At 40.6% G+C, this 72,089-nt stretch overlaps 3 protein-coding genes across 4 annotated transcripts in view; 2 read left to right on the plus strand and 1 right to left on the minus strand.

Moving 5' to 3' along the window:
- The first annotated feature begins 20,810 nt into the window (after positions 1 to 20,810).
- Positions 20,811 to 39,973, plus strand: ADM2 (adrenomedullin 2). Its single transcript, XM_072147597.1, has 3 exons — positions 20,811 to 20,866; positions 21,495 to 21,643; positions 39,606 to 39,973. The coding sequence occupies exons 2-3, from the start codon at positions 21,531 to 21,533 to the stop codon at positions 39,880 to 39,882; spliced, it is 390 nt and encodes a 129-aa protein (XP_072003698.1). The 5' UTR covers positions 20,811 to 20,866; positions 21,495 to 21,530; the 3' UTR covers positions 39,883 to 39,973.
- A 14,507-nt stretch (positions 39,974 to 54,480) lies between these two features.
- On the plus strand, positions 54,481 to 66,448 carry MIOX (myo-inositol oxygenase). Of its 2 annotated transcripts, none has more exons than XM_072147599.1 (10): positions 54,481 to 54,631; positions 56,736 to 56,792; positions 57,880 to 57,960; positions 60,214 to 60,376; positions 61,353 to 61,420; positions 61,819 to 61,928; positions 62,175 to 62,242; positions 63,069 to 63,118; positions 65,058 to 65,170; positions 66,198 to 66,448. In XM_072147599.1, the coding sequence occupies exons 1-10, from the start codon at positions 54,614 to 54,616 to the stop codon at positions 66,304 to 66,306; spliced, it is 837 nt and encodes a 278-aa protein (XP_072003700.1). In that variant the 5' UTR covers positions 54,481 to 54,613; the 3' UTR covers positions 66,307 to 66,448. The 2 variants fall into 2 exon arrangements, with proteins under 2 accessions (XP_072003700.1, XP_072003701.1); XM_072147600.1 differs by having other exon boundaries at positions 54,485 to 54,631; positions 56,716 to 56,792.
- A 5,050-nt stretch (positions 66,449 to 71,498) lies between these two features.
- Positions 71,499 to 72,089, minus strand: part of LMF2 (lipase maturation factor 2) — a 19,550-nt gene continuing 18,959 nt past the window's right edge. Inside the window, exon 14 of the mRNA XM_072147598.1 lies at positions 71,499 to 72,089. This exon is cut by the window's right edge and continues 88 nt beyond it. Coding sequence (XP_072003699.1) covers positions 71,860 to 72,089 — 230 coding nt within the window. The 3' untranslated portion in view covers positions 71,499 to 71,859.

Below are 72,089 nucleotides of genomic sequence, written 5' to 3' on the forward strand. Positions count from 1 at the left end.
GATTCAGCGCAGTTAAAGGATCCTATGGATCGAAAATCGGATTCCTTTTTAAGAAAGGCCTGGGAGACGTCAATGCTAAATCTAAAATCAAACCTGGCAGCCACTATCGTAGCGAGAAACCTACTCTACTGGCTCAATGATCTAGAAACCCACATTAAGGAAGGGACACCAAGAGCAACTATCCTAGAAAATGTTCTGTTACTTAAGTCAGCAACAGCCTTCCTAGAGGATTCTGCGGCAGAAGGGATTCGGTTTTCTTCTAAAGAAGGAGCTCTTACTAACTCTACTAGAAGAGCACTGTGGTTAAAACAGTGGAGTGGAGACATGCGGTCAAAAGCTAAATTGTGCATCACCATCTTGTTCTATGTCCTTTACATCCCATGGTTTGATCTGGCAAGAAGCGTTGTCCTTGTTATCAGCAGGAGTAGTTACTCCCATTCCAAAAGGAAAAATCTGGATTTTATTCTTCTCTTTTCTTGGTGAAGAAACCGAACGGTACGAACCGACTGATCGTAAACCTGAAACGCCTCAACGACTTCAGCATCTACAGGAAATTCCGGATGGAGTCGGTAAGATCTGCCACACACATCATTCACAAAGATGCGTTAATGTGCACTATAGATCTAAAAGATACATATTATCATGTGCCCATCCACCCATTTTCACAAAAATTCTTAAGGTTTTCGGTCTTGTCTCCAGGGGGATCCACACTTCACTTCCAGTTTTGTGCACTCCCCTTTGGCACATCCTCAGCCCCAAGAACCTTCAATAAGGTAATGGTAGAGGTAGTGGCGTTTCTCCGTCAACGAGATGAACTCATCGTTCCCTACTTGGACGATTTACTAATTATTGGCAAAGACCTAGAGAATTTAATTTCATCAAGAGATTTCACTATAGAAACCTTAGAGAATTTGGGTTGGATAATAAATTATCAAAAATCAGAACTCTTGCCAGCCACAATAAGAAAGTTTCTGGGTGTAAATCTAAACTCGAGTTACCAAATGTAATTCCTTCCACAGGAAAAGGCTGTAGATATCAGGAAACAAATAGCGAAGTTCAGGAGAAGATCCGTGATCTCAATCAGAGAAGCCATGAAGGTTTTGTGATCCCTGACGGCGTGTATATCCTCAGTGGCCTGGTGCCAGAGGTGGATCCTGAAGTCTTGGAGCAAAAGACAAAAAGATCTGGACAAAAAGGTCCTGATTCCTCCTGCGGTAAAAGAGGATCTCCTCTGGTGGTTGAAAGAGGGAAACCTGAAAAGAGGAATATTCTGGACAAACAATCCCTACGTGTCCATTCAAACAGACGCAAGTCAGAAGGGATGGGGTGCAGTAATGCCTCAACATTTCTCCCAGGGTACCTGGACAGATGAAGTGGCCCGAAGATCTTCCAATTATCGGGAGCTGCGTGCAGTATGGGAGGCGTTCAACTCAAACGTATCTCTCCTAGCCCACCATCACCTTCTGATCTTATCAGACAACACAGTATCTTATATAAAAAGACAAGGGGGAACCAGATCCCCGCTTCTGAGCGCTCTAACTCAGCGAATATTTTCGTGGGCAGAGGATCACATCTTGTCAATATCAGACACTCACCTGAAAGGTACAGAGAACATAAAAGCCGATTTTCTCAGCAGGAAGAAAATTCTCCCAAACTAGTGGTGTCTGAAAGAAGAAGTCTTCCACGACCTAGTATCCTGCTGGGGCAATCCTCAGATAGACCTATTCGCTACAAGAAGGAACACCAAGTGCCATCACTACTTTTCGCTAGAAAAAGGGGAGAGCAAGGAAAATTTAGATGCGTTCTCTCACTCCTGGAATGTTCCCCTAGCCCAGTGATGGCGAACCTTTTAGAGCCTGAGTGCCTAAACTTTAACTAAAAGCCACTTATTTATTGCAAAGTGCCAGCACAGCAATTTAAGCAGTATTTTTTTTTTCCTTTTTCTTTGACAATTTTCAATCATTCAGCCTCCTAAGGACACCAACACAGTTGAAAGGAGGAGGGCAAATTGGTCTATCATTGTAGGAACATTCTCCAGTAAGATTCTTTGAGTCCTGTCTGGTGAACTTCATTCTGGGGTGATGGCCTAGGTGCCCACAGAGAGGGCTCCGAGTGCCGCCTCTGGCACCAGTGCCATAGGTTCGCCACCACTGCCCTAGCCTATGCCTTCCCCCTATTCCCCTGATCGCCCGAGTCCTGAGAAAGATAAGTCAGGAGAAGATGAGAACTATATTCATCTGTCAAAACTGGGCGAAGAAAAGCTGGTACCCGCTATTAACCCCATAGCGCAATAAGACGTACCCCTACGTCTTGCTGCGCATGGGGGAGTATGAAGAGGGCTCACGGGCTGAGCCCTCTTCATACTCACCGGGCATTTGCTTCATAATGAAGCAAATGCCCGTCCCTGCAGGAATACGAGCGCATTCGACCAGGGCTATGTCCACATTCTGGGCAGAGAGAAGAGGAGCCTCGTTGGAACAGATCTCTAAGGCCGCAACGTGGTGCACCCCCTTCTACATTTTCAAAGCACTACAGATTGGACTTACCATCTTCAAAGGAATTGACGCAAAGTTCTGCAAGCCGTAATCCCTCCCTAAACCTTCCTTATTTTGTAAATCTCCAGGTGGGCCGTCATGGGTGACGAAGTGGAAATCATGAATTAGTTACCTACCGGTAATTCCATTTCCATTAGTCCACCATGACGGCCTATATATTCCCACCCTAAAGTAAAGTTTTTTTCTATCTAGGTTGCGGATGAAACTTTGTATGTGATTATAACATACTAATAAAATTGTTGTATCCTCCTCAAGTGTGGATATTTTGGAATCACTGGTGGGAGGATGCGGGGAGGGAACTTTTAACCTCTCTTCTTCCTGTCCTTGCAGAGGTCAAGGGGCATCCTCCAGGTCGGCCGTCATGGTGGACTAATGGAAATGGAATAACCGGTAGGTAACTAATTCATGATTTCCAATCTTTCTGTGTCCAATGTCTGTGTTTTTTTGCCCTTTTTTCATTTTATTAACCAGTCTCAGATATGTCTTTTTCTTTGTCACTCTGGCCTAATAGCCAACATCCTGGAGTCTCCTCTAGGGGTCTCACTGTAGGGGTTGACATTGGCATTGACATTGGCGGATACTATTTAATGAAGCTGCCAGTTAATTACCTGTGATGCGTTTCTCATGTACTTGCTACTCTAATGTACTTGTCTTGTTGCTTAGTTGTGCAGTGGGGCTTCCCACTTCTCTTTCTACTCTTGTTAGAGCCTGTTTGTGCTCTCCTCTGAAGGGAGCAGTACACATCATTGTAGGAAATCTTCAGTTTCATGGCAATTTGTTGCATGGAATGGCCTTTATTTGATGAGGTTTGCAGCTATAATAGTCATTTACCACATTAACAATGCGGAGAGTGTATTTATGATTCATTTAATGTAGGGAAATTTCTAAGTGACCACAAAGGTGTTATAAAAACTAACTTTCAATCTAACAGTCATTAGATCTGATACTAAGGCCATTTAGAAGAATACCATAAGCTAAAGACAGCTTGATGACATCTGAAGCAGGGATACCTACCTACATTGTAGCTATTAAACAAGCTGTGGTACTACCTGGATGCCCAATTATCTTGGGTCATGGTAGTTTAACGGAAAAAATAAGTCAGTATGTTGATCACATCCTTAAGAATTAGGTACCTCATACCTCATCTTATATTCAGTTTGGCTTATACTCAAGTATATACAGTATATTATTTCTACACACCACTCCACATATTAATTGAAATGATCATATATTATACTGTATATTGTAGTACAGAAACCATCATGATATAACAATTCAATTTTCTAAATTTTGTGCTGTCATGGGAACTTGGACTATTAATAAAACTTTATTACTAACACCTTACGGTTGATCATTGCAGCCTGGGTGTAAAGTATCCAGAGAGCTTCACCAGAAGTCAAAGTGAGCGGAGAGGCCCAAGTGTAACTAGCGGTTAACTGTAAGTCGGGTGTCCTTAAGTTGGGGACTACCTGTACTGGAATACATCATACTAGTAATTCTGGAAATTCCTGTTTATTCCCTCAAGAACATGTGGATTAATCTCCACATGGGAAGTACAAAGCTATATTCATATCTTGTTCTATTCTTGTTCTTTTGTGAGTATACATTCACAAGGATTTCTGACTCTACCACAGGTATTATGGTGTCTGATGTTTAATAGATGTTTTTCAACTTCATGCAGCAGGATGAAATTGTGTAGTTTACTATTCTATTCCATTTTATGTTTGTGTATGCCATTGTATACTGACACATTTAGTGTGTACATGGAGAACTTTCCCTGCATATATGCTGAAAATGTTCAAAATCCAACATGTGAACTCTGCCTTCTAAGTGATCATATAGCGACACCTAGTGCCAGCCCAGTGAAAGAAAAGAACTAGATATCTGAAGCATACGTATTATGAAAGAGGCTATAACTTATTGAAAGACTAACAGGGGCGTAACAATTGCGGTTGCAGGGGGTGCAATACTATTTATTCCCAACACACCAACATTACTTTTCCCTTAGGAAGTCATATCGGTGACAAAACGTGTAGGGTCCGCTTCCCCCTACTCTGCCTCCCCCTCCCACCACCCGTGAGATCTAGAGACTTGTGCCTTGCTTATCCCCCCCCTCGTGGTTACTCTCATGCATTGGTATAGTATCATTATTTTGTGTAGCCTGGGCGTCTTTTGCTTTATGGGCAGAATTTTGGGGAATTTACCTGGAGCCCTGCTTTGTACTGTCAGGTGCCCAGTGTCTGTTGTAACATATTTTTTATATCTTTTAAGTAGTTTTATATTTTGTGTGTGTTGTATAATATTTAATAAAGATTTTTCTGTTTTTGGTCATTCATTGCATCGTATTTCTTTTGTTGAGCTTAAAGTATTATTATTGATACATTTCCATTGTATTGGGGCAGTGCCCGCCTTGATTTCTTGATATAGATATTGGGGGATATTTATCATACGCTGGCGCTCGTGCGCCAGCGTATGATAGCCCCGCCGCTGCAAATTCGCAGCCCGATACATGAAGAGGCTTCTGCCTCTTCATGTATCGGGCTGCCGGCTGCGCAGCGTTTTTCATACGCCAGACAGGGCCTGGCGTAGAAAAAAACGCAACCGGCGACTTTTCACGAATGAAAAGTCGCCGGCAGCAGCGAGTGCGCAGGCGCGGGGACAGTAACGCCCCGCGCCGGCCCACTCCCGTCCGGCCGCGCCCCCCGCTCGGCCGGCCGCGCCCCCCCTTCACGCCCCTTCACGCCCCACTGGCGTGAAGGTGGCGGATTGGGGAAAATAATCGCAAAAGCTAGCAATAAGCTAGCATTTGCGATTATTTCAGGGCCTCTGCGCCACTGGCGGTGCGCAGAGGTCCTGATAAATATCCCCCATTGAGCAAATACTCATGTAATGGGGGGGAGAGTAACAGTCTTAATATCCCCCTTCTGGCACACTGCAAACTGATTGTACTAAGAGGTTCCGTCCTCTTTTAATCAGGTAGATTTTATTAAACAGCAAACATTTTTCCATTTTCCAACAGAAATCAATACACTAATAATATAAGAGCATAAAATAGATACTATAAAGAAGAAATACAAATAAAAAAAGAAGTGCATTTGCAACACCCCTGCCGATGCAAGGCAGAGGGGTTGTTGCGAATACGTCCCATGATGTAGCTTGCAGCCTGTGAAGGGTCTGATCAACCCCACAGCATGTCACTACATAACAACTACATAAGGCAGGAGTTAATTACTTTATGTGATGTAATATGTGTCAGCCAATTACATATGTTCATATAATGAATCTGTGAGCTGAGATGTAATTGGAGGAGTAGCCACCACCTGACCAGTGGGAGTAACAAAACCCCTGGTCAGGAAACTTCTAGAGCTCAGAAGAAGAGTGCAGTCAGACCAAGGAGTCTGAATAGAGCAGATTAGAGACTCAGAGGAGTCAGTGCAGCCAGCACACCAGACCAGAGCAGGTGAGCCCAGCTCCCTGCCTGAGTGTAGTGAGTTAGTCAGAGAGAGGAAAGGGATATCATCCTACCTTCAAGGGTGATATCTGAAGCAACCCAGGACAAGCTGAAGCATCCTTCCAGGATACAGCTATCTTCCAGCCTGCCATTGCATCCAGGCTGATGATCTCCATCCTGTGGCTCCCTCCAACTGCATCTGCAGCATTCTACCATTCTATTGAGGCATGTTGCTACTGTTCCTGTTGGTTCCAATAAAGAACTGTAAGTTATTTTTGTTCAACGTCTGCCTCCGTCTGGTCCCTGCTACTACGGCTGTCACTATCACGGGCACCCTATCCACTACACTGGGACTCATACTCCAGACCCCAAAGGGTTGCCCCAGGGAGAACCGCTATAGCAGCCTCTCCCTCATCATTTCTTGCCAACACCACCCTGCTGGAGACCTGCCAGGCTGTAGGACAGCCCTCCGGTTCCCCATACCAAGCACCGTGACACTAGCGTGCCTAGGCCGCAACCGCCAGCCACTCAGGTACTGCGGGCCCTGGCTGTCTCCAGGCCCCAAGAAAAGGCTAGGCCCTGGTGGAGGATGTTGCACATTCAAAATACAGCATAACATAGCACGTGAGAAGACAACCAACACCCCCCCCCCCCCAATAAACTCAAACTTTTGGAGCATTTAGGCTCCGACTTCTTAATAAATCTGGTGCTGAGTATAAGTGCTGCAAAGAAATTTATGATAGATCACTCCTGGCAGAGATAGGTTTTCCCACCTGCCCTGTTCCATGTCACACCTAAAGTGGTGAGTCTGGTGGAAAACTGTCAAGAATTACAGAAAAGGGGGGGAAGGCTGCCAGAAAGCTTGTGGACAAGGTATGTAAGTATGTAAGTATGTTGAAGTATTTCCTTCCTTCTTTTCTTACCATGCAGGCTGTATTATGCTGTTTCCATAGCCATTAATCAGATAGACACATTGGGGCATATTTATCAGTGCCTCTGCGCTACGTCAGTGGCGTAGAAGCCTTGAAATAATTGCAAATGCTAGCTTGTAGCTAGAACTTGCGATTATTTTGCCCTCTCCGCAACCTTGACATGAAGGGCTGGGAGTGGGCCGGCGTGGGGAGTTACTGTCCCCGCTCCTGCCCACTCAGTGGAGACGGCAACTTTTCACATGTGATAAGTCGCCGGCTGTGTTTATTTCTACATCAGACAGAGCCTGGCATACAAATAAACGCTGTGCAGAACCCTGCCTGATACATCAAGAGGCTGAATTGCGGTGCGAAAACTGCAAAATAAATATCTGTAAAATAAAGTGCATGTGGTATATTTCATGGAATTTCTATGAGCTATAAGCTGTTTTTTTTTTGTTGACGGCAATATTGTGTGTGGGGTGGTAAGGTTGTTTTTCCAGGGCTGATAAATAATTTTTTTAACGTGCCAAACTTCTGCTTTTATCACAGATGGCCAGTCTGCCTGGTGAAAATACTACATCTCCATTAATCTGTCTCCCTCCGCCTCATTGCTATCTGAGAGAGACTTCTTTAATGGAAGGATGAATGGAGATGAATGGTTGACCATGTGCAATCCCTCCTATGAGTTGGGATGAGAGCAGCCCAATTCACCAGTCTGTGCTACGAGCCAGTCTCCTGCTGTCTGGGAGCTTGGAACACAGAAACACCACTAGGCATGTGCGACTGCCTACTGGATTGAGAAAACTAGTTGTTACAAAGGTAATCATTGAGTACACAAAGCAAGGTCTATGCAAAAACATTATTTTGATATTTTGAAAATGATGGAGTACATTTAACACCATGTAATTAAGCCCCAGTCCTGCACTGCATATAGTAGATAAATGTTAACTTTAAGACATTACAACAATATTTCAAATGTCTGCTAAAAACAGACATTTTTCTGTCTATGTTGTTGTATTGCATCTATATGATGATGTGTCATCTGCATTGTTTCCATTTTTATATCTGCAAAAGAAAGAAAAGTTTAGCAAAAATTATTATTGTAATAAACATCCCCTGTGAACAAATAGAAAAGACATATGATTGAACTAACACAATTTTCTATAGATTTTCAAGGCATATAGATTGGCCATCTGAGGAGGAAACTTCAAGTGATCACTTTTGACTTGGCATCAGATGTGGAGGATGAACCCATAAGAAGGAGGTAGTTGGATGGACACATCTTCATCACTTGAACATTTTAGCATCCTGTCCACTCCATCATTTGATAAATGATGTGTTTTACCCCAAGCTTACAGGAGAAGAAGTAAATTAGCATAGAAACATAGAAACAACTTCTTTTTGCCCTGAGGTAAGAATATATAATATATGCCATGTGCTCGTGATATTGCTTACATTATAATTATGTCCTGAAGTGCTGCCATATGACCCATATAGAGCTTACATTACTGTGATATCCCCAAGTGTTGTCATGTGCCCAGATTATATTACTAGTATACCCATTACAATTTGTAGCACTAAACAGCTAAAAACTAGCAAGACCAACATTTTCACAAATGAGTGAGCATGATCCAGATATATAGGGGGGAATTAATAAAGCCACTTAGACCAGACTTACAGTGCTTTGATAATGTAGTTGGCCTCCTTCAACTTCTCTACCTTTTGCCACATTTCAGACTTCAAACATAAAGAAATAAAATAGAAATTTTTGGAGAAGAATCAACAACATGTGGGACACAATTGTGAAGTAGAACAACATTTATTGGATATTTTAAACATTTATTGGATATAATAAACTGAAAAGTGGGGCGTGCAATATTATTCGGCCCCCTTAAGTTAATACTTTCTTGAGTGAGTTTGCTGCACTGAAAGTAAAGGGCCTGAATAATATTGCACGCCCCACTTTTCAGTTTATTATTTTTTACAAAAGTTTAAAATATCCAATAAATTTTGTTCCACTTCACATTTGTGTCCCACTTGTTGTTGATTCTTTACCAAAAAATTACAATTTTATATCTTTATGTTTGAAGCCTGAAATTTGGCAAGAGGTATAAAAGTTCAAGAGGGTACAAAATTTGCCCCAAATTCTGACACATTTGTAATGACTTTAAGACCCCCCCCCCCTTTTCCATTGGGTCAGATAAAGGGGTTTGTTCTCTGATAAAGGGGTTGTGGCTGGATGGGAAATATTCTGTGTGCCAAAAAAACTGTCCATATTTTAGTCCAACTAAAAGAAGGTCTTAAATAGAACCTGGCAGTCTTAAACTGCCCCAGAATTTATGATCAAAATGATGAATCTGGTGCAGCACAACTAGTGTCTGGGCTACTATCAGAACCAGCGACACATTAATACATTTCCACCATAGTCTATAAAAACACAGACATTGGAATTGCCCTATAATGTTGGTTTGTATGTTATATGTGAAAATAATGGTGAATATAAGTATATGAAATATGCCATCTGCCTTAATACATAAATAAAATCATTAAATATATCGTCTACAATCTAAAAATATACCAACTAAAAAGTTCATGTTAACAAATCACCAACAGATGGTGCTCATGTAATTCTAACTACAGTATTTTAACCATCAGATATTTGTTGTGGGCAGTGTGGGCAGGCTGCTTAAGCTTGGGGGCTGCAGGATTGGCCGTGTTTCAAGTTTTGGCCCATCCTGCTACCCTTATTTCCTCCCCCCTTTGCCCCCCCCCCCACTGATTGCGGGTCACGTGGCCAGCAAATTAAGCTGGCCATTTGATGGCGCTAGCTTAGGGCTATTTAGCCTTGAGCGCAGAGCTAGTCCAGCCTCTTTTGGACTGCTCCGTGCTCAAGAGATTTCCAGGTATCTGCAAGTATGGCAGACCCTGTTTTGCTGGCCCTGCTGGACGATAAGCTGATGAGGGAGGGCTCCGGCTGCCTGACTCCGTTATTGGCCCAGCCGGATCCCTCTCCTCCATTGTCGGCTGCTCCTCCTTCCCCACCCCCATTTGCCTGGCCTACATGGCGCGGTTGTGCACCGTGCAGGCTTAGCCCCTCACCTATAAAGACGCGGAGCCGAGCAAGGGCTCTGTCACAAAACCCGACCTCGGCTCCAGTGCCAGCAGAGCGTGCACTGCGTCCTGTTAAGGCTAAGAGTCGTGCGTCGCCTGCAGCAGGCGGGCCGGCCACGGCTGGTGCGGTTAAACCCCTACGCGGGGAGGAGGCACAGGACAGGATTGCTCCTCTGTGTCTCCTCTCCCGGACTTTGTGCGCAGTGCAGGTTCCTATGGTGGATCAGCCTGGCCCACCACCCAAACAGCCTGGCCAGGTGGTTTGGGCTGGGGGCTAGTAGTAATACAGTGCACCCAACACACAACACTGACCAGTCCTGGTGGTAATACCTGCTCCCATGAGAGGCGGTCGCGGAGACGGCAGCACACCTCTCCTCCTCACGGGGTGGATGATGCCAGGGTGCCACCGACGGTCCCGACTGCCGTGCTGCCTAGCGCACCCATGGCGCCTCCTCCTTCACCGGCGATGCCCCAGGTCGTTCCTCCAGCTGGTGAGTTGGCATGTGATAACGCTTGGAAAAAATCTTATGTTGCAGGTGATGATGTGGTAGGCACCGTTAAGGAAAGATGGAGGCTGGGGCGCTCCCTAGGGGCAACGCCGTTGCTGCTTGAGCAGGCTCCAGGGTCGGCGGGGATGCTGTTTAGGGATTCCTATTTTTGTGGCGTGGCCCCTCTGGGCATGTGTGTGGCAGCCGACCTCTCGGAAAAAATAGTTAATTTTGAATATATTGATATTTGGTCATTGTTATCTCCTGATCAGTTGATGGTCGATAAGGAGAAGCGTTTTGAAAAAGGGGAAGTTAGGAAGCCGAAGGTCGCTAGGACCTTTAGAAATTGGCTTCAGGCCTTCGTGATTATGGCAAGTATTGTAGTTCAGCAGAGGCCTGAATGTGCACGGGATATGTTCGTGTACATGGATACCATATACACCACACATATGTTGCACGGCGGTGCGGCATGGTGGAGATACAATGAGGAATTCAGACGTGGCTTAGCGGCCAGGCCGGAGCTGGGTTGGGCGACAAAGCCGACTGACATGTGGATTCAGTTTGTGATGTCACAGAAGCCTCAGGCTCCCTTTCAGGGGGGAGCCATCTCGGGTGCTCAGCCCGTGGCAGCCTCCAAACAACCGGGATCCTGTTGGCTTTTTAACAAGGGCCACTGCCGATTCTTTCCTTCCCGCAGATTTAAACACGAATGCTCCATATGTGGCGGGGCGCATTGAGCCCTCCGCTGCTTTAAGAGGCAAAGACCACCATCAAAAGTTTTGCTTGAGGGCTTCACCTTTGGTTTTGTAATTCCCTTTGTGCCTCAGGATGGTTTGATGTTGTCGGTTAACCTTAAATCGGTTAGGGATAATGAGTTTGTGGTTGCTGAGAAATTGTTAAAGGAGGTGGAGTTGGGTAGAATGGTGGGCCCCTTTTCTGTTCCGCCTAGTCCCGAAGAAAGAGTCGGGTAAATTTTGCTTGATCCACCATCTATCATACCTGACAGGTGACTCGGTGAGCGATGGCATTCCCCGGGAGGAGGTGGCCATTTCTTACACTTCCTTTGACAAGGCGGTGCTGTTGGTGAACAAAGCCGGTCCCGGGGCCCTTATGGCCAAGTCGGACATTGAGTCGGCTTTCCGCCTCCTTCCGTTGCATACATGCTCTTTTCACCTGCTGGGCTGCAAGCTTAACGAGTCTTTCTTTGTGGACATGTGTTTGCTTATGGGTTGTTCTATATCCTGTAGATATTTTGACATGTTCAGTAGTTTCCTGGAGTGGGTCGTTCGTTTACAGTCTGGTTCAAATTGGATTATCCATTATTTGGATGATTTCTTGTTCGTAGGTGTGAGCGACTCTCCGGACTGCTTGCGGCTTTTTGTGTTTAGTCATATGGCCGAGTATTTCGGCGTTCCGTTGACGGCTGAGAAGACCGAGGGCCCTGCCCAACAATTGACCCTTTTTTGATTGATTTTGATTGATGCAGAGAGCATGACCCTCAGCCTCCCAGCTGATATATTGGAATGCTTACGTGGTGACATCGATTTGTGTTTATTGTCGGAAAAAGTTACGCTTCTGCGTTGGCAGTCGTTGGGTCAATTAGTATTTGCATGCAGGATTTTTCCCATGGGCAGGGTTTTTTTCCAGGAGGCTGTCATTGGCTACTGCCAGCACTGCCAAGCCTTATCATCACATTCGCCTGACGTCGGTCTTGAAGGAAGACCTGAGGGTTTGACATCCTTGACTGATTTTTTTTCTTTCAGGCCTTCAGGGCGCCATTGAGAGGGCCTTATTCCTGTTGTGTGGGGGTTGGAGCACAGTGTAGGTTTACACTGTACTCCTAGTGGCCTTGGTGGAATCTGGACCCTCTCGTCTTGTAGCGAAATCACCTCATGGACCAACCAGGACATGCCCCCACGGAGGCGGGGCCAGGCATGCAAGGTGAATTATTTGGAAAAGGGTCCGGTTTTCCCACAGGTCAGTTTAAATGTAGACATTGTTATTAATAAAGCTATGGCCGACCTCCAAGACTTTCATTGCAGATGTGAACTTAGCCAACAGAATGAGACATTTTGGTGCCCTAGGAAGACGTGCAAAATCGTGCCCCCCACCCCATGTAAATTTGCAGTAAAAGTGCAGAAAAACATATTGACAACCTTCACCCCTTTAAAAGATAGAATTTGAAGAAGTCAAGTGCTATGGGATAATTTAGAATAGGGCTCACTAGCCACAAATGTAGCGCACTGAAAAATATATATCTGCAGTAAATATTCTGCACACATAAATATGTGATGTCAATGTATGTATCAGAAAGGTTAATGTATATTAGCAGTAAATATCCACACAAAAATAATTAGCAGCAATAAATATACCGCACACCAGGGTTGAATTCAGGTAGCCACATACATCCCTAACTGTTCAAATCAGGTTGCATCTATTCTCTTCTCCCTCTGTACTGGGCTGATCTGTCTTGGTCTTCCTTCTAGTGGACACCTCACAGGTTGCAATCCTTGTCCTTCAGGTACAGTTGACTTCTCACTGTAGAATTTTGCACCTTGGTGGCCTTTGGAGCATCTCCACACTGAGTCACTAAAATATCACAGTCACCTACAGTATAATGTCCCCTGTACCTGTGTCCTAAACTGTGCACCTTATTAATATTTACCCCTTAAACTGACCACAAGATGACCCCCACCAGGGGTATTGCAAGGGTAAAAAGATCTTGGGCATGGGCCCCAATACGCATTGAATTCTCTGCAGCATCAACTCCTCTGCATACTGCTCACATGTGTTTCCTATAAAAACAACAGTACTTATCATATGAAGCTACAGAAAACACAGGACTAAGTGCTACCTATTACATCTAGTGACATTAAGGTCATTGTGGCCATCACACATAGGCTGGGTCCCAAATCCCATCTATCTCAAAATGGAGGCAGCTGACCACTTCACATAGCTGTACAGAATAAAAGTCTATATTAGTTATGACAGTAGCCAAGCAAATAGACTTTCCATTTGGCCCAGCCACACAAAGTGGGTCAGCAGACCCCTATTTTGGAGATGGCCTAGTTGACTGCTACCTGTCATGCACTGTATTTATGACATATCCAGTGGATATGTCATAAATACTATACATGCAAATGCCCCTTAAATAATAAACCTTCAATATGGCCCTCATACTTTAAAATGCTTCTATTAATACCCCTTTTCTTTTCTCCCCACTTATAATACCCCTCAATGCATTCTCTACATTTAATGCACTTTAAAGAGTAACTGTAAAGTTTTTTTTTCCCCACAAATCAATAGCTCTTGGGATGTAAAACATCTTTGCCTATTATCTTTGTTACCTATATCCAGTAGTTTCTTTCCTATACCCCTCACATAACCTCAGTGCTGCAGGAGCTGCTTCCTCTGCCTGTGCTTATAAGCCCTAGAGTCTGTAGTTTGTTTATCTGTTGGTTTCATGGGAGGGGAGTGGCTGCTGCTCCCTGCTTACAGGGGAGGAGGTCATGTGACAAAGCTCTCTCTATGTATGTAGCAGGGCTAGATGTGTTCAATACTGTGCAAACAGATGTCCCCTGCACAGGATAGTGAGGTACAAGATCTTCCCTGTTCCTTATCAGTCCCTCCATCCAAGTCTGTGATTCTACAGAACTTGCCTTGTATCTCTCTGCACTTCATTCTGCTCCCCTCCTTGTCATCGGCTTTGTGCAGATAAGCTATTAACGCTTAGTGCTCACACAGCACAGGCTATAGACTTCATGTAACTGTTTACTTTTAAGATTTTTTTAAAGATTTTTTTTCACTTATTACATGTTCACTGCTCTTCCATGTGATGGAAGCTGCCAGGCTGTTCACCATATACATCATGTATGTGCACTGTGCAGTGTTCAGTGGAATTCTTTGTGGGAAACTAAATGGATTTAATACCAAATTACTTAGGTAGAACTCAAGGTATCATGTGATCTGTGGGCAAGCTAACTGGCCTCAGCCTGAGGGCATAGACTGACAGACAGTAGTCTCCGTCCACTCCACCTCTGGTGAGAAATTTTTGTCAAACACTTTCAGAGCAGAAAATCCCAGCATAATGAGCAGAACAAAGTAGGCCTCGCTCTGCATGTTTTTAAAGTGGGAATCACATAATTTGATAAAATCATTATAACTTTACAGTTACACTTTCAATTATAAAGTATCTACTCCAGTTTTGTGTCCGACAAAATGTGAACCTAATGGGGCGTGTTAGTAAGTCTTTGCACCACATTTAATACTGCCATGCACCACAATTCAGCAGCATGAGCAAATTTCACAAAAAATTGCAGATTAATAAAGACCATGCCCCAGTTTTGATTAATCTGGCACACTTTTCATACTCCACGAGTAAACTGCACTAGTTTTGATAAATGTGGACCAAGCTGACTGGTGGAGCAAGTCACTGTCTATTCACATGTGTGAGGTGAGTGGAGCTCACTAACCAATGTCAGACGGACCACAATTCCCCTACTTGTGGCTCGCCTCATGTATACTCCCCTATAAGTGTACATAATGGGGAATTATATTGTGTGTGGAGTAATGTGCAGAGCAAAAGCCATGGCTTAAGGCAAAAAAATGTGTCCCTCTTTGGCTTCTATGAAAGTTGAGAGGTAGGCCTTACCAGGAGTTTTACAAAAGGCCGAGGAGCTGGGGACGGGGCCTGTGTCTGGAGTAGAGTAAAGTGTTTATCTCTGCTCCAGCACTGTGTACAGTTACATGACAATACCATACAATAGAATAAAACTTTATTTATCCTTGAGGAAATTGTTAATGTACATTATAGCTCTGAGCATAGGTCACATAAATGTAGACATATAGGTCATTACATATGGAGAAGGATAAAGACATAAGATAGAAGAGTCACAGAAGTGTCAGGAGGTAGGGCGCACCACAGAATCCCACATGGATCTCTTAAACTAGAAACACCTCTGCCACTCCACACATTCAAATAATACACACATTATTATGTAGCACATTATTATATAATACTGATGTATAAATTGCATTATATAATACAAAATAAATATGTAATACAAAATAACATTACCGTAATATTAAAGCCACAAAAGCAAACCAGTGGTGCACGAATAGTGCAATGGTGGGAGGGGTAAAAACTTCTCCCTAAGAGTTGACCCACGGCCTGGGTAACTGGAGGATGGATAGAAGATATAAGGTAATGAGCATTATATTGTACAGAAGACCCTGTAACAGCTCTCTTCAGAGTTGGAGAGCTCCAAGTGAACCTCGAGGGAACTCCCATGTTATACCATATTGAGTTATGCCATATATATACACATATTGGGGCTTATTTACTAAGGGTCCCGCTGCCGCATTTCCTTCGGGTTTTCCGACTTTTTGGGGATCGCTCAGCCGGAACGGGGATTTAGAAGGGCATTGTGTTGCACACGATTGGGTTTTGGAGCATTCGCACCAGCTTTCATGCGACAGAAATCGGGGGTGGGCCGTCGGATGATCTGACGGATTCTGACAAAACTTGGGATTTAACTTGTGTTGCAAGCCAACCACTTACATACACCGGGAAGAAGATGGTGAACTCCTGAGCAGGGAGAGACACATGCAGGATATTTGGCGCGGGATCTACGTGGATCGTGGACAATGGGAATCGCGACTCGGACGAAAAAGTAAATGCGCCCCATTGAGTCGAAAAGGAGTCCCCAACTCTACGATTTCTAATCTATTCATGTGTGTTACAATAAAAGTTCTTGTTTTACTGAATAACCCTTTTGTCTGTTTCCTAAAGTGTTGTAATGTTTTCAATCTAATCAGGTCTCTTATTGGGTAGTTACTTCTGAGACAGTCAATGTGATTGCATCTACTGATTCATAATATATTGCTTAGTAAGAAGGCATGGAGCTCTAGACGAATAGAGGGTAGGTCCTCCTGTGTGCCATACCATTCCACATCACAGGGTCTATGTGTAGGTTCCAATGAACCTGTACATGGTTTCTACCCTGGTTTTAGAAGTCATGTATGAGCTTGCAGGACCATAATCCATGCCGAAAATTTGTGTTGGCATCAAACATTTTGGACATACACTCAGCCTATCAGGTTTGGAAGGTGTTTTGGGAAAGGTTAAACCCAAAAAATGCATGACGTAGTATCCATTGTTTGCTTAACATGCACAAATTAGAAAATGTATGATCCCTTCATAAACTTCTCTTTCTGTAAATTTATGGGTCCAGCAACCTCTCCTACCTTGCTCTGAGTAGATGCTTTTCAATGTCAAAGTACAATATACACTCACCGGCCACTTTATTAGGTACACCTGTCCAACTGCTTGTTAACACCTAATTTCTAATCAGCCAATCACATGGCGGCAACTCCTTTGCCTTTGAACGTGGCATGGTTGTTGGTGCCAGAAGGGCTGGTCTGAGTATTTCAGAAACCGCTGATCTACTGGGATTTTCACGCACAACCATCTCTAGGGTTTATAGAGAATGGTCCAAAAAAGAAAAAACATCCAGTGAGCGGCAGTTCTGTGGGCGGAAATGCCTTGTTGATGCCAGAGGTCAGAGGAGAATGGGCAGACTGGTTCGAGCTGATAGAAAGGCAACAGTGACTCAAATCGCCACCCGTTACAACCAAGGTAGGCAGAAGAGCATCTCTGAACACACAGTGCATCGAACTTTGAGGCAGATGGGCTACAGCAGCAGAAGACCACACCGGGTGCCACTCCTTTCAGCTAAGAACAGGAAACTGAGGCTACAATTTGCACAAGCTCATCAAAATTGGACAGTAGAAGATTGGAAAAACGTTGCCTGGTCTGATGAGTCTCGATTTCTGCTGCGACATTCGGATGGTAGGGTCAGAATTTGGCGTCAACAACATGAAAGCATGGATCCATCCTGCATGGACCACAGCACCTAAAAGGGTCACCCACCTCTCCATCCGGCGACTAAACAAGTCAGACATAAAAAACCTATATAAATGCGACCCTCCCCACAAAAAATAACTAATGTAGGTTAAACAATGGGGTATTGCGCCCCCCAAATATAGTGTTATTACAATCCTTGAGGGGGTCTAGTTTTTAAAATGGGTCCACTCTTTGGAAGTTTTTACTGCCCTACTATATTAGGGGTTCAGCCAATGCGACATAGCGCCTGAAATCTGTTACAGCAAAATCCACCAATAGACGCTCCTTCTCTTCCGAGCCGCAATGTGCATCTATACAGCAGTTTGTGATCACTTGTGGGATATTACTGCATTCAGGAGAAACTAGGTAACAAAATATGGGCTGTGTTTACTTCTTTAACTCTTCTAAAAATATAAATTTAGGGACCAAAGCAAGTTTTTTTGGAAAAAAGATTTTCAAGCCAATGTAAATACTTTCTATAAAACATGTGTGCCCTCTAAGTACCGAGATCCCTGCAGATAGCGAGAACGAGGGGTCCGACCGCCCTCTCGCCCCTCCTCAGAGTAATGGAGCAGACGACCGCGCAATCTCTATAGAGCTGACGGAAATTGCCGAGCCCCTTTAAGGAGCTAATAGAAAAAGTTGCAAACAACTATTTACATTGTTCATAGTGCCATTCAATTACAAGTTTTCTCTCATAAGAAATCTGCATTGGTCTCTACATTTAGTTTATTCATCTTTTTACTTTGCGTATACGAAAGTTACTGCTGTCAGGAAATTACATGTGGTACATCTGTGGCAACATCACTTACACTCCCAGGACTAAGAAATGGAACAACAGGACTTTGTTTGTATAGGCTGATTAAAGAATTCTTACACCACTTCTGACGTGTGTCCTGCAGTATGCCAAATATCTTCAATAGTAGACATTGGGTTTATAGTGGCTTGTATAATTGTATCCCAATGACAAAGGGACAGAAGGTTTTATCATGAAAGAAATTTTAGTCTGTTCATGCTTTGTCAGTGGGCAAACTTATAAAATCAGCCAGGGATCAAATAATTATTTCCTTCACTGTATGAATACTGTGGTAGATTGTTCTTTTGTCATTCCTACTAGAAACCTATGAATAATTTGTCATCTTGGTATTAGCAGTTTGGGTTGTCACTATACAGGCACTACTGATGGATTTAGACAGTGTAAGGAAAGACATGAAGGAAAGGCTGTGGAACCTCTGATAGGAATGACAATACTGATCTGGATTATGAATTTGTTGTGTAAATTAATGAGAACAATATTACCTTTAAGGGGTATTCCCATGAAGACAAGTTTAATAAATGTACTCAGGATAACAAAATAACACAATCTCTAATTCACTGTTATTTACATAGATACAGCATTTCACAGATATAATTCCAACCTATCAGTCCCAGTGTACACAATTTCAGTTGCCCGTAGACACGACAACATATCTTCTGACTTTAGGGTTGGCAGCCATTTCATGATAGTCCAAATACACATACTCATAGATCCTGGCACAGTGACTGATAATCTTCTTATATTTGTTATCCATGGAACCATTCCTTCTAAAATCAACTTTTTACATTATGTTAATGAGCCTTAAGGGCTCTGGGGAGGCATAACCAAAACCCCTCCATGCTTTAGTTTCACAGGCTGTCACACTGTGCAGAAGCAGTTCTCTCCACCCCCTTCCCTCTTGTAATCTCATGTATTATGCTCTTCCGTTTTATTCCCCACCTTCCAAAAGCCATACTTACAATATACTTTATTTTACTTATTACATTTTTAAAAATTATTTTTAGGCCCCATAGGGAGTTTTAGTCTTATGGGTTCTCATAGTTCATAAAATAAATAAGGCATTATAATATCAGGAAATACAGCTGTGACAGGCCTGGGTACCTCTGAGAGAATTGTGACAGTAACTGGTGCCACCTGATGACAGCCAAGATGGCAGCAATAGAATCAAAGATGACTACTCTTAAAGTGGCGTAGTCGGTTGCTTGACTGCTGCAGTTACCGGCAGGTGTTTGTTTTATAATACAGCAGGAACCGCCCTGAATGGAGAAGGCTCGGCCCCTGAGTTTTCTCGATACCGCCTTAATGACATATAAAAGACTGGTGCATGTAACAAAATGCAGTTGAAAGAAAGACTTGTCGGAAATTTTGAGGGCTTAACAGAATTATACTTCTTCCTAATTCCTAGGTTCTATTTTCTTTTTAGGGGCATAAGGATGAGGCCTGGGGGTGGGGGGTGGGCTCTTCTGCTGCATATTTCATGAATGAGAGGAAGTTTCTGGACATTTCTTTAGAGACTGGAGCAGGGTCGGCTCCAGGTTTCAGTAGGCCCCTGGGCAAGAGAGCCTAAGTGGACCACTTAGCAGTGAATTCAAGTGGCAGCATTAAAAATTCTGAAACTAAAACAGTCCCATGTTCCCTAAAATATTTGCTATTTTATCATCCCAAACAGCTCCATTATGGTTATTTTAAATACAGCCCCCTCACCTCCCATGCAGGGCCGGCTCCAGGTTTCAGTAGGCCCCTGGGCGACAGAGCCTCCGTAGCCCCCTTTGAAGTGAACTCACATGGCAGCATTCAAAATTCAGAAACCAAGAGTCTCCTGTCCTAAAATATTCCCTAGTTTATCATCCCAAACAGCCCCCCTCATGGTTATTTTATATGGGCCCCCCTCACACTCTATGGATTAATTAGATACAGCCCCACTCATCCCCATGGATTCGTTATGTACAGCTTTATGTGGGCCCCCCAGCAGCTCTGAGCCCCAGCACTTGCCCAGGTACGCCCAGTGCTGGTATCGCCCCTGCTCCCATGGATATATTATATACAGTCCCCCACACTACTCACAAGACATTGCAAGGCTGCTAGGGACTGAGATTCAGTTATGTGCCCCCTCCCCCCAGGAGATCAGGGCTCTGGCACTTACCAGGGTATGCCGAGTGCTGGCGCCAGCGCTGGAATATATTAGTGTTATGAAGTGTAATGTGCATAAAGGAGGTGACAGGGTAGGTTTTGGTATATGGGGCCCGGATCCATAATTTGCACCGTGACCCACTGTTGTCTTGTAATCCCACTGCTTCTTATAACGCATAGAGATTCAGATTCACCTTTTGCTCAACATCTATGCATATGATGTATACAGATTGAAACATAGAAAATAGAAAATGGAATGAATTCTTAGACTGTTCATTTTTTTATACTAAGTCACACATTCACACTTATTATATAAGGTATTTAAGTCATCTTCAGTATATAACTAGTAAAGCCTCTCTACAAATGGTTAAGCTGCACAACCCTCCCATTCCAGTACATATAGACCCGCCCTCAATATTCAGGAGCTTATACCTGTCCACTCTCAACTATTAGACACATTACAGGAGAGCCGGCAGAAGGGCACGCTTCACTGAAACAGGTTGGAAAGTTCAGTATAATTTTAAGGTCTTGTTCTAGTACATTTATGTTTGTAAGATAGGAGTTTTAAATCATGGCAGAGTTCTTGAAGCATCTGCTGTTCAGTAGAATCCTTATGGCAAGGGACTTCTAAAAACATTCTATTGCTGTACATGAAGTTTGTAATAACCTGTATTAATAGACCTTTAATCTAAAATTTACAAACAAATTTATGGTTAGACATTAGAGCATGGAGTCAAGGTCATACTTTAGTTATATGAATACACTGGTCTCCTTTAATTGAAAATTTGATAAGGTGTTAAATGGCTCTTTCACAGATTATCTGTTATTGTATATGAATGTATTTCATTTATTTATATAATCAGAAATATTCCTTGAATTCTTCATACAATGGAAAAAAAGCATGAGATGATGCAATTTCAGAAGAAAGACTTTACATCTTATTTTAGTAGTGGGAGAGAATCCTTGCACTTTTGAATGAGATTATAGTTTTTGTGGTTTAGCAGTTTGTGTAAATTTACTATTTGGTTTTCTGTATTATTCTTACATTTTTATTTGTTTTACATTTTATAGTGGAATATTTGCCTGGTGTGTATAAACATCTGTTAATTTTCCTTTCTTTTACATAGGGCACTTGTATCTGGCAGAGTATATTGGCCCTTGCCATGAGGTCCTGGATGGCTGTCTCCCTGAGTTGTATCAGCCTCCTGTGTGTGCAGCAGCTGCAAGGATCTTTGGCTCTGCCCTCCCCCCAGCGTGCTCTCTTACCAGCTCCCAGGTAAATCTATGACATAATATTCCCCACAAAGGCATGTGATGTAATACAACACACCCACTTTTCTTATTTTACACACCCAAAATTCTTACCACTACCAGTAGACCTGTCTTTTGGCTGTATTCAAGCAAATGGTTACCTACAGATAATAGTTACTTATTCACATACTTTCGCAAAAGGAACAGTTTAGCAGAAAATGTAAGCAGATGGACCCTTGCTACAGAAAATGATATTTCTCACTGCAGTGGATTGTAGTCGACCAATCAGAAATTCACCATCAAAAATTCACCATCAATATTTGTTTTATATAGAATATATATCTAAAATCAACTTTTAAAATTATTCTAATGAACCTGAAAGACTATGGGAGCATTATCAGAGTCCCTGCTCTCTCCCTCCTCCCTCTGCCTGTGTAATCTAGCAGCAGCAGGAAGTGCAGGGGCAGAGGGACCTGCTATGCCCATTGTAACAGCTTGTGAAGTTACAGCACTGGGGGCGCGTCAGACAAATTAGCATAATGTTAAATGTTTATTTGAGATGGAAGGAAGCCATGGATAACAAATATAAGAAAATGACCACAGTGCCTGGATTTTTCAGTAAAAGCCCCTGGTTTATCATGATGGATTTTGATGGTATATATTCTTTAATGTATAGATCTGTACATTGTTGTATAATGCATCTATTGTATATTTTTACACCTTTTTATATCCTATTATGCGGGAACCATTGTGAGTTGGACAGGGTTAGCAACATGTATGTACAGAGTATAAATCAATAGAAGTAGTCTATTCTAACACTTTATCTAGTATAAACAGAAATCAATATATGCCACACTTATTGCAGTATTCATAAGTGTATATATATATATATATATATGAGGATTTGGTAGAATTGATAATTTCTCCGTTTTGTGAAGATAATGATATTCTGTGTTTTGAACTCCCTTTACCGGATACATTTGGCAGATGACACATGACACGTCCATTATCCACGCCACATAACCACCCCTCCTGCACTGTTTTTTGAATGCTGGCCATATTCCGAGTCTGATGCAACATTGATGCAATGTTAAATCTTCACTGTAAAACAGTGAAATCTCTAACCTCAAAATACACGAGAAGCTGACAGAATATGCTTTCCGTGTCAATGTTTCTACTCATTCAGTAACTTGATAACATAATGTTAAAGAGGGCGGGTGTAAATTCCATTCACAAACTTGTTGAATGGGATTATAAGTGATGTGAAAGTATTTTATAGGCTGAGAGAAGCTCATGCAGTTTAGCTTTGGAGACGTACACACTTCCTACTGATATAAACAGTACATATTATGAAATGTGACATAAAGTTACTATCAGCATCACATATAATAAGGAACTTTTAGTACATCCCAAACATAAACAACAAACTGATTTTATTCTATGAATTGATTAAGAACACTGTTTCACTTACCACTGTAAGGCTCAGTTCACACCTGCATCAGGGGTACAATACAGTAGCTGAAGGGAAAATCTCTGTTCACCATTGGACTTTAGAGGGAGAAGTACAGAGCTGCAAGTACATGAGATAAAGTGCAGACAGCAGTATTCTTGAAATAGAATACTTCGTGTGGAATGTATTACACATCCACATGAGTAAAGGCTGAAACTGCTAGTAGGTTTCAAATTGAATGATATGAGACCTAAATGTATAAGGCTATTGGAACACATTTGAAATGAATAACTGGAAGATAAGAGTTCATGCAACTTGAAATAACTGAAATGAGTTTGTATTTGGAAAATATCAAGTTGCAAACATACAATTTTGTATGTTACATCATAATAACTGTGATATTCTCACCATAATTATAGACTTACAGATATCTATGATAATTACACTATAACAAATGTTTACATACGGGAGTTTACAAACATGTATTCCTACAATTATGATTTATAATAGGCAAAGCACAGTCCACGTATGACTTATACTTTCGTCAATAGGCCAAAAATGTATAGGTCAGTCATAGTAATGAGAATGTTAAATATGATTAGTCATAATCTTTATAAATTAATCATATATATAAATGTAATCATTATGGCAAAACATCAATAATTTAAGTCCAACTCCTCATGGAAAATGCTTTCGAAAGAGGATAGATTACAAAACTGAAATTGATCCCATTTTACTGATCCGACAGGTTGTCTTTCTGAATATTTTCTTTTTCAGTTGTATGGACTTGGAACAGGATTTCCAAGTTCTCACTATAGTCTTCAAAAGAAAAGGATATAGATAAGCACTGGGCATGTGAATAAGGGAGTTGGGAGAGATAAACAATGGTTTAACAAAGATTACCCAATAGCTATCTAATGTGTATTGGGGGCCTTAAGGGACTCTGTAATCAGCTTTCTATTATTTCTATTATTTTCTTTTCTATTTTAAAACTCACCTGTTTTCTTATACAATAAATGAAAATAAATCACATTTATCCTGAGATGAGTCACTTTTTGAGGCTGTAAAAGCGCACTTCAGAGGAGTTTGATTCTGTGAGCTATAGAGCAGGAGACAACTTGGAATACCAGATGTGGCCCACAAAGTTTCACGAGTTCACGAGTCGTGGGTGGGCTCGAGCCTATTGTCTGGAACGTTGCATATTCTCAAGTGCGACATCCTCTGCGGCATCTAACAGACACAGAATCCACACCGTGAAAGGAGGAGAGTGAGGAGTGTGAAACGTACGAACTTGCTTCCCGTGGAAGCGCTCCCGGAGGACATACACAGATGCCGCTGCACGTGGAGGACGCCATCACATATTAAAAACGATTACCAAAACCTCCACAATAGTGAACGTTTCCAGCTCGAACAGAGAGAAAGTCGCATATGATCAACCAACTGTGAGTGATTAGACTTTAAACATCATATATATTTTTGGCAATTAGCTGTAAGAGTCTACACAAGTGTAGGGCCCTACACTTTGTGCAACATAAAAACCTCCTGGATACCAATTTACTCTTAAACAAATTTGTTTTCAACTATTCATTTTTTATTTTTTTTAATGCATGCAATTTTCTTTTTATGAACTTTCTCATCCCCATGAATTTTTCAGCTCTACGAATTTTTTCATCTTTATGAATCTTTCTATTGGGACATAGGACTCCCCACTGTGTACGGGACTACTAATATTACTATATCTAGAGAATCAACCGCTATCAGAAGGAATAGAAATTGTTTACAAAATTGTTTACAAAATTGTTTACAAAATTGTTTACAAAGCTCTAAAGGAATCCTGTTAACAAGATACACATACAATTAAGGTCGAACTAAGTTCCTACATCTATATTAAGATCTTTACATGATTTGTACGCGGATGTGTTTACATTGTTCATTTTAATTTTACTCAATGTCTGTCATATTTTAGAAACTATTACAAATTAAAAAAACGTTTTACTTTTTTACTTCTGTACATCTGAAACCGTTTTTGATTGTGCCCACACCCATTTAAAAAGATTGCTCTATTTTCCCTGGTCTCATTCGGTGTTGAGACCTACTGTGGATGCACTCAGACTCGGCACAACAGAGATTGATAAGTGCCACCATAACCTTGATTTAATCCGTGGCCCACAAAGTACCTGGCAAAGATATACAACTTTGAATGAAAAAAAAAGTTGTATTTACCTGTTAGGTCAACAGAGTAAATATTTTGCGTACAGGAAACCATCTGTGTCCTTTGTGTGACCAAGGTGCCATCACCGCACCTTTGCTTAGATGACAGTGCCTGTGTCATAGAGTAGAGCAGCATCCATGATGTCATGATGAGAAGCCGCTGAAGGGAAAGCAGATAGGTGAGTATTCCCTTTTTTTTTCTCTGACTACCTACCTACTGGGGGCATGTGGTGGAGCTACCTATCTCCTGGGGCCTGGGGGAATGTGCTGTGGCTACCTATCTATTGGGGAGCCAGTGCTGTTACTACCTATCTACTGGGGACCATGTACTGTGACTACCTAACTATTGGGGAGCAATGTTAGGTAGCATTGTGGTATGTGGTATTCATGGCTCTCTCTATTGATCGAAGGTTGCAGATCACTAATGGAACTTTGTATCATTTCTACAGGTTTAGCAAAAATATTAAGTGTTTCCTGTTGCTGCCCCTTTCATGTTAATTATACAGATGGAAAATGACATGTGTCCCTTTTTTTAGTTACTACATTTTGCAACATCCTTCTGACCATGTTTACTTAAACAGATAATGAAGTGCAAACACTAATTTTCATATCTTATTGCACCTTGGGGTTGTCCCAGCAATAAATGATGCGGAAGGTCTAGCTTACTAAAGTCCAGACATTCTTGTTGTCAATGTGAGAAATGAACTTGTTCGAAGATACAGGAATTTGCAAAGCAATCTCCTCATTAGGTAAATTATTTCCCAAATCCGGAACTATAAGAGTTTATTATTTTATGGAATTTCTGTGAATGAGGTTTCCTTGATGTCTTTCTGCATATTACTAGACTAGACCACGCGATGTTGATCACTGTACTAGGACAGCAGTCAAAATCTTTCATTTACTTACCAACACTTTGGCAGGGTATTAACAAAACTTGAGCAGTGCCACTTTCTCATTGGAGATAATAAATGTGATATCTGTCATAATTTTTTGTTGCTCTATCTGTGAATTTTTATACCTAAGTCTGGGAACAGATTGGCTGTTTTTGCAGTGAAATGTTGCTGAAGAAACTAACCAAAGGCCAGAACTAATGGATCCAAAATCGGCAGTATTTTTTCCCACGGTCTTAAACCATAATTTGCTGTGGCAGTGGGGGAGAGTTTGAACCTGCTATTGCAATGTTTAATTTTATGGCCTGAATCTGCAGCAATCATGAACATGCTGGGAATTCAAAAACCACAGCGGAACTCAGTTTTCATCGCAGGAATTTTCACGCAGCACGTGGAACACAATTTGCTACAGAATGCTAAATAATTCACTTAGTAAATTAAGTGAGCTGGGTTTATTTTGCTTTTGGGCCCAAAATCTTCAAGATATGGCTTTGTAACATGCCCTCATTGCGGGAGAACCACAGCTTCTACTGCATTGCTAAAATTATTTAATTTATTTTAAATACAGGCAGTCCCCTGTAGTAAATACAAAATAGGGTCCGGAGGTTTGTTCTTAAAGGAAACCTACCACTTGAAGTGGCAGGTTTCCGATGCCAATACCGAGCACCAGCTCAGGGTGAGCTGGTGCGGGCGTTTACTTTTGTTAGTGTTTTAAAAAACACTTTTTAAACTTTATAGCCGGCGCAGGGAGGTACGCGCTCGGCGCTTACCGTGCGCGCGGCTACATAGGAAGTGAAGGAGAGCTGCGCGCACGGTAAGTGCCGAGCGCGTACCTCCCTGCGCCGGCTATAAAGTTTAAAAAGTGTTTTAAACCGCGATACCGCGGTTTAAAACACTAACAAAAATAAGCGCCGGCACAAGCTCACCCTGAGCTGGTGCTCGGTATTGCCATCGGAAACCTGCCACTTCAAGTGGTAGGTTTCCTTTAAGTTGAATTTGTATAGTTTATAATTGTAGATCCAGACAAAATCTGGGACTATATTAAAGCATTCAGAGTGCTTCACCAGAGGTCAGAGGGGTCTGTCTGTAACTATGGGTTGTCTGTAAGTCGGGTGTGCTTAAGTAGGGGACTGTCTGTAATAATATATTAAATGTAAATGATCATACTCCCTTATGTGGCACCTCTGTGATACGCCCCTGGTGAGTTAGGTTTTCCTACATAATATTACTTCACATTGGCTGATATAAAGACTAAAGCTCCGATAATGCAAAACAGTGGAGCAAACAAAGTATGTTGTGTTTGGAGATTGAATTTTGCCAAACATTAGTTTGTGCCAATCATCTATTGTGCATGTTGGGTCTTTTGACCTGCTTCTGATTCGGCTGCCATTCCTTTTGTTATCTGTATGATAAGAGAAGGCTGGAGACTGCCTTCTCCCATTCACATGGGGGTTGGTCGGCTGTTGAGTCAAAAGCAATGTTCAGGGGTTTCCGGGTCTCCCTTTAATTTTTCATACAGTATGTGACCAGTTGGGATCTGAGACCCATACCGCACACCATTCACCAGAAGGAGTGGAAGTGATGATATTTCATGTAGATGGATTATAGGTATAAAATAAAATTGACAGGAGTCTGGAAACCCGCTTAAATGTATGGTTTGCCTTGTTTAGGATTTTAATCCAAGTGTATGGTATGAGCCCTGCTGTAATTTATTATCTTTACAAGATAATAAAGCAATCTATCTATTTACTGTCTTTTCAATCTGTCATATCTATCACTCACCTTTGACTTTAATTACCATATATGTGAAAAGTAAGCAGTAAATTTCAATTCCTACTTATACTACTATATACAGTATGCCACAATTCTGTAATGCGACGGAGGGATAACGCAGCTATGTCCACACGTACTGTCAATATGGTTGAAGAGCAATTACAACATTAATTGGAATTACAACATCTTTATTCAATAATCATGTTTGATACCTTGATAGATGCCAAAAGCCTGAATTTGCCAGAATAGTCCCACATTTTCAATAATATGGTACTATCCTGCCATATATGGCCTGTCTCCACCTAAAAAGACCTTGACAAGAGCAAGAGCAGCACCTCGTATTTGTCCCTTTATGTGAGACCTAAGGTCATAATCCTGTGATCATTGGGGGTTTTTATGGGCAGTAAGAGGGTCTGAGAAGCCAGGCCCCTGCCAGTTAGCCTCTTATCTCTTATTTTGTGGATAGAGGATATGTTTTTTGTCAGGAGAAACATTAAATGTAAATATCTATATTTACATATACCTATTCTCATACAGAAACATGTAAGCATCTTTTGTGCAAAAGACGCTTTACATTGATGGATGGAATATGTACTTATGCACTCTTCTGTACACATGGACATGAATCACTATCCAAGCACTAGGAGTACGTGTGAAACTGCAGGCAGTCATCTTTCCCTTTCCCCTCCTCCACATCTCTTCTCTCTCTTTTCTCACTGCTCCTTTCACCTTTCCCCTTCTTTTATTTCCCCTGAGCCTCATTATTTAGATCAGTAATAAAATATTTCAGTGTGACTTTGTAACATGGTGTAACCATATCTTAAATATCACAGGATTGCAGTGACAATGGTCATGGTCACACTGACCTTTTGTTTTCATTGCAGTTTTTTGACTGTAGGATTTATACATTTGTGATGTGTCAGTTCCTTAATAACTACTTACTCTTGGTGTGTGTTTAAATTGGAAGATGCATTGCAAGGGATGAAAGGTGGCCACACAAATGTACATAAAGGAAATCTACCATCAAAATCAAGCAAGAAAAAACAGGGGCACTTACTCATAGATCCAGGCACCGTCACTGTGGTAATCTTATTTGTGGCCTCTTTTCTTCTAAAATCAACTCAAAAAAAAAATTTACAAGCCAGAAGGGCTTTAGGAGTTGTTACCAGAACCCACCCATGCTGCAGTTTCACAGAATACTGTACTGTAGCATGGCGGGCACACGGCAGCGCGTAGGGAGAGGAGGAGGAGTTGAGCGCTGCTCACCCCCGGCCCCTCCATAGGAACATATGGCGCAAGACGCCGTAATACGGGAAAAGATTGGACACCCGGGGTACGGAGCGGTACGGTGCCACACATGTGCTGCACCGTACCGCTCCCGTAGGGCGCTGTGCGCCCATTGCAGTCTATGGGGGACGTATATCAGCCCCATATATGTCCCCCATGCAGCAGTGTGAATGCAGCCTTATACTGTGTTACACCCCCCCCCCCCCTCTGCCTGATGCAATCTCACACAGTGGGAGGGGGAAATGCTCCTACACAGTGTACCAGCCTGTGAAGCTGCTACATCTAGAGGCCCTGGTAACATCCCCAAGAGCTTATTATCATTAGCCCAAGTTTAAAAGTTGATTTTAGAAGGAAGGAAGCCATAAAATATAAAACATTACCACAGTCACTGTGTCAATAGCTATTCGTTTTAGCCTGAAAATTGTTCAATTATGTGTGCAATCTCTTCCATAAAAGCCAAAAAAGTGTACACTTAGACTGGCTGCATACTATGGCATTTTCTTTGGCTGATCCGCAGTGATTTACAGTAGCAGTCTTAATAGATCTCCTAAAGAATCCGCTTCGATTCCACATGATGTCAGTTATTGCTGTGGATTCTGGCTGCAGAATTGCATTGAAATCTTTGAGCTGTTCCCCACTGCAGCAAAATCATGGCTTAAAGGGAACCTGTCATCACATTTGCATATATACAGCCAGTGACAGATTCCTATAGAGCTCTAATAACTGACTGACACCCTTCTTTTTGATAAAAATTGTTTCGCTTACATCCACATAAATCACATTTTATCTTATTTTACTTGGCATCAGAGGAGGGCGTGTCCTGCTCAGCCGGCCCCTCCCATCTAATCCTTCCCATGCCTCCCTACTGTTCACAGTTCATGTCATGTGACCAGAGTGACATCATCTCAGGTCCTTTAGTGTCTTAACAATAGCAAACTGTACCCCATGCATGTATCTGACCACATGAAGTCACAGCTGCCTCCATGGACATCTACTCCTTTCCATCCTCCATGGAGGCTGCTGTGATTTCATGCAATCACATACATGGTGTACAGTATTGTTGGAAGGCTCAGAGACCTTCGATGATGTCACTAGTCACATGTCATGAATGTAACACAAAGCACTGTGTAAAAAAATGGACACAATATTTCACATCTTTACATAGAGCTTTATATGTCTATAGTTTAATATTAGCACACAGTCCCTAATTACAAGAAGGCAATGGAGTGAATTGAAGAGACACAAAGCTGTCAGTCAGCATAATGGGGCGTGGTTCACTGCCAGCCTGAGAGAGGAGAAGAGTCAGAGCCAGCAGACATGAGCCAGAAAAGCGAATTTGCATATCAGAAAAATGTCCGTAATTAAAGTACAGTGCCCCACTGGCAGCTAATTTTAGGTGATATGGGGAGGACTTGTTACCCTTTATCAGCAGACATTGTTAGTTAGGGTGGTCTAAATCTGGTGACACATCCTCTTTAAAACCTTGACAGAAACCAAATATTTTCACCAGCCATTATGTAGCAATAATATGTTGTATGTATTTGAACTTAGGCAGTGTTCACATCTCCATCAGGGTTAGGATTTAGTTTATTCTTTTGTTTTGCTAAAGAAACCAGGTAAATAAAATCCTGGGGGTTGGATCAGGGCAAGGATATACTTATCATGTAGGCAGGGCATGTAGCTCCCATAGGGTCCTCAGGAGACTTCTCTTGCTTTCTATCCACTGCAGTTTCCTGCAGCCCCCACTAGTGGGAGCTCCTCCTTAAAATATTGTTATAGCTTCCATTGAGTAGCTGCATTGATTCTTTTTCACCAGGCTTCCCCCTAGAGCTGGCTTTAGGTAGCAGTTTTTTTCAATTACTATGTAAAGGAGGGAAATAGGGCTAATAATCAATGTACCTATTACATCGAAAATCATTTGTGATGACATCAACAAGGGGTAGACTAAAATTGGTTTTGGGCTCTTGGGTAATAAACGTTTCACCAACCACTATACTCAAGGGCAGATTTACCCAGAAAGTAACCTAAGCAAATACTTGGGGCCTGGAGTTCAGGGGTGGGGTCCACAAGGACATCCTTGGTACAACGATGCGGTCTAAGGCTATGGCAGAAGAGCAAGTAATAGGCTCCATGCTGCACTATTTGAGGTGGAGCTATGAATTAAAGGGCATGTTGCTGTCCCAAAAAACAAGTAGGGTTTCCTGTATTGCTGAAATTATGCAGATCTTTACATGAATGTTTCATAGAGGAACAATATTGCGAACCTGGATACTGAGTTCTCATTGTTGGTCCCTGACTTTAGTTAAAGAATAATGTAGTATTAGGTTAACACAGTTCCTTTGGAAATCATTTATTGTATTTTTGGCAGATCCTTCCAAATTAATGCAGAGATGTAAGTACCTTGAGTTAATATACATTTAGACACTTTCCTAGTGCCTGGATGGACACTCCTCCCCCGGAAATGAAGCATTTGCTATTCTATTCAGTGTATCAACAAATTAGACAAACATATATATTTACTCCAGAAGTTTAAGTGGTCTTCAACTTGCCATATGGATATAGCAACCCTTTTGTTGCTGATAATTTATTATATAAATGAATAGCTAAGAATAAGCATAATTGTGTGCATGACATTTGACTCCTTTTGGATCTAATAATTAATGAACACTATGTGGATGTTCCAAAAATTGTCAACATGTTCCAGGCCAACTATTTTCTAAACTGAAGTGCCAGACTGCTACATTGGGGCATTCCTAATTGTCCTTATATATGCACAAATAGAACAAAAGAAGATGTGAAAGAAACCTAGTACTGATTTAATGTATATAAAGGGAAGGGAAAATGAAAAATTCTTAACTTTTCCATATTTGTAATAATTTACCAGAATGCTGTTATTTTCAATAACATATTTAGATCAGTTGTAAAATATTAGATGTTTATGGCCATGTCCTTATTCCCTATATTTGCTTGATTTCATCATACAAAATAAACTTTCCCAACAATCATATAAACCTTCCTTAGTCACAGAGCCCGGAAACAAAATGTTCTGTTTCCTCTTGTGGTTTGTAAAAATACAATGTTCTGTTGCATAAACTAAGCAAGGACAAGATTTAAGGAAACAGAAAGGGAATTCTGCCAATGGAAGAGCTATTGTCTAGTGATAAGTTGGTTTTCTGGGTACTTTCATGCGTTCCAGTAATGGGAAAGCAGAACAAATGTGTATTTTTTAAACAGACAAGTGAATTCTGCCAATGGAAGAGCTATTGTTTAGTGATAAGTTGGTTTTCTGGGTATTTTCATGCATTCCAGTAAAACCTTTTCCAGTGTGAGGACGGGCATCACATACCATAACCGAGAATTCATCAACTGTAGGACAATGGGGGTGGTATATCTTGCCACCTGCCCATGTCCTTTGAACTACGTGGGTAAAACCATTAAAGAATATAGAGTGAGGATTCTTGACCACATTGGGAATATCTGGAGAGGCGAGGATAGACTTTTGGCTAATCATATTCATCAATGCCATGATGGTGACCTCAATGCCCTTAGATTCCAGGGCATTGAGAGAATCTGACCATCTCCCAGAAGAGGGGACTGAAATAACAACATCTTGAAAAAAGAATCCCAATGGATCTTTCAGATGAGATGCAGTAAGCCGGATGGTCTAAATGATGCAATTTCATTTGCACCCTTTATAAGACCCAAGGCTTGAAACATATGATGTCCAACATTTCTGGAGACACTTTGTTAACATATAGGACATGTGTCCATGTTGTTTTTCTGAACGAAGGTCATCAATGTGGCAGTGTACATAATTTGAAACACTGACCTTACAGTGTATGCTGGTTATATTATATACACTGTAGCTATGCTTTTTTCCGATGATCTTTACGGGACAACCTCTCTTGCTTACTAGGTTGTCCTGTCCCATATGGTCCACCCTACATCTATACCTGGGTGGTCTCTGCGATTAACCTTGTTATATACTTATCCTGTCATGTCCAATATCTTTATACCAACCTGTCCGTCGATACACTAGGGGGCGGGGTAGTTATTGGATCTTCATAACGGCGCCGAGCTGGACCAGCTTATACCTAACTCCTTCCGGTAGGTTGGCGCTTGATAGCATCACCCAGTGTTCAATCCCGCATTGGCCGGGGGGTGGAGTTATGCTGAATATAATGTCAGCTGACCCGCCGCACCATCGGCTACGACTAAGGCCCCTTCCACACTAGCGAGTGTGATGCGATGAACTCGCATCACACTCGCAACGCAAGCTGCCGGGAACGCACGGCCCGAACGCTGCACCGCGGGAGTGAACTCAGCATGTCAGTTCACTCCCGCGGTGCAGCGTTCGGGCCGTGCGTTCCCGGCAGCTTGCGTTGCGAGTGTAATGCGAGTTCATCGCATCACACTCGCTAGTGTGGAAGGGGCCTAATACACGCCGGCGCCCACCATCAGGACGCCGGCGTTTTATGTTTTGTTTGTCTCTGTCTGTATGTGTTAGAATAGACACGTCACTGCTTTGTCTCCCCGCTCTATGGCTCCTAATGAGCCCATTTATCTTGGGTGAAACGCGTAGAGCATGAGACGATGGGACTATGAGTCATCCGTAGCATCATAGAGCTGACGAGTGGGCAATAGGGTTTCAGGGTGCACGACCAGATCCTATTGAGGTGCCGTGCGGCAGCCTTACATTAGCTGTCCTTGCTCAAACCCCAACTAGCTTGCCCACAATTTATGTTAAGTGAGCTTGTATCACTTGTCCGCGGCACCCTACGATACCCGCGGACATTTGTAGCTCACCTACTTCCAGCTCATAAGAGTGTCACCTTCTACATCGGATACTCTTGTTATACATTTTGTATTTTCACACTGGGGTATTTTTAAATAGTTTTTCAATAAAAGTTAATTTTTATCTCCTTATGTGACTACTCCAGTTAGAGGGAAGCAAATAGAGTAGGGAGACATTGGGGCACATTTACTAAGGGTCCAGATGGCACATTTTCGTCAGGTTTCCCGAATATTTCCGATTTGCACCACATTTAATGGGGTTTTTGGCGCACGCGATCGGATTATGGCGCAATCGTGCCGACTTGCATGCAACACAAATCGACTGATTCGGACCAAGCGCAGGATTTACAATTCAAATTGTGTCGCAAGACAATGCACTCACATACACCGGGAAGAAGAAGGTTAACTCCAGCGGACCTCAGCGGGGAAGTGACACTTGCAGGAAAATGGACGCACAATCTTGAAGAATCGCGCCAGACTTCATCCTCGTCGGAGAAAGCACCTCCGGGGTCGCGAAAAGGACCGGGTAAGTAAATCTGCCCCATTATGTCCATCACAGCGGATCAACTCTTAGTAAACCAAGATTCAGGTGGGTGTGTTGGAAATCAATCAAGACTGCTAGCAAAGCAATACACCTATGTCCAGACTAGCAGACAGAATGGGACAAAATGACACTTATCAGCAAATCTTTAGTTCTTTTTCAGATGACACTGTTACAAATGTTACTGTTATTCCCTTGAGGATCTTGCATATTGTGGTTTTAGACATGTTATAAATTGGTATGGGGTACTGTACAAGATAGTTGAGATAACTGTTGCCCCTTAGGGTTACATGTGAATGTAAATGTGTATATGTGCTATAAAAAATTACATGAAAATCCAGTCAGATAGAGTAGCAGGTACGCTTACATAGACAACATGCAGGGATATATAATGGCGTGTAGAAGCCATGAAAAAGTACCAATGCCATGGTGTGTGCAGAGTGGGCCGTATATCTGGCACAATGTGCAAGGAAACATTAGGAGCTGGTGCACGATGCTCTTTAGAAGTTTCTCCCATGGTTTAATTATTTATAAAAGTGCATCAATCTATTTTTTTCTGTTATAAATAACAGAATCATGATGGAGGGGGCTGCTTGGTCCATGCAATTACATTGTAACTTATAAGATCGAAGGACGTCCAATTACTTACTCGCTAGTGAAAGAGTACAAGAGTAAGTAATAACGGACATGGCCTTACATTCAGTTTTGCCTTGATATTTACTTGGTTGATAATATTTGTTTTGTATCATTAAAATATTTTATTATGGTTTTATAAATGACTCAGTAATCATAGAAAATAAATGTTCCTGTTCTGTTTTGAATGCATATAATAAATATAAAAAAAGGGTATACAGACGGTCCCCTACTTAAGAACACTCGATTTACATACGACCCCTAGTTACAAACGGACCACTGGATATTGGTAATTTATTGTACTTTAGTCCTAGGCTACAGTTATCAAAGGTCTCTGTAATGAAAGTTTATTATTAATCCCGGTGACAACCCAACATTTTTAAATTCCAATTGTCACAGAGACCAAAAAAGTTCTGGCTGGGATTACAATGATAAAATATACAGTTCCGACTTACATACAAATTCAACTTAAGAACAAACCTACAGACCCTATCTTGTATGTAACCCGGGGACTGCCTGTATACTATTGCAAACCTGGAAATTTAGAGAAGTCCCAGTTGTTTTTGACCTCCTCATTTTATTGAGTAAAGCATAGCTTGTACCTCTAGCATAGGGAGTAGAATAGGGAGTAGAATTCTAAAATGACAAGCATGAGTGTAGGGTTTGAGTGTATGTACTGGATGAAAGCCCTGTGTGGTGGAGGATTTGGCTGTAGGAGTGTGAACGTGTAGACCTGCACTCTCTCTTATGTCCTTAAGACTGTAACTGATCTCAGAAGGTTAGAAAACCGAGACATCCAGTCTTTACACAAATAGTGCCTTTCTCTGCACACACTACCTGTCTTTGTAGACTATTTCTGCTCTCATACGCAGTGTATTGATGATGCACATGCTCCACGATCATACACGTTTGTCTCCATAGCACAGTCCAGCAGTCACTGAACACAAATTGTGCTCCAAATACTTTGTTTTATTTTGTGCTAGTGGCCCATTAGCAATCAAGGCGTCCTCACACTGCATAGAAAAAACAGTTTTACAGCCTGTTTATATTAATCACCTGTCTTCTAAGAGGTCCTATATAAAAGCCTGGCTGCCCAAACGTGTTGGAACACAATAGTGAAGAGCAAAAAATTACATAATTACTGTATTCAGTGTATCCCCCCAAAGAGTGGAAATCATGTGTACTATGCACTGTGTGTATCTTTAAAGGGAACCTGTCACCAGGGACCTCATTTTCACTAAAGACAGATTGTAAAAGCCAATTACAGCTACATTGCAAATATGCCTTTCTGCCTTCTCTATATATTTGCATTACAATACTATTGAGTGTTATAACTTACCTTGCACCCTGACAGAATCCTCTGTGTAGTCCCAGGGGTTTGGGCTTTGGTTTGGATGCAGCCAAAATGGTTTGGGTCAGACAAAAGTAGGAGAGAATCCAGTATACAGAACGGATGTAAATCCTCCTGTTATACTTTGCCTCCAGGTTTTATCAGGTTGCATTAAAATAAGTTTGTTTTAACTTACTTTGAACCCTGAAAGAATCATCTGTATATCCCCATGGGGTATGGCTTTGGTTTGGATGCACTTCAAAAACAACATGTGACTTGTCTGTGCTGCTCACTCCTCAGCTCTCAGCCCCCACCTTTATGCTCCTGTACAGCTCCTCTCTCTCCCACTGATGTCAGCTCACCAGGCTATGAGCTATGTGAAGGAGAGGAGCTATACAGAAGCACAAAGGTGGGGACTGAGAGCTGAGGAGTGAGCAGCACAGACAAGTCACCTAATCGGACGGAATTTTGTGCACTAAATTCAAGAGGTGTATGACTTGATATATTTTTCCAAAATGAGTCACAATAAAAATACAAAAATACTGCCAATGCCGGTCTAGTGAAAAATCTCACCATCTGTTTCCTCTTGGGGTTTATAAAGGTGCATTGCCCTTTAGCAGAGACAAAACAAAGCAATCAACAAATATTGCTTCATAGCTGCGTCCTTTCTGGATCCTCTCCTATTTGTGCGAGGCACACTCACTAATCACTAATTGTTGCTGTCATTGGTCAATACAAGGAGGACAGAACATCTCTGCTGGTAGATTAAGGGGACACAACAGTATTGGAGTCTTTGCATTTTAACCCTCTAGTTAGAAAAGCTTACTGTGCCTTAAGTTAGCTGTCTACTACTTCCACTGCAATGCTGCTTTTGGATATATAATGTGTGTGGACTACTTCACTTAAAGTATCCAGTTAAAAGGGGCACCGTGAACCCTAAATGGAGTGGATTACAGAATACCTCCCCAAAGCACTTGGATTATGCTCTGGGTAGAATTGCAACCTATAGTATTAATGTGTCCTAAGCCTAGAAGAAGTCAAAGACCTTAAACCATATTCATAATTTTGTGATTAGTCAAAAGCTGCAAATGTATGGACCAGTCAACCAAACTGTCACCCTATGGCTGAACTGAAGTAGCTGTAGAATAGTTAACACAGGACATCCTTTGCTGAGAGTTGTGGGTCCGTATAGGTTTTAGATTTGATACTTTACAATGAAAGGACATCCTCTTTGCACTACAAAAAATTGTAACATGTAGCACGTTATCTTATGAGAAATTATTTACACTACTAGAAAACTGCAGTGAGCAGTTTCCTCTATATGTTTTACATAGTCAGATCTTGCATAGTTAGTGTTAGCAAATAAATAATTGTTTACCCTCTGTAGCACAAATATGTTTTCATGCTCATCATGGATGATCAGCTACATGTTGCTGACTAATATCAGAGCTGGACATTGAACCCACAGTCATGCATGAATAAATGTCCCCATGTGCTCTAAAAGTCACAAACATGTTCACAATCAAAAACAATTTTAGGTACTTCCAAGAACATTCCTGGTAATGGCAGTAAAGTACAAAGTATTTACTGAATGCCCCCCCCCCCAAAGGGATTTATCATGTTTTTCAGCCAACCAGTAAGCCACTGATAAAGAAATCCAAATAGAAATCCTTGGTGAGCAGGGTGGAGCTACCACCTGCACTCTATTGACTTCTATGGTACTTCTGAGACCTAGAAGTCCGGCTGATACTGAACAGGTCAGGTCACCACTTTAATGGTTTAAAATGACCTATCTCTGCGTTTACAATACAGGCAGTCCCCGGGTTTCGTACAATATAGGTTCCGTAGGTTTGTTCTTAAGTTTTATTTGTATGTAAGTCGAAACTGTATATTTTATAATTGTAGCTTTCCCACAAGGATTTCAGATACCTTACAGCTGATCACTGCAGTCTGGGACTAGAGTAAAGCATCCAGAGAGCTTCAACAGAGGTCAAAGTGGGCAGAGGGGTCCATCTTTATCTAGGGGTCATCTGTAAGTCAGGTGTCCTTAAGTAGGGGATCGCCTGTATAGACAAACTATAAACGTGGCTTCGGCAAGTCAGTCCTCAGTAAGGACAGACAAGTTAAATAACTAATGACAAGTAATCTTGGGGATGATGAAATCCCAGTCCTCTGCTTCTTTGCCCTAAAATCTGCCATCATAACTATAAAATATGGGGAATATTTATCAAAAGTTTCTGAGGTAAAGCTGTGGGAAAATGAAAGCTGAGCTCTGATTGATCTGCTCTCAGACACTTCTAATAAATCTTCCCTTAGACATTAGATGGTCACCATTACCCACCAAAATAAGTGGGTTCAGCCAACATTTGCCTAATGAGGTGAATTTGCTAATTTAGTATTTGAGGAAAAAAGCTGACGTGCATTAAATTTTCATATACAATATATATTGTATACATTTACAATATTGTATTGTGCATATACACAATGCGATTTTATTGCAACATTTATGCTGTATATAATACCATTTGTTTCCCAATATATAACACAGTTAACAAAGAAGAAAAGACAGACAGACATCCTCTTAGTTCACATCAGTACAATGTTGTGTGTTTATATGCTAATTACTACCGTTTTGTTTGGACCTATGATTAAACCTTGAAAATCCCTCCCCCCCTAAACCCCATGCCAATTTGTGATACATAGCCTCCCTAAAGTTTGAACAACATGTTTTGAAGTGTTTTATGGTCTGTTTAAAAAAAATGTAAAAACTCAAATAAAAAGTATTTGATAAAAAAAAAAGAACAACATGTATAAAAATAGTTAATCCCCTTGTGCAATAACACACCCTGTCCAACCAAATATCCATCAGTAAGCGATTGTGGTGCCTGGTAGGTAAATAGTATATGTACCTAGAGTAATAACAACCAGATAACAAAAAGTAAGTGACTGGAGAGGTAAGTATAGATTGGTAGTCATGCAAATAACATGTTTCACACTGCAGTAATTAACGTATGAAGGCTTATTATTTATCATAATTTTTTTCATCTGTTTCACAATGATGTTTAATGTATTTTGCAGAGAATCTCCAGAAGGGGAAGAACATTTCAAGTTGCTTACAACAACAAACCAGCCTTTATTATACACTCCAGGAATGGACTTGATGATACATCTCCGATCCCTGAGGAGGAAGCGAAGACGCGCTCGACGACTGCATCAACCCCGTTTAATGCGCGTTGGTTGCTCTTTGGGAACGTGCCAAGTGCAAAATCTGAACCATCGACTGTGGCAGCTAATGGGACAAAAGGGGAAAGAAGAATCTCCAATCCAGTTGAGCAATCCTCATAGCTTTGGTTAATTCCTGAATGGCACAAAGCAACTCTCCTTAAATATCAGTTTGCCAAAAAATGTCACTTCTGCTACCTAGTAAATAGACCGCTTCAGACTCATAGCGTGTCTGGGTCATTTATGCTGTGTTCATAACATTACACACATATGTCACTTAGTGGATTATCAGAATTCATAGCTTACAACCAGCAAAGACTTTTTCCACTGTGAACAAGCTTGGAAACTATTCTGAGCGAGTTTAAGCATATCTGTGAAATAGGCTTGAGGCAGGACTGTCATATATCCTTCTGAAACTGGATAATCATAGTAACAATCACATGGTCATATCAAATAAGCTGTCAGTCATATTCATGCAGATCTTACAGCAGTTTACTTGAGAGTATTCTGATAGAATTATACACCGGATGCTGTATAGCTGGATATTGAAGCCTGCTGCCTCACACAGTGCATATATGCTTGGCAATTGCAATTCAGAATATAGTTATTGACAATATTGAAAGTTTTTTATTTTATTTTAAGTGATTGTAAAACTAATGGATCTCTCTAACGTATGTATTAGGCTGGAATATTTTGTCAGACTTTATACGTTTTGTACCCAGTACGATCCAATGTACAGACTGACCAAGAGCAGAGATGATTGGGATTGGAAGTGCCTAGGAAAGTTTGTTCTAATTATTACCTGTTATGGCCAGTTTGCATCTCAGTTATTTCATCAGTTTTCTGAAAAATGACAAATTCATTGTTCATCCCTATGCAGCTTGAATATGTTGGCAATACATTGGCTTACAAGGAATAATTTGCTGCTGACAAACAAGCTGCATAAAACGTGATCACCCAACAAACAGGATCAATACTAGGAATTCTAGTTGCAAAAAATGGTACAGTTGTTGACCTTAAATAGTCACGAACCTTTCAACAAACTTTGTATAAATCAATAGTGCAAATAAACACAAGAAAGCTTGTGATAAATTTCATCAGAACAAAATGCCTCATTACCCATTGACTAATCTGCTTTTCACAATTTCTGCTGAATTCCTCCTTGCTAGGTGGACAGAAACTCTTTGAGTTGCCAGATTGCATAGATGTTTTATGAAGAGCATTTGAGTGATGACTGCAGTGATCTTCTATCATGACTGGAAACCATGTTCTTCCCATGCACACACAGATTGTACATCTGATTTATTAAGTTTAAGTTTGTTGAACGGTTGTGTGAATTTTGAGCAGGGGTATAAGGGTGCATAGGGTGTGGTCACACCCAGGCCAAAAAGCCTTAGGGGGCATATAACAAGTCGTTTTTCCACACATAGGAGACATTACTTGGGGACTGGTGGATTTTAAGTTACTTTCTTGGCTGTCTTGCAAATCCATAACTAGTTTACAGTCATATACTTTAAATAGTAGCACATGTTTGTTTTTTTAAACTTTGGATACATAGTGCAAGGATATGTTTATAAACAGTAAATGTGTTGTCTATCCAAGTTTAGAATATCAATAAAAGGTTTGCACGAGTGATATACCTCATTTGAAAGGCACAATTGTAAAACTTTTGCAATGAAGAATCCAGATTTTCTGTTAAGCATCTTCATTCACAGAAGGAAAGAAACACTTCTTCTAATATTAAAGTCAATTTATTAAAACCTATATTTTACAATGGCCACTGGAAACAATCTGTGTTGTCTTTTTACACTTAAGCAAGAAAATGCTTACACACATATCTTTTCCTTAAACAAGGCTTCACTTAGTTCTTTTAATTTAACATAATAACTATTGGCAGAAGCCTTGACTTGGTGTGGCTTGGAGGGTAGAACAGTGCATGCATATGCTCCTCTGATTTTTTCTATTTTTTCTATGTTCAAAAATCATAAAAGGATGCACTCATTTTGTTAAAACTGGAAATCCTGATTCTTGACTCAACAATTACATATTATCCAGAATACGGAACTTGTTTTAGCCTATGATTGTAAGAAAGGAATAGATGAGAAAGGGATGAATCTCAGTCCAAATTTCATTTGTACCTCTAATTTATAATATGAAAGTCTTTTCATACTGATATGAAAGTGATACTGTTCAGTGGTTGGCACCCTAATTATATTATATTTATTATTTGTGTATTTATTATTCTTGCTGCTGTTATCATTGTTGTTTAATATTTTTGATTAATGTATTTGTTATATCTAACAATAAAAGCAGTATAAACTTAAGGAGATTTTGAGGTAATTTTTTAACACCCCTTAACTCCCTTTTTAGACTAATGAGGATTTATCAGGGAAGATCTAGTTTCTGAAGTTATTGAAGTAGAATTAGGTGGTAGATAGTAGGTCATCAAAAAAGAGGGTCCAAGAAAAGTGAATGGATACTCAGGTCACAGGTGTAATAACAAAGAATTAAACTCTATAACATTACACAGTGCTATCTAAATGTACATTTGGCAAAGGATTACTTCACTATGGGAACTTTTGCAGCATGACCTAAGGCAGTGACGGCAAACCTTTTAGAAACCAAGTGCCCAAGCTACAACCAAAATCTACTTATTTACCGTGAATTGCCAAAATGGCATTTTAAGCAGTAACGTATTGCTACCTGTTCTTCCACATCTTTCAATGGCATCGGCCCCTAAGGCCACCAATACAGTTGAAAGAAAGAGTGCAAATTCAGATTCTCATTATAGTTTCTCTCCAGGGTCTCTCTGTAGCGAAAGACCCTTCGTCCAGCAGGCGGACCTCAAAAAAGATAATGCAGCCCTGTCCACACCTTCTCACTTTTCCTGCAGTTCCAAACAGCCAATGAAGTGTCGCTTAAAAATAGCGCTGAGAGCAGCATTGCTAAAGTTGGCTGGCACTGCAGAAAGATTTGGTGGATTTGTGGGGTCCTGGGGTGATAACCTGAGTGCCCACAGAAATGGCTCTTAGTGCCACCTCTGGCACCCGTGCCATACGTTCGCCACCACTGACCTAAGGGATGTTTTTCCTATCAGGTCCCAACAATTTAAAGTTTTGCCTCTGCCTTGATATGGTTACTTACAGTATTACACATTATACATTACCTCAAAGAGGGATAAATGATGAGAAATATTAGTATATTTATCCCTTAGAGACAAATTTAAATTCACTCTTTCATATAAAATTCTTTGGTATTCTGTAAAAGAGGACCTGTCACCCTAAAAAAGCACTAGGAGCTGCTTACTGAAGTAAGCAGCTCTTAGCGCTACTGCATTTTTAGAAGCGTTATAGACAGCACTGTTGTACCCTCAGAATGCTGGACTAGTTTAAAGCGGTCTGGCGTATTCATGAAGGGTTGGGACTAGGAGGCGGTGACTGCCACATGAAGCCCGGCTATCACCGCCGGTCTATGGCGTGGGAGGGGTAGTTCGGGGAAGGAGCAACGCCTTGTACTGCCCCTTCTTGAATACACCAGACCAGCTGTGAGCTTGTTCCGGTGTTCCGAGGCTATGGTGCTGCAGTGTCTGCTAGCTTTATCGGGGGTAGCACTAGGAGCAACTAGGAGATAATGAACACCTTATCATTGAACGGACAGACCCCCAACAAGGACCTGTATACCTGCTCTGTGGAAGTCCACTTTTATGTTAACACAGTGGGTAAAGGTAACTGCCTCTATTCCTTATAAGCATAATGCATAGGTTTCTCTTTGGACTCTTTGGATTATGTTCTAGAATACTGAAGATTATTAAGATTAAGATTATTTGCCTTTAACCAACAGTTGCCTTTTTAGTATCCTTTCCTTTAGAAAGCTGGGCGTGTCATTCAGTGTCAGTTTGCATTCAGCTGTGGACTGATGGAGTGATGACCAACCAAGCCAGTCAACTGCAAGGGTGGCTTCCTGGAACATATATATATATATATATATATATACCCAGTTTTGATTAGAGGTTGCTGCTTATTGTAGTCCTTTGGCACTTTGTATATCTTGCTATTGTTTTGCTGTTCTGTGTATCTGACTGCATTTAGACATGTATTCAGTTATTGCCTTGACGCATTTGTGAATATTTGTGTGAGCACTGGTGTCTCTGACTTGCCGTTGCCTGTGTGGTCCACTATCCAGCAGCTGACAGAAAAAGTAAGTTTTCCCTCCCACCTAGCAGGGTCCGTTAGCAGGTTCCTGATAGTAGGTTTGTCTTCATCAGGACGGTTTATCTGCTGTATCTCTGCCATGAAGCTCTGCCTACGTTGACTGAGCACTACTACACAGTCCTATACCATGAGCATACCGTTTGTGATCCAATTGTGTATATGATAGAAGCTCGCTGGGGTGAAGATCGTGCCCGCCAGATTTCTGCTTCCACGTTGTTTACATTGCAGAGTTTGTTTGCCACTACTGACCAAATCTGACTGTGCCAAGTCTAGCTCTGCTTGCACTGTTTGCTGGTCAGGTTCTTGACAACTTATTAACAAAAATTATTACACACCAAGAAGGAGTTGTTGGATTCAATTAAACTTATGTGTGATTGTAATTTATGTAAGTGAAATATATGTAGTGAGTGAAGGCTCTAGAACTCTTCATATACAGGTTTTGTAGGGCATCCTGCAGCATGTGTCGAAATATATTGCTGAAGATGTAGATGATATATCTGGCAGGGTAAGGAAGCATTACAATCTACTGATGACATTCCTGGGAGACTTTTTCTACATGTGGATATCATCATTTTGCCATAAAATGCCAATAAGAACCCCTTGATGAGCCGTTAGTGTCCATCATATCACTACTATCAGTAGGAGTGAGTGGCTTACCTATGCAATGGCTCTCCAGATCATCACACCAGCACTCACCAAATGAGTCACTCCAGATTAAAGCCACAGTTGAAGCGCTCACCATGTGGCCTCTTTACTTGAATCTGTCATTGGATCGAAAACAGTGTTTATTTGTTTCTAGAAACAAAAATGTTTCAGTCCTTTCCAGTTTAGGTTTCTCATTAATGATTTTACTAAAAACAAAGACTGAGGCTGCTGGCTATCAATGGCCACGTGTTATTATTTTTCTTCTGAGTGTCTCTAAATGGTCCATGCTGAGAGAGCAGAGTGTGTAATAAAGGTGTCACCTGTGTTGTTATGGTAGGGAATTAAACTTCTATTCCTGCTTTTTTGGCCAATCCAAAAGATCCTCTCTACCATTGGTCTGCTTGGACCATCCATAAACTATTCAGTGTAAGTAGGTCCCATCACATGACCACTGCTCCCAAGACCAGCCTAAATGCCAAAATAGCTAACTCTTCTCAATAACATTTCTGCTTCTCTTAGTCAAATAATGAAGCAACCCCTGTCAAACACTGTCAAATGGGCAAAATGTCTTTGAGAGCATTGGGTTTCACAATATATTTAGTAGGATTTTCAAATAAAAGACATTGCATGTACAGTATATGAACAGTCTTGCGAAACAGTAAACCAGAATGTGAGAAAGCCAAGTAAATGATAAAAGCAATTATAGAAATAAGGTAATATGGGGCACTTAGCTTTCCACATAACTTCAATAGTACAAAGCTACAAAATTGTACAATATAAAAGATAAAACACTTAAAAGGGTATTCCCACCTCACTAAGTTTAGTTTGTTCAATCCCTAACACAAAAAAAAATATTTCTTCAATTTATTTATTTATTTTTTTTAAACTACCTACATGCCCATAATATACTGTAAATAGGGCTTACTTGCCCCTTGCAGAGGTCCTGTGCCCCTTTGCAAATGCCCTGCAAAGGGGCACAGGAAAGAGGCTTCCTGGCCTCTGAACTTGCCAGGAAAACGTGAACGTACATAGCCGGCCGCCTCGCCCGCTAGAACAGAACGGCTGCCAGGCATGCTCCCCTGCTGCTTTTATATGCAGAGGACTTAGTAGTGTCGGCTTGCTGACCTGTTCTAGCGAGTGAGGTGGCCAGCATATGTGAACTGGACTACTCCAGTTCACAGCGCGGCCACTCCACGCCCCAGTAGCCACATTACTCCTCCTACCCTGTCCTCGTAGCTGCGCGCCCTCGTCCGACGAGCCGGCTACGGACGAGGGCGCGCAGCTACGAGGAGCTGCGTGCCGCACGCAACAGGGTAGGAGGAGTAATGTGGCTACTGGGGCGTGGAGTAGCCGCGCTGTGTAGCCTCGTGCTCGACTACTCCACGCCCCAGTAGCCGCATAACGAAATTTACATATTAGTTCCATAAAGTGTACCAAAAGTTAGCGGGGATGTGAGGATTAGCTCTAAAAAGAGCTATCCTCACGTCCTTTACATCCACCTACCACCCGATCTACCTTTATAGGTAGAATCGTGGTGGTAGGTTCCCTTTAATCACTGTCCTTAACAATGAACTACACCAAAATGTGACAGCAGCGCACGGGGGTGATTTGGTGGTCGAAATTTAATAACAATTATGCACAATTCCCCCACTTTTATTTTAGTATTATATATAGCACTCAGGCTAAAATAATAACTACTTACCTCTCAGTGATTATCAGAGTCCAGATAAGTACATTTTTTAAGGGTTTTTGTGGTTTTAAGTTCTCTTAAATCAGAGTAGCCAAGTACATGCATAGGCACTGTGCGCATGAACTACTCAAATTACTCCCCCAAACACATCACTGTCCCTCAGTTGACCTCATACTTGTATGGAGTCTCATAAGAAAAGGTTTAAATATATCCTATGTTCTGTTTTCTTCCTTTTTGATTCCCTAGTTTCAGCTAAAAAGCTAGATTATCTTTGTATCTCTTCATTTTAGTTTTGTACTGTACATAACTCTAACAGCATAATTGTTAGGGTTGGGTAACACAGAAGACAGGGGATAGTGTGCCCTGAGCTTACCCCAACCTCTGTCCCTTCCTATAGCCCCCCCACGCTAAACCGTGGGGCGGCTACTTGAAGACTCGAAATACACTGGATAAGTGTGGGAAGGGAAACACAAACAGACTGACAAACATAAAACACAAAAGAGTGGTAAACTAGCCGGAGTCACAACTGAACAAAGTAAGCAAAACGTCAATGTCAAAAACTAGCCGAGGTCACAACGATACAGATACAGAGCACGTCAACCTAATGCAGAGAGCGAGTGATGAAGGGATTTCAAACACTGCCACAGGTGACTAGTGAAGCTGCAATTTATGCAGCCAGAACCCCACCTCCAGAACCTGATAGGAGCTGGACAACTTCTGGGAATTAACCCCTCATGGTGCAGAATAACCAGGCACCATGCAGAGGTACCACAAGTCCCAGCAGTTCAGAACACAACTCCTAGACAGCGCGAGATCTTAGCAGCTGCTGCCCGGGACGAGAAGTGAAGTTTGCGCGGATACGCGCCGGGGGTCGGAGAGCGCTGCTAGCACCACCAGAAGAACCAGAAGTCCCAGCATTCTCTCTAGCGAACCTGACAATAATATGACATTTTGCCTTACTAAAAACAGGGGAAAAGATCTCAAAGGACGAACTGCAGGATCGGCAGCTTAAATGTTAATATAGCACTGGCACTGCAATTCTGATGTCAGAGAGGGAGTCCTTGCATCATATTTCTGTATGATGCAAGGACTCCTATCCTGCTCAATGTATGTAGTCCATGGTATAGGACCAAGATACGGGTCTGTTTCCAAGGCTGCACATGTTTGTGTGCAGTGGGCCTTTTAATATGTGTCTCTTAGTTAGGGTGTTCTAATCCAAAAGCAACATTACACATTACACAACATTACACATGTCTTTCCCAGTGTTTATTTCAGGTTGGGGAACAAATTAGACAACATGGACAAAGTAATTATTTAGCAATACCTAAAGCAAATAAAAACCGTTGGATAAAAAACAGTAGGGTAAATATAGACTTTTAATTTCAGAGATTGTTGCATCAAGACAAAGTAGGTATGGCAAGAAATAAATCAGTATAACCCACAGAGGAGACATTTTGCTATACTGGCTAAATAGTTCCAGATTTAATGCATTAGGTAAGAAGAACAAATATTTTAAACAGATTTTTTCTTGTAAGTGTCTACTACAAGAAAGCATTTCTGATCATTGACCTTACCTTTTAAACAACCACTGACTTCTGTAGCCTGCTCGTAGTCATAGTTGGCCATCCAGTAGCTTTTCTATTAAGTCTTGAAAGCTCTGTACGTCACTTCTGACCTGTAAGTGGCAAAAAATATGCTGATGGTGATTTTGGAAGGGGTAGGAAATAAACGCAAGAGCACTCCAATAAGTACTGTAAAATGGTGTGCTAAGCTATTTTAAATGAACTTGAAATGGTTTGGTCCAACAGCTACTTAAAAATCTGTCTGCCATGTCTTAGCCAAAAAAGGTAATCTACAGATGCATTTCAATAATTGTGCAGTTATACGGTTATACACGGGAAGACTACAAGTAAAACACATAAAATAGTAAAGGTCTGATCAGTGTTTATTAAAGGGATTGTCTGGGATCTGCCTTAGCAAGTGACCGCAGCACTGAGATGAACATTTCTATCTCTTCACGTCCTTTGAAGCACACCATCGCACATTGTATAGCATCTGTTCTTGGTATCGTAGCTCAGTTCCATGCACTAGATATGGAATGCACACAAACCATGTGACAAGTGAACATGACATCACTGCCTGCCTGTCATGTGAAAGATAGGTGATCAATATTTAAATACAAATGGTTTGTTTGGTTACCAAGTCTTACAAACCCTTTCATAACTACTCAAGGAAAGCTCTATCATGTATTTTGCTATTGGAAATAGTCAACATACCCCTAATAGTTTAGTAAGCAGAGGATAATTATGTCTTTACATATTAACTCTCCAACCATCTTGTATGGTATAGTCTTGATTTTTATAGTTTGGGTTGATGTTGGATTACATGACCAATTGTTTTCTCTTAGGGGAAGATAGGGCATACCAGACGTGACTGTCAGTGGCTTTTTTCCCTCTATTCAAAACATATGCAAATTGGGAATAGTAATGGGCATAATAACCAGCCTCTATATATTTGCAAATCTTCAGTGGGAGGCGCTGAGAACACATCCACGAGACAATGAAAAGCTTGTGTGCTAAATATATTAAAAAAATAAAGAATTCTCTACAGTCTTGCCACAAATTGTAAGAGACTTGTTTATGATGCAGGACACTTCACATACACATGCTTAGGTTTTGTTTATTCACTTCATCTGTTAGAGATATACGTTATCATTGATGGCTGATCTATGCTAGAACAAATTTTTATATTGTTTATCACTAACATTGTGCAATTTCCTTTATAATATTATCTACAGAAGCTCATCCGATCAATTACTTTATAGCCTGTAAACTGATGTAAAGCCAACCTCTCTACTCTTCAGTCATTGTCCAAATCACAGCGGCATTGTTGAATATGGCATGCATCCACATTATTATCTCTGGTGTATATCGTGTTTGTGTCTAGTTTCTATGTACGGTATATATTTCCAAAGGACTATCTTATTGTATGGCCTGAACAATGAAAGGGCACGACTGTCAAGATAAAAGGGCTGTCCAAGAGTAAAAAACTTTTTCTCTTGGATAACTGCTTTAACCAGGGCCGGCTCCAGGTTTCAGTAGAGCTGTAGTGGGCAACAAAGCCTTAGTGGGCCCCTCTCCAGTAAACTCACGTAACAGCATTAAAAATCCAGATATTAAAACAGTCCTCTGTTCTGCAATTCTTTGATTGAAGCTGTTGGGCATCAATGTGCAATCTATATCAGATCGCCGACTATGATGTATCATTTATAATACTGAAGACAAGACACACTATGGCCCAGTTAAGTAGCCATGGTTCGCTACTTACCATTCAAATGTAGCCATGATGTAAGTCAAAGTTTCAGAGAATTGCCTAGATTTATCATTGTGCAAGATTATTGAAGACCGGAGCAACCTCAACCATTATTGATCTGACATTACATTTAGTAGTTCATCTTCCCAGTAGGTAATACATATTAACCCCTTAAGGACCAAGCCAGTTTTTTTTTGCGTTTCCATTTTTCACTCCCTGTGGTTTTTTAAAATTTATTTATTTATTTTTATCTAACTTTTTTGTTTTTCTGTTTGCAGAGCTGTAGGAGTGCTTGTTTTTTTTGTGTAACAAATATTTATTTCCTATTGACAGCATTTCATATTCTGTGCCAGTTAGGAGGGAGCCGAAAACATTTCAAATGCTTTCAAATGGAGTCCACAAGAAAATTGCACAAATGTGTCTTTTCTAAAGTTTTTACAGCTTTCTCTGTGCACTTTAAATAACGCCTGTACTTTATTACGTGAGGTCGGTAAATACCAAATTTATAGGTTTTATAATGATTTAATAGATTTAAAAAAATTAAAACCTTTCATACAAAAGGTGTATGAAAGTTCATATAAGGTGTCATTTTTTGCGGAACATGATAATGTTTACATTATTACCATTTTGGGGGCTGTACATTTTGATCTGTTTTTAATTAAACTTTTTGCTGTTAAAACCCCAAGGCTACTTTAACCTTTGGGGGTATGATCATTTCACAGTATTGCAGTATATGGAGAATTTGCTTGTGATCTATAACAGTTGGCATCCAGCACTTTATAGATCATGCCCAATGACAGGCCCTGGTGTCTCATACCGATGATGTCACAGGGAGCGAAGATTCAACCCAAGATAGAGGCGCCCTCATACCGCTCTCAAAGCTTGGTAAATAGTTGCTACACTGATCATGGATGTCATTGGTGGGTGTTAGCTGCATAATACAGCCAACACCCACCATGTATGAAATAAGTATGTGATCCCCTACCAACGAGCAAGAATTCTTAACTTGTTTTCTGTATGAAAGACAACAGTCCACACACTCAATTAATCACACTCCAACCTCTCCACCATTGGCAAGACCAAAAAGGTGTTCAGGGACCTACAAAATGCTTGGATGGGATACAAGCTAATAGACAAGCAGCTTGGTGAGAAGTAAACAACTGTTGGCACAATTATTAGAAGATGGAAGAAATACTAAATGACCGTCAATCTTCTTCAGACTAGGGCTCCACGCAAGATCTCACCTCGTGGAGTAAGGATGATTCTGAGATAGGTCAGGAATAAGAACTACACAGGAGGACCTGGTTAATGCCATGACCTAAAGGCAGCTGGGAACACAGTCTCAAAGATTACCATTAGTAACACACTACGCTGTCATGGATTAAAATTTTTCAGGGCTTGCAAAGTCCTCATGCCTCCACAAGTCCTGGCCCACTTGAAGTTCCCAACTGACCATCTTGATGATCCAGATAAAACATGGGAGAAAGACATGTGGTCAGATGAGACCATAATAGAACTTTTTAGTATAAATTCCTCTTACTGGGTTTGGAGAAAGACAAAGGATGAGTACATCCCTAAGAACACTATCCCAAACATGAAGCAAGGAGCTGGAAATATCATACTAGGGTCTGGTAGTCGGGCATTGACGGGAGGGTGGATGGGGTCTTGTATCACAAGATTTTAAACAAAAACTCTTTCTCTCAGTAAGAGCATTGAACTTGGTTGTGGTTGGGTCTTCCAGTATGCCAATGACCCAAAACACACAGCCTCAAAACCTGAAACATCTGAAGAAGATCTGTATGGAGGACTGGGACAAAATCTCTGCTGAGAAATACAAGAAATGTCTGACCTCAATAATTTGTTTCATAAGTCAAAAATTAGACCTCTCCATTCTTTGTAGGTGGGGAACTTGCAAAATTGGTCTGGGATCAAATACTTATTTCCCCCACTGTACAGACAGTCCCCGGGTTATGTACAAGATAGGGTCCGGAGGTTTGTTCTTAAGTTGAATTTGTATGTAAGTCAAAACTGTATATTTTATAATTGTAGATCCAGACGAAAAAATTTTTGGCCCTAGTGACAATTGGAGTTTAAACATTTTTTGCTGTAAGGGGACCAAGGATTATCAATAAAGCTACATTACAGACACCTTACAGCTGATTATTGCAATCTGGGACTATAGTAAAGCATTCAGAAAGCTTCACCAGAAGTCAGAGGGGTCTGTCTGTAACTATGGGTTGTCTGTAAGTCGGGTGTCCTTAAGTAGGGGACCGCCTGTATATGTATCTGCTTATTAAATAAAGTTATTGTATATCTAACTTGTCACTTTGTAACCACAGAAGGTATAACACTGGAAAATGTACACAAATCAGTAGTAACAATTATTTAGATTTTGCTTTTTATTACTATGAATATTATGATTGTTATTATTTTAAAATACTTCCTTCCTTTCCTGCCATTTTTATTCTGAAACCTACACTTTGAATTTCAGGACTCACATACACAAATGAGGGACTCATTCCATAAATATGGCTTTTTTTCTCTTCATACAACAAGCTGGAATATTTGAGTGGATTCTAATTTTGCTGTAACACTCTTTTGCTCTCTGTCTTAGTATATATGTATAGTAAAATGTTTTCTTTTTCTGTATGGTAGATTTATAGAAAATGCACAAGAGGGTTAGAATACATTGAAGAATTCATAAATATATGAATTTTCTCTGAAGGAACTGGTCAAATAAATGTAAATGTTTGCTACACAGGAAGCCAGCAGATAAAATATAAGCAAACATTATCGGTCAATCTATGCCGAGCTCAGAGAATTGTGGCACGGCAGAGATCTGGCCAAGGTTACAAAAGAATTTCTGCACTGCAGCACAGTGGTCTCCAGAATCCTTAAATGGAAAATGTTTCCAACTACCACAAATCTTCCTCGACCTGGTCATCCAGCCAGACTAAGCAATCATGGGAAAAGAGCCTTGGTGAGAGAAGTAAAGAAGAACCCCAAAATCACTGTGGCTGAGCTCCAAAGATGCAGTAGAGAGATGGGAAAAGTTCCACAAAGTCATCTATGAGCATTACTGTACATTAACCGGTTAAGGACCGAGCCCTTTCCCGTTTTTTCATTTCCATTTTTCACTCCCCACCTTCAAAAATCTATAAGTTTTTTATTTTTACACGTAAAAAGCTATGTGATGGCTCGTTTTTTGCGTAACAAATTGCACTTCATAGTGATGGTATTAAATATTCCATGCCATGTACTGGGAAGCGGGAAAAAAATTCCAAATGCAGTGAAAATGGTGAAAAAACACATTTGTGTCGTATTCTTGTGGGCTTGGATATTACGGCTTTCACTTCACGCCACAAATGACGCATCTAATTTATTCTTTGGGTCAGTACGATTACAGGGATACCAAATTTGTATAGGTTTTATCATGTTTTCATACATTTACAAAAATTAAAACCTCATGAACAAAATTTTTTTTTTTATTTTGCCGTCTTCTTGTGCTTATAACTTTTTCATACTTTGGCGTATGGAGTTGAGGGTGGTGTCATCTTTTGCGACTTTTGATGATGTTTTCAATGATATTATTTTTAGGACTGTACGACCTTTTGATCACTTTTTATAGAATTTTAAATTTTTTTTTAAATGGCAAAAAAGTGCCAGTTTTGACTTTGGACGCGATTTTCCGTTACGGGGTTAAACGCAGTGAAAAACCGTTACTATATTTTGATAGATCGGGCATTTTCGGACGCGGCGATACCTGATGTGTTTATGATTTTTACTGTTTATTTATATTTATATCAGTTCTAGGGAAAGGGGGGTGATTTGAATTTTTAGGTTTTTTTATTATAATTTTTTTTTTTAAACTTTTTTTTAATTTTTATTTTTACTATTTTTCAGACTCCCTAGGGTACTTTAACCCTAGGTTGTCTGATCGATCCTACCATATACTGCCATACTACAGTATGGCAGTATATGGGGATTTTACTCCTCATACATTACAATGTGCTGATAGCACATTGTAATGAATGGGTTAACTCGAAGTAGCTTCGGGTCTTCGTGAGACCCGAAGCTACCATGGCAACGGATCGCCGCTTCCCGATGACGTCACAGGGAGCGGCGATCCTCGGAAAGATGGCGGCGCCCATGCGCCGCCATCTGTTTGAAGCCGCCGGCAGCTTTGCCGGCGGCGTTCTGCAAGAAAACACCCGCGATCGGTGCCGGCACCGATCGCGGGTGTTACCGGTAAGCCTTTGCTGCAATATGCAGCAGAGACTTACCGGCTATGGAGAGGGCTCGACCCGCGAGCCCTCTCCATGCATCGGAACGCGACCGCCGCCGTGAATACACGGCGGGCGGTCGCGAACCGGTTAATGTGCAAAAAATATAACTTGTTTGGTCTTACCAATTGGCTGCAGTGAGACAAAGAGTGAAAAATTTTAAGTGGTCTGAATATTTTTTGCATCCACTGTATGTTACATCTTTGTCTAAAGTAGAAGAAATGTTAGGTAGCTGGGACCAATAACCAGAAGTATGGTTTAAGCCCTTGTTATGAGCATTCTTAGACTTGCCTTGGTTCCAGCTTCACTGTCTTACGAAGCAACAGTCCTGTAAAATTAAAAATTGTGAAAATTTTAGAAATCCATTAAAGTTTTCTAAAATAAATATGAATGCACTCATTTGAATTAAAAAAAAGATGTTGAAATTAAGAATTATTGATAGTTCTACATTTCAGATTATCATTAATTGTTTCCAGGAAATACTACAAAAGGATCCTATTTGATATGACTATTTAATGACCTGAAAGGGTTATTAAGCCTGCTTGAAATACTCAGCAGAAACAGCCCTACCTCTGCCCTATTTTCTAGTTAAAGGGTCACTTATTGCTTGGTCATTCACTCTTATACAATCATACAAATAAATCAGGGGAGTTCTCTTCTGATCCTCATCTGTGCACGCATTCTCCCCCTAAGTCATATTCCCCTCACAGGTTGCCCAAAAGGATGAAGATACTTCAGCTGGTGAGTACCTCAATCTTAATGCAAACATTAAGACTACATTGTAAATTGGCTAATACATTATTTGCAAAAAAAACTATAAATGAAATAATATGGGGAAATTAAAAATACTGCTCCTCAACTGAGAAATTCTTAAGCAATTTGTGGTGCTACTGAAGAGCTGAAATGTCACTTTTTACTATGGATGGATATGCTATCAGTGGTGACGATGTGTTGGAGTGCTGCTGCTTCATTTGGAGCAGTGGTCCTAGGACCCATGCCCTATTTGAAAGTGTGCACCCACATTTAGGGGCTTCAGTGTCAGAATGCAGTTCTGCTTTGCATTTTGCTAAAAAAATATATATATATGCATATACAGTATGTGATAAATGGTTATTTACAGAACCACTGGAGATAATGGGCACTTTACTATTTAGCAATGAATTCTGAATTGTGTTGAATTTCTACAATCCCAATGGATTTGTCTTTAACATGATTGTATGTGACTGAGGAAAATCTTTCTTTAACATAACTATTGACCAAATATTACTAGTAGCCCCACATATGAATATTTACTGGGAATTCTAGAACAGATGACATAAGGACAGTGTATATGCTCTTTTTAAATTTCCATACAGCCACAGGCTACAACTGCATACCAGGCCCACTTTGGACACAAATATTAATCCTAGCTTTAGGGTCCATTCAGGTGGCCTTATTCACACGGCTGTGGGTTCGCCTTGACTGGATCCCGGGTGAGCACAGGAATGGGTGGAGAAGGGAGCGGGAGTAAGCGTTTTTCACTCCTCCCCACTCCCTTGAAAGCCAAGAAGCAACACATGTCTGCCCAAATATAGGACTTGCCCTATATTTTGCATTTGCTATAACGGAGGGTATATTCCTAAACTGAGTCCCCCCTCCCCCTATTCCTGCTCCCATTCTGCCCACTAGTGGCTTCCTAAATTTCATTTCCAATACAGCATAAGTGTAATCCCTGTGTGTCATCTCCAAAATCCTCCAGTTCTATTCATGCCAATAGCTGCATGGTAAGTTCCCTCCAAGGACCCAAAGTCCCTAAATAAATTTTCCAATACTTGTACTATTATTGTTGGATATTTGAAAAGGGTTCACATATCATGCATAAAAATAAGCAGAGATATGTATAAAAGATGCAAAATGCACCTGTAAGGGCTTACAATGTATGTAGAGGATAGATGGAGGCAAAGCAGTTTTCAGGTTACATGTGAAGGTTTGGCATTTTGGGGACAGTGGACGGAGCACAGGAAAATTTAACAGATAGTAGGAAAGCAAAACATCTTGTCAGCCCTGTAGTTTACATGTTAGGCAGTATTTGCTGATTAGTAAAAGCGAAGTATGTAGGGAACTACCGTAATTCAGCAACTCATTTGTAAATCTTTAAATTTCCCAAGGAACACATGAGGTTGAATTTGTTATCATGTATTTAATTTAATGATAATCACAACCTCTGAGAGAAAAGAGCATACAAATTGCCACCTTTCTGAAATAATATTGAGGTTAAGTTTCTTCATGTTTTTTCTCAAGTGTGTTAAGCCCTTTAGCTAGAGAACAGCATCACTCAGTGAAGGCTTAGTAACCTGGATCCCCACAGGTAGCGCTTGGTCACTCATAGAAAAGAGTTGACTATTCACACCTGCAGGGGAAAGTCAAATGGATGTTCTGGGGTGGTCCTCCTGAAGTGGCAGTTCTTACTTATTATTAAACTCATAAAGGTTAAAACATCCAGAAGAACAGAGGGGAAAAAAAGAGAGCGACACTCACCAATATCTTCTTGCCCACTTACTTAATGAAAAACATATATCTATGAAGCTAAAGGGAGGGAGTGCATCCTCTGGATGTATTAGGCTTTATAGACTGCGGATTTAAAGGCATGTGAACATCACTAGGAACCTCCTATTAAGAGATATTTGACCTAAACAAGGAACATTACAGTATATGTCACTTCTACCATTTTGTGTTCAATGCTGATTGGGGACTTTGTACATATTAAGTTGCTATGTTATTATTAAACCCTTTGAGAAAGGTTGCCCAAAAAGCTTTGACTCAAGGACATGACTAAATTTCAGTAGCCTAATATTTTGTTTTTAAGGATCCATCTTTGACTTACCGACCAGAACCTGAAAATCATCAATACAGGAATTACAAAGTGAGTACACCAACAAAAACATAGCGTATGAATAAATAGCAAGTCAACTTTTATGCTTAAAGAAAGTCTACATCAAAATCATGAAAGCATGATAAACCAGTCACACAGGTGATTCTGGTAAATGTTATTATATTTATTATCCATGGCCTTCTTCCTTATAAAATTAATTTGTAAAATTATGCGTATGAGCCTGGTGGGCTACCCTAGGCCCTCTGTGATCAGGCTTTATAGACTGTCCCACCCTCTCCCTGCTTCCTCAGCACTTGTGCAGTGAGCAGGATGCCAGAAGGAAGTACTCACTGCACACAAGGGACCGGGTAGGTGGGTGAGACAGTGTAAAATGCAGTAAAGCCAGATCACAGAGGGACTAGGGTAGCCCCTCATGCTCATTAGCATAATTTTATGATTGTGGAAGGAAGGAGGCCAGGGATAACAAATATAAGAAGATTACCGCAATCACAGATCCTGGATCTATGAGTAATTGTCTTTAGTTTATCATGCTTTTTTATTTAGAGATTTCCTTTAACCAACTGCATCTTGAAATAGGCAAGTTCAGATCTTGAGACTTGGGCCAGTACAGTTGAGACATGAGAGATGCTGGCCCTAGGGAGGAATCAGGAGGAACATACAACAGATGCCGACAGAGTGCAGACACCGGGACAGGGGAAGGATGCTATAGGGACAGAAGGACATGCTCATCTGAGAAGGTGACATGGTGTTGGCAGAATATGGTTACAAGTAAGCTAAGCTGACAGTAACCTGTGTGACTGCACAAGTTGCAGATCACTTATGTTGTAACAGTTTTTCATTCATATATACTTATTATGAATTTTTAGTTAATGCAGACCTTTACCCACATCCACCACCATTGACTAGCCCACTTCTCATGAAATCTGTGCTGTTAGCTTTGAAACAGGGCGCTCTACTGTCAGGTCAGCAGCGTCAGGCTGCATGCGGAAGATTGCTTGGAAATTGTTGGGGATAGATAAAAATTGGAAGCGAATAGTTGCAGCAGTCTTTGTTAAGTTACTAACCTTAAATAAGAGTTGGAGCAATAAAATGATAATTATCCCTCCACTTGTTTTAGGATGGCCCTCTGGTTGACAGAGTGAAAATGACCTACAATCTTATGCACACGTACCAAACTGTGGACTTTGTGAAGAAAAAGGTGGGCTATTGTAAATATATATGACATAACATATTTTACATAGATGTTTTATGTATGTTGTTCTATGCAAATGCATAGATCACATAGCATTAATTAGGAAAGGGTTAATTGCTGAAGGTCTGCTGACCTTCTTGGTGTCATACAAAGAGTTTGAACTGCCGTAATAATAGTAATTTATTAACTGAAAGTACATTAAAGGTAACAGTCGTATCAGTAGAGACTCCATTGAAGTATCATTTGCAATGCCCTGATCAATAACACAACTATATATCATATTTCTTCCACAACCTACAAAGAAATATTTTTTGATATCATGATCTTTCAACCCTGTACCAGGGACAAACACAGGACCTCACATCAATTTTATAGTTTCAAGCTGTCCTGTAGCAAATTATATAACTATCAGCATACTAGTGGCATTAAGCAAACTTGTGGTGCACTACAGTACAGGCTCTGGAGTGTCACTATTGATATATTGTTATCTCATAGACGGAAATCACAGTTTACAACAGCTCTGAAAAAATAGAAGTGAGTGCTCCATAGCAATTACATAACGTGCTTTAACATTTGTTTTGAATACACAGTGTAGTACAGATTTATCAGAAGTGTATGAGAGCAAAAGACTAGCTGCTTATGGCAATCTATCAGAGCTTAGCTTTCATTATTTAAAGGACATCTACGACCAGTTCCTCAATGGTAGACTGTCTTATAATTCACGATTACCTGCAGGGGATGAGTGACCTGTTTTCAGCTTCCACCAGAGCCTCAGTCAGAGCCAGAAAATAAGGTTATAAAATTATGCAAATTAGTTGGAGGTGCTCAGTCTCCCATCACCTTTGCGCCTCCTGGTAACTCCATTAATTAATTTATGCACGCCCCCTGCATCCTTTTTCATGCTGTACAATTGTGGCACACGGTCCGACTAAGCACTAACACTATAAATACCTGTGCAAGCAGTTTGCACATCCTTTCTAGTCTAGAAAACTGGCGCCAACGCTTTAATAAATGTCAGCCACTCTCTTTTCTGGCACAGTGCACTGCAGATTGCTGACCCCGATCAATATCACCTGCATTAGGCATATTATAGCTGTACTGTATAGCACGGGAGAGCTGATACGTTGCCTACCTGGGAACCAAACGGAATCCCAGAAATAGCACTGCTTTCTTATTTCTTATTCCTTTGATCCCTATAAGTAATTCCTAAGCTTTTAAAATCTTATAAACCAATCAATATCCAATAAGTCATTGAACATTGTTACAAAACATAGCACTAAACCAACATGTACATTCCAAACAAAGACTTCCCATATCAGGGTAAATACTGCATTATTAATACATTTGGCCCTATGTGTTAGATAAGTAACAAGAGAATATATCAGATTTACCTTCAAATGCATGTGACCCATACTTCTTGTTGACTTCAGCTGTCAGAAATGTCTTATGAAACTGTGAAATACAATGAAAAAGTTTGCTATAAAAATATAGATTTTATCACTTCCTACTCCGTCTGTACCAGTACTTTTGTTTGCTTTTTCCTATGACGTGTGCATTCCGAAAATCCTAAACATGTAAACTGTTACCACACAGTACATTTTATAGGGTTTGTTCCCCTAACCTAAGAGTGGACCTTAAATTGTATAAGATCATTCCCTATCCTAGGCAGAAAGGTGCTTTCTATTGGCCTAGCAGGATAGTTTTGTTCTCATGATGAGCTCTATATAATGTTATAGACCAGTGATGGCTAACCTATGGCACTGGTGCCAGAGGTGGCACTCAGAGCCCTTTCTGTTGGCACTCAGACCATCACCAGAGATGACTCCAGGTATCTTCCTGCAGCCCAGGACTTGCTGTGCACAGAGATATTTTAAAGTGACAGCTCTACCTGGGACTATTTTCTGCTTTATTGGTGTCCTCAGAGTGCTGGTATCAATGAAAACTGTGACAAAGAAGGGAGTATAAATCTCAAATTAAATTTCTGTGATGGCACTTAGCGATAAATAAGCGGGTCTATGTTGTAGTTTGGGCACTCAGCCTCTAAAAGGTTTGCCATCACTGTTATAGACCCAAATCAGTATCGCAATGCTTGTTAAATGTAAAAAGCGACTGCAGATGTCTAAAGTATCTATTTTCCATCGAGACATTTTCTCACTCAAGGGAGCCAGCCTCTAATCAATTTTCTCTGCAGTAGAGATATTGCTTTTATGATAGCAGACCTTCTTGGCACATTATAAAATGAATTAATTTTCTATTCAGAATGCACTCTGGAGTTCTTGTACTCATAAAAAGATGAGTGTTATGGAGGCTCTTAGTTTGTTGGATAATCTGGTTGATGAATCTGATCCAGATGTGGACTTCCCAAACTCCTTCCATGCTTACCAAACAGCAGAGGGTATCCGCAAAGCTCATCCAGACAAAGGTATGTACCTGTGCTACAATAATAACATACAAAATAAACCTTGTAAATACACTAAAATATTCAATAGGTCTAGCATCAGTCCTTAATTCTAAACGTATAGAGGAAGCATATGACACTGTTTTAAAGGTTTCAAACGTAATGTTTGTAGCACAACAAATAAATTCACATATTTCAATGTTTATTTATACCTATGTACTGTATAAATATATAACTAAATATATACAGTTTGGTTTATCTATTCTTTCATCCATGGAGACTGATATGTCCTTTTCATTTCATATGTTTAATAACATGGATAAGACACGGGAAAATTACACTTTCCAGAACCTTCTGCTATGATCTTTGTACAGCATATAGGAGAATTCTGGTAAAATCTGTTGTGGTTGGGTGGACACAAAGACCCTGCACTAATCAGATACTGAAGACTGATTATTTGTTTGTCCCCCAAGTTTCCCGTGTTAAAAAAAACTAACTCAATAAATAATGTACATAAAAAATGCGAACAATATTTAAAGATTTGCAAGGATTCCCGCCCCTCATCTATCCCCCCCTATTTTTCCTTGTGTGTGTACCTTGAAGAAGAGCAAGTCTTGTCTTTCATTGGGTGTTGCAGATTTTTTATTTTTTTATTCTATATGACCCAATTCTGGGCCAAGAACTATAGTATAAAGAGGCAGTGCAATCAGGGTAACTGGGCCAGACAAGTCCTGGGAAAAATAAATTTGGCAAGTTCGTAGCATGACTGGGTCCAGCTAAATGTACAATTGGGTCAAGCGATACCCTGATATACGCAAGTGAGGAATGTCACTTGTATAGATCAGTTGAAAATAAAGCAACCCTGTACACTGTTTGTTAATTTATTTTCACCTGAAATATAATGAAAATACAATATAAAAAAAAAAAAAAAAAAAATCAAAAAATATGTTCACACCATTTCCAACCTGTAGTCACAGATTAACATATTCTCTCCCTCCAGATTGGTTCCAACTGGTTGGTTTGTTGCATGATATTGGAAAAATTCTGGCCCTGGAGAATGAACCTCAGGTACAACATCAGTAAAATACTGCACACTAAATGCATATATAATGGTGGCAGCTATATAATAACATGTGGTACATACAAAACAATACTTAGCTGTTGTCCCTGTAATTGTTGCCATATCAACATCATTCCTCATACCTTGTACACATAAGGGCCTATTATAAGTCAAAACCAGCTAAGGAGACCACACGCAGATAATGAATTACATACGAATTTGCACCTAGTCTGTGTGTTCACAGTAAGACCTGCACTTGCAATGAGTAATAACAAGGATATTTACAGTTTAGTTTAATAAATTGGTTATGAACATATGGTTATGCACAACTGGTTACATGGTTATGCACATAGAGACAGTATCAAATTTAGCTTCAGGTTATAAAATATATAATCCCTCCTTACAGTGGGCTGTTGTTGGCGACACATTTCCAGTTGGCTGCAAGTTCCAAAAATCTATTGTATTTAGTGACACCACATTTAAAAATAATCCAGATGCAAAGCACCCAGTATACAGGTGAGTAAATCATTCTTTACCACTTCATTTGCAATCTATGAGCACTTTTTTGCAAATATTGGGATAATTTACAGTGTATAAAACATTTATAAACATTTGCATTTCCAGTTAGAAGTATAAAATATCTTATGGATTTATATTATTCTTAGATTGTTCTACTTTGTTCAATATAATAATTATTCAAGAAAATTGTTCAAGAAAATAATGGCAACAAGACAACTCATACTTGATATTTTCTCTGTTCAGCACTGAATATGGGATCTATGAGCCCAATTGTGGTCTAGAAAAAGTACTCATGTCCTGGGGTCATGATGGTAATGTAAACCTTAAATAGTAGTGGTAAAGCTGTGTATTTACTAAAACTGTCCACAGTATATAATATGGATAATGTACAGAAAGATGTAAATTTATCACACATTAGGGGTATTTTTTTTTTATTGCATTTCATTTATGCATAAATTTGCCTATTCAGTGGTTTTGAGAAGCGCTCACTTACATACTGCTGCAGTGCTGCAGAAGAAGAATCTGTTAAGCTGAAGCCCAGGAACATTGGGGCACATTTACCAAGGGCCAAGCTTCAGCAGCAGCAGTGTGTAAGCGGCCGGTGCTCATAACCACTTTTTCCTATAATTATTATTGGGGACCACAGATTTAAAGTTACAGGGTGTTCCCTCCACATGCCTACACACTTGCTACAGCCCGAAAACTTTCATAAGTGGCAGCACCTGTTGTGGAATTGTATGCCGATGCAGTCGCCCTGCTATATACATCAGGAGGCCGGAACCCCGGTCTATAAATCTCACCCTTAGGCTACATTCAAATGAATGTATAGGGAACGTATATACGTCCGCAAGCTTGCAGCCATACATGCTACCCCATGGATGGCAATGGCCACACGGAGCGATACGGTGCCACACACGTGGCACCATACTGCTCCATACACAGGAAATATGTCCTATCTTTCCCAGTGTTATGGCCCGTACGCCGTGTATTTCTATGGAGAGGGGAGGGGTCACCCCTCCTCTCCGTGGCGCCAGATGGCCCATATGTTCTTGTGAATGTAGCCTCTATTATAAGACACAGTATGATGTGAATCATTATCAACTGTTCTATAACTTGTGTTCTGTTGCTTTCTTTCAGAATATCTTTATCAAGTGTTGAAATTTAACCAGTGTACACTACCAGAAGAGGTAAATCTGCAGATTAGCAACAACAGATGTACATGAACATGAGTTCTTTAATTTGGAAAAATTAAATCAGGAAAAGGGGGTCCCTTGTTTTCTAAAAGAAGTTACAGGTTGCACATGCTTGCAATACTGATCTTCATTTTTCAGTGGACAAGGCATATTAAATCCCCCCCCCCCCCATTGGGGGAGATTTAATTCTGTCGCAACCTTGACAGTCAGCATCTGAGATCCGACGACACACAGCATAGCCCGATGTATTAAAGTAGCGCACGGCCGTAAGTAATTAATGTGCAGATGGAATTAATCAGTAGGGCGCCATAAAAATGCAGACACAAATGAGATGTGCGCCAAAATCTTACATAGGCTGTGACCGTTTTTCTTTTCATTTCAGACCACTTTTTTCCTGGTCTGTTCTGCGCCAAAAATTGCACCTAAAAATACCGACAAACTCGCCATGTGGAGTCTGATGTGGAAAATATAGGCCACACCCACTTGCACCAAAAAAAGATGGACGAGTCGGGATAGTCGGAAACATCTGTCCTTTCTTGCACAAACGCATTATAAATGATCCGCAACACTTTTGCACCTAAAAAAATTTGAGTTCCCGACAATTTTTTGGCGCATATATGATAATGTATCTGCCCCAATGTGTCTTTAACAATGTTGTAGTTTCTGAGCCATAAGCCCACATCATCAGTTTCTGCGGAACTGCCAGAATACGTTCGGCTGGTAAATGATATCAGCAACTTGTCCCTAACCCACAAATACAGAAGCCACGCAGATGACATCTGTATTTTTCAAATTCCAATAAATTTCTATATAACGCAGTGTCACAAACAGCCAAGAATAGGACATGCCCTGAGTTTTGTCTCATGGGCACTAGCTCTTACTTCGGGCTGAGGAAGTCACAGCTAGAACACATGACCAAAATATATTAAACTATAGACTGGTGCAGCAGTCGGATACATACTTTCCAATTGTCCTCCATACACCAACAGAGTTGAACGCAGATATAATGCAGAGAACTTGCGGCTCTCTGCACAATCACAGTGCCTCCGATGCTGTTGTGTGTAGCAGAGTCAGTGAAGGCTTCAGTACTATACACATCAGCGGAGGAGAGAAGATGCAAGGGAATGTGAGTGGTAAGTATCAGGTGTTTGAGGTTTTTTTATTCAGTAGTAACAAGGGGGAGCTGCTCAGGAGGGCATAATATGAGGGGTTGTTGCTGCTGGCGGGGGGGGGGGGGGTCACAATATGAGGAGGGGAACTGTTGAGGCATAATATGGGGGCGAGTTGTTTGGTGGGTGGGGGAAGAATGTTAAGGGGGCCAAAATTTGAATGGGCCACATTTTGAGGGGGTGCTATGCATGTTGCATCTTTTGTCCCTCTTTCTGTGCTGCAAAAGTTGGGAGGTATACCAGATATACCAAGAGGCTCCAGCCTCTTAGTATATCCGACGCACAAACGTATGACTGAATCATTTCTACAACAGACTCTGTCTGGAGTTTAAAGGTGATATAATCTGCATTAGGAACTGGGTGCCCACCCTGCGCCAAGTCCACGGCTCACTCAGCTCCCCTCCCTGCCCACTTGGCATGGCGGTGGCAAAAGCATGGAGAAATAAAAATGAAATTCCTGGCGCAGGTACAAGTCATAATACTATGTACAAGCCTTTCAGTGCCCATCCCCCCCCCCTATCATTCTCTATGAGCAGATAACCACTTTATTTTTCTCTGCATAATTGGACAGTCTGCCTAAAGAGGTTTTACTTCTTGTATACATTTATGCTTTTTAATTACTTGTGATGTAGCTTACTTTAACTAACTATACAAGATCACAGATAACCTGAGTTCCAAGTAAGTTATTCTATTAATGGGGGAAAAAAAAACAAACAAAGGATCAACTTTGGAAAAAGTCATTTAATACACTACTTTTGTTTCAGGCTATGTACATGATCAGATTTCACTCATTTTACCCGTGGCATACTGGCGGAGATTACAGACACCTTTGCAATGAGAAAGACCTTAACATGTTACCTTGGGTGCGGGAATTCAAGTAAGCATTACTTGTAACCAATGAGTTCAACAGGAGGTGTATACATTTCTAGGGTGTTGTGGCAGTAGAAGAATACTGTCTTGCAATTGCAGACACAAGGTCTGTATAGTATGAGGTAATCAAACTAGACCATACTTTCTATTACTTGCTAAACGCAAATCATCTTTTGGTTATTTCCTGAACAGTTTTAATCTGTTAGAATTATTTAATTTATCTTACATGGCTCCCTGCCAGAATTCAGTGCCGAGTCCCAGGGGAGGGCATTTTAAATCTAAATGCCCCTCTGCTCTCCAGCATCTCTACTCCTCCCTTCAGCGTCCCTGGTCTGACCCATCCACTCTCACATGCTCTCCTCCTGCTTACGTTAGCTCACAAGCGATTCCTGTGCTTGGGTGTTGAGCTCTCTTCCTCAGTCATGCACACTGAGAAGTGTATCGACATTCTCAGTGTGCAAACTCACTACGGAGTTTGTGTACCTTCTCACTGCCTAGCAACTGGGCCAACCAAGTGCTACATGCGCACGGATAATGGAGGCAGAGGCTTGTGCGCCTGACCAAGGAAGAGAAGCCACCGTGTAAGCGCAAGAATCAACTTCTGCGTTGAGCCGTCGTAAGCATGGGAAGGGAGGAAGAGAGAAAGCACGTGTGGAGGTGGGGGGGATTTGAAGACCAGCCATGGGATGGAGGGTGCGAGATGCTGGAGAGCAGACAGACGTTTAGATTTTAAATGCCTCCCATGAGTCAAGTGCTCCAATCATTTCAAGTCTTGTGCAAAGCCAAAACTATAAAATAAATTCTATTGACTTACAAAGTGTCCAAAAAAATGTTGTCTCAGAATCTTTTTACACCACCTTAAAATAGTATGAAAATCAAATTCAGTTTTTTCTTTCCATAAAATGTCACATATTTTCCTTCTAAACACCACATAAAACAAGTTGCATGCGTTAAAAAAAAAGCCTGGTAAGGAAGGGGACAAACACTGTTCATAATCAATATTTTGTTTCTTTTTTTTTTTTTTTTTTTAATAGCAAATTTGATCTCTACACAAAAACTGAGGATTTACCGGATGTAGAAAATCTCCAACCATATTACCAGGGAATTATAGACAAGTACTGCCCCAGGATGTTATGCTGGTAAACAGTTACAGTACTGCACAGTGAAGACAAGAAGTCCAATGCTACCTACATATCCCATAATCTTATATCCCACTTCCACATGTGTGATGTTTTTCTTTTACAAATTGAAAATTCATTAATAAAGTTAATGATATTTAATTAAACTTAGGGGGTAAAAAACATATTTTGAGTCAGAAATACAGTTGTTACAGAACTCTGAAAAATATCCTGGATAAATGCTGCTCCCTAGAGGAAAAACTTTTTAATGTCATGCACATAACCTCTGCACACTTTCATGGATTCCTACCTAAACATTCACCACCAAAAAGTGTAGAAAAGTAGATATGCAGCACCGCTCGAAGACTCTTATCCATAAAAAGATAAAGCTTTATTACACATCATTATAAAGCCATGCATACAACAGAGAATGCATCTGGACTCACATGCTTGCTTTTCGGCCTGGTGTTTCCCCAAGGTGCCTTCACACATGGAGTTTTGGAAGTGTCGAAACGCATGAGTTTTTAAATGTTACAATGCGTTTTGCTACTCTGGAAGCATTTTTCATTGCTGGAAGTGTAAGCAGGTGTGAAAATGTTTACACAGCTGACTACATTTGCAGCAATGTAGAAAAACGCTTTAAGAGTAGCAAAAATTATAACATTTAAAAACGCACCCTCAAAGTCCACAAGCAGGCTAAACAAAATCAAGTATTTAAAATGGCCATTAGAGGTCATGTGACTGTAGATCATGAGACACTAGCGATCACATGACTTGCTGAGTCGCTATCAGATCTCCAGTGTGGCTATACAAAAAGCAAATACAAATTAGTAAAACACAATTAAAGGCAACCTGTCACTTGAAATAACAGCCCACAACAAATCAGCATTCCGAAACCATGTCCTCAACTCATTTCTAAGCATATGCATTATGTTTATATGTGTGTGTTCTAGTGACGGATGGAACTTTGCCTCCATTGCTGCACCTCTAATTTGTAAAATAGAACTGACCATTGAATATGAAAAAGTTATTTTTTGAAAGAAAGGTAATAATGGTGAACTAAAGGCACTATACAAACACATGTGTACACTCAGATACTGAATGGCTAGGTTGTGGGTAATAGATGAATAAAAGGGCAGTAACATCACACATAGCCCTCATAAGAGGGCCTTAGGGAGAGACCCAAGGAGTAGGTACACCTGTACCTACAAACTTTTGACCAGGGTTTCCCCTACATACATCAGGGACACAAGACATGTTTTTAGGTTCCTTGAGAATATGGTCTGGGAAGTAGGGTTTACATAGGCTACATGTAATGTTATTGCCTGGAATGCGTATAATACGTTGCCTTTGCTCAACAGCCTTCGCTGTACATATACAATAGATCAACAGGAGGCTGCATTTGCAGGATGGAAAACTGAAAAAGAATGCCTCTGCCTCACAGTTTAGGTCTATGGATACATTTCACATAAATTCCTGTAGGCATATGAACAGAGCAGAAAAAAAACAAAAGAAGAGTGGATGTGTCATTTTGGTACTAACGATACATTCAAACCTTTTCCCTTTAGATTTCAATACCAATTAACAGCCCTAATAATCATTTCTCTTCAGATGACCCATTATTGAATCATGATCCTTGACAGTGAGCATTCTGTGCCAATTAAAGAGCCAAATCTAAGTGATAACACATGCACAAATGAGGCTGTATACAACAGGTTTTGATAAAAAAAAAGTGCATTCATTTGTTCAACCCTTGAGATCTGTGTTTAAGTTTCCATTGCCTAGACAAACTGGAAAATATTTCTGCTACGTTATTACTGAACTTTGCAGACCATTGGAGAAAACCAGCTGTAAATTTCACATCAAACAAGTTTCCTGAAGCAAAAATTTAACTGTTTTGTCATAAAGGAAAAAAAAAAAAAAAAAAAAAAAAAAAGCTAAATTGAATAAAGTACTGTATTGGTAATATATATATATATATTTTTTTTTAATCTAGAGCCCATGCAAAGGTTTTTTTCCCCAGATATTAAGACAGTTCTTTTCCTGTGTTTTATGTATTAACTAGTTTTATTTTCTTACAGTCCTTTGAAAAAAAAGGTAGTGGAAATAGATAGGATACACTGATGGAACACAAAATTTCAAGCACAACAACAGTTTGACAAAACTACCTTCACAAAAACAGGTGTTCAATAATACTTGCTGAACACAGTGCTTAACCATCTCCAGCACCCCCAAAAAACGAGAGTGCTGGAGATAGCAATTTCCGACACTAAACAGAGTGCAGGACACGTGCTCCTGTCGTTCCACCCAGTATTGAGAACAGGATCCAATTCTTGTGATTGTAGGGGACTCCAGCCTACGGACCCTTATCAACCTGCCTGTCATCACCAGCTTGAAAACTTTTGTTCAACTCCTTTATATCCTTCTTGGACAGTACTAGGCAAAAAAAAAAAAAAAAAAAAACACACACACACACAAACCGGTAAACCTGTAGTATAATATATTATTGTGTTCTATATAAATTGTAACTACCAGTGATTTTACCAGGTAGTTTGGCAAATACATTTATAATGACCTACTAAAAATGCTTCACTAGTATGGAACCTTCTTTTGGATGTGTTCTAGTCAACAATGGTGGCTGACCGAGAAATACAGTAGAACTACCAAGATATGTGAAGTAGTCTAGGAAACTTTTTCGCACACTTCAGGAAACAAAAAATATTTTAAATGCAATTATGTTAGAAATCCAGTGTCATATGCCTTGAACTACCATGTATACAGTTTATCCTTTAAAAATATCTACAGCAGTTCAAAAGGATTGCAACCAATATGCAAATTCAGATTTATTACAAAATACAAAATCATCATGACATTGTGCATAAAAATCAATAAGAAAAAAAGCTTCTTCCTAAAGTAGATGACTAGTCAATACAAAAGCATTTATTTATTTTTAAGACTGAGTTCCTGCTTCCCATATTCACATGTAGCCACCCTTCTATAAAGCTATAAGGTATAGAAATCAGCAAGCAGATTTGCATATCTTAAAAGAGGACCTTTCACCACCCCAAACTTATTAACTTTAACATACCGCAATATCATGCAGTGTTCTATGTGCCGAACAAAGCAGCAGCACGCACCCAGCATACAAAATCATTACTATGTGCAGAGCGAACGGGCAGCATCAGGCACAGTGGTCTCACTAGGTGTAGAACAGCGAGACCACTCTGCAAGTTCAGTGCCTAGGGAAGATCGGATCTGACACACGGTGATTGGACGTTGTCAGAGAACATTAGCATATATACATGCCCCCACCCCTGCTGCAGCACCTCCTCTCCTACGATCCACTACATTGAATGGTCAGAGAACGGTGCTCATATAATCGGTAACGGTGGGGGCTAGGAATACAGTTCAAAGTGCCCGTGGATCAGTGAGCAAGTCCCTACATTTGGGCATGTTAAAGTTAATTAGTTTGTGGTGGTGAAAGGTCATCATCTTTATACATATTACCATGTATGTAGTGTAGACATCGAAAACTGCAGGTACCCCTTGTACCTACCAAATATAGTTTTAGGAATTCAAAATACAGATAGAATTTGCATTGTTTATATAACAAGGGAAAAAAAAGACCCTCTCTATGATATCATATAATCATTGAACAAAACAGTAAAGTCATAATTTTAACACCAGAAAAAAACATTTTCTACACTATTGATAGGTGACAAATCTAGACTAAACTAACTTTCTCTTCCTAGAAATTTATAAAAAAAGTACACAGATTGGACATCAATACAGGCAGTCCCCGGGTTACATACAAGATAGGGTCTGTAGGTTTGTTCTTAAGTTGAATTTGTATGTAAGTGGGAACTGTATATTTTCTGTGACAATTGGATTTTAAAAATGTTGGATTGTCATAAGAATCAATATTAACACTTCATTACAGACACCTGTGATAACTGTTATAGCTGATCATTGTAGCCTAGGACTAAAGTACAATAAATTACCAATATCCAGAGGTCTGTTTGTAACTATGGGTCGTATGCAAGTCGAGTGTTCTTAAGTAGGGGACCGCCAATAAAGGGCTTGTCTCGACCAACAATGTCCAATCAGTGCACGGTTAAGACTCTGTAGGGAAATGCTCCTATGACAAGGAGAATGGTATAATCCACTTATTAATTTATTCAGAAACTCAAGGAACAACAACAGACGAACAACACTAAGCACTGTTACCAGAAAACCTTCCCAAATAATCCTCTAGGAAGGACTCAAGTATTTCCTAAGACACATCAAGAGAACCGAGAAGAGCTTAAATGGCATCTACAAGCAGGATGAAGGGCTGTATGCAAATGAGCCTAAGGGGCTCCAGCTCCATAGGTGTTAATGGAACTTGGAGCCCCATAGGCTCATTTGCATATAATCTTATCCTGGTGGTAGATGTCCTTTAAAGCCAGTTGCCCACGAGTTCCTTTGTTCCAACAAACTTGCTCCATGTGCAATTTACAGAACAGAACCTAGAAATCACCGAACTGAACTCAGCATGTCAGGCCAGGAAACCAACAAACTCGCTTGTGGGTGTAAAAGAATGCAGAGTATTCCTCTGTATTAATATTGTACACACAAACACATGCCAATTAGAGCCAGTAATACGGCTTCAAGGTGACAGGGCTTTGGAATTTGCTCAAGTCGTCATAGTTAATCTTTGCCAGTGATCAGTTATTTTTATTCTATGTATGAACTGGCAATTATTTCTCCACAGTTAAATGTTTACTTTTCACACACAAAATGATTTCCACGAAACAGAACAAATATTAAAATAAAGAATTGGTATCATGAGCAGTAGCATGGCACACCTCTATAAAGCAAGACCATTTCGTTTGACTAGGCAATTTAAGCCAAAGTCATATGTAATAAAGGCACTTAAGGATTGTGATGACACGTAGAGACAATAAGGCACTTTAGAATCTAGGCTCCTGGTTTAGAGACCTGCAGCCTTCATAAATAATAGTCTTACATTATCAAAAGCAGGCAGAACAACCCCCCCACCTCAAAAAAATATTTGTTGGCACAAAACACAATTATATATATATATCATGTGGATAACTTCTTCTCTACAGATAATCATTTTGCATTGTAATAGCCTGCATGTATTAACTTTGGATGACAGCAAACATGATTGTTGCATTCATCACTAATAACCACCAATTATTTCTGATACATTAATAATATCTGTTCCTATAAGGGCAAGTCAAATTTAAATTATAGTTTAGCGATACTTGTTACATGTACAGTCAGATCATGCCAACACTATCCTATAACCTTTGGGTAAAAGCCAATTTATTTCATATAAATGTAATAAAAACAGGTTTAAAAACAGAAGCAAGGTGGTTCAATGCATTGAGCAGTGGTCATGGATCCATTACCCCTTTGAGGCGACCCGTTACAAAATGCCATCAATTTTTGCGATGACAAGAAGATAGGTTTAACAGAATGAAGCTCCACCAGTGTATAATAGAGTAATGACGTGCTAGATTTTTGGACGGTTGTGCCAGATGGAATGAGTCTCAGACACCTCTTGCAGTCATTAGCTTTTTTCACGCCTCTTGTTATTGTGACCAGAATCCCTCCCAGAGCCACCAGACTCTCCTTGTCTGGTGGCCTCCTTCGGCTTTTTCTTCTCGGTTTTCACCTTCTCCACTTGTGGTTTTGTATGACCCCGCGGCTTAGAGGGTCCTGAACGATTACCTCTGCCAAATAAAGCTTGCAAGGAGTAGATGACAACTACTGTGATCAGCAGTGAGTGTAGTAGTAAAG

This window comes from Engystomops pustulosus, chromosome 4 (genome assembly GCF_040894005.1).
Source record: "Engystomops pustulosus chromosome 4, aEngPut4.maternal, whole genome shotgun sequence".
Classification (NCBI taxonomy): Eukaryota; Metazoa; Chordata; class Amphibia; order Anura; family Leptodactylidae; genus Engystomops; species Engystomops pustulosus.

Bases quoted from the DNA above. Each gene is read 5' to 3' on its own strand.
- ADM2 (XM_072147597.1), top strand. From the start codon at position 21,531: ATGAGGTCCTGGATGGCTGTCTCCCTGAGTTGTATCAGCCTCCTGTGT. The intron at 21,644-39,605 runs GTAAATCTATGA...TGTATTTTGCAG, and splicing joins GCTCTCTTACCAGCTCCCAG to AGAATCTCCAGAAGGGGAAG.
- MIOX (XM_072147599.1), top strand. The intron at 61,421-61,818 runs GTACAACATCAG...CCCTCCTTACAG, and splicing joins CCCTGGAGAATGAACCTCAG to TGGGCTGTTGTTGGCGACAC. The intron at 65,171-66,197 runs GTAAGCATTACT...TTTTTTTAATAG, and splicing joins CCTTGGGTGCGGGAATTCAA to CAAATTTGATCTCTACACAA.